The 72,089-nt window shown below is 40.3% G+C and overlaps 1 long non-coding RNA gene across 1 annotated transcript; it reads left to right on the forward strand.

Moving 5' to 3' along the window:
- Nucleotides 1–36,308: 36,308 nt before the first annotated feature.
- On the forward strand, nucleotides 36,309–37,892 carry LOC112954798. Its single transcript, XR_003250788.1, has 3 exons — nucleotides 36,309–36,361; nucleotides 36,774–36,884; nucleotides 37,838–37,892. It is a non-coding gene; the product is annotated as an uncharacterized LOC112954798 (long non-coding RNA).
- Nucleotides 37,893–72,089: the final 34,197 nt, after the last annotated feature.

Here is a 72,089-nt window from a genome sequence, read left to right on the forward strand (position 1 = left end):
TCAAATCAGGTAGTTTTCACAAAATGATGAACTGCTGCGGCTCCCATTGGAGTCCCGAGTTCCCTTTCTCTAGGGCATTAGGGATGTGATCAGACAGAAGGCTGTCACACCCAGCAAACTGACTCCTGCTTTCCTGGGAATGGATATTTCTCCTAGTACCTGCTTGTACTGATACTCCCCTTGGACCTTGTCTTGTATTTGTTGGATTGCTCCRGCATCTTACAGAGCCCAGAGAAAATCATTCCTGATGTGAGCTACAAGATAGGTACAAACAAATTGTCAAAGACTGTAACACCACATATGACAAAAGTGGCTTCTACCCTTGAGAGTACCCAATAGAGAGATTTCTATTTCAAGTCTGACCTTCCACGTGGGATTCCTGGTATCAGTGCAATATCCCTCTCCCTTTGCTACTCATAAGCTTGATATGCCTGACTCTACCATCTTACTGTCCATGGGAATTAATTATCTACACATCTCTGGGGAAGAAAGCATTAAAAAACTACAGAGCTAGTTTCTGGTTTGTGTTTTGGGGTTTTTTTGTTGTTTTTTTTTTCCCCACCTAGAGTGGGAGTGTGCAAGGCAAAACTCGCATTATCATCAACTGCAATGAGGCTTCATCCTTGTTCTTTAAAACCTCAGTCTGTTCTATATTCAATGTGCAATTTCTTTTTTTAAGGGTAAATAATTTGAGAACGTAAAATAATTTGAGAATATAAGGAAGAATGCCTGCAAAGTCAAGTTGTGCTCAGGAGCCCTTTTTCATAAGAATTAAGTACTTACCTAGTGAAAAACCAGTCCCTTCTCAAGTGGTCTAGCTGCTAAGCAGTGTTTACTGCTGCTTACTGGAGGCTACTTTCATTCCATATTATATTTGGTGGTTGATTCATTTACCAAAGTGTTACCTCTCTCTGTCAAATTATTGGGAACGAGTCTGCATGTTAAAATTGTCTTTGGGATGGTTTGTAAGTGGCAAATGCCTTTAAGACAGAAATATTTCTGTTCTCAGTGAAAGGCCAACAGTGCTTCCCAGGTTTTCACACGGGATGGGTAATGGTGCTTCAAAGYGTCAGCAGAGCATTAGTGAGGGGAAAAAAATTTCAGTAGTTCAGTAAGTTGTGTAGAGTGTCTGCCAGCCTATACAAATATCTGCCTTGGTAACAAATCTTCAGGGACTCTAGATGGGAATGGATGAGGAGACAAGGTTCAGAGGAGCCAGTGATTTATTTACATTCAGGTCTCAGCTCCACTCCGAAGACCAGACTCCATCCTGCCGCTTCAGCCAGGCTGCTCCTGTGAGCAGAAGAAGCTGGGCAYGCAAGTCTCCACAGCTTTCTCTGTGGCTGGATAATGCCACAGTATTCTGAATGGGAAGTCAATGTGGACAGCTCTGGCATATGGATTCATTCGTATCAGTGACTTCCTTCATGCTCCCTGTGCTTCTTGTGTTACCTGTAGTAACTTATTACAAAGGCAGTACTGGTGCACGGAGGGTCCCACCCCAGCCTGACACATGCCAGCGTCAGAGACTGATGTGTTCTGCACGAGACCATCTCCTCTTGCCTGCACGTGCTCACACAATGCTTGCACATGGTCTTGTTCCTATAGAACAAACGTGCTCGGGCAGCCTGTCTCCTGATGTGTCACCCCACCAGGCTGTGTGGGCGCCTCAGGTGCAGCTCCCAGAGCTCCCAGTGCTGCAGCCCGGGCTCTGCCTCTTGGTGGGACCTGCTGCTCAGCGGACCCATCCCCTGATGCGACCTGACGCAGCCGGAGGCTCAGCCCCAGCGTGTGGGCAACCGCACGTGTGCACCTCGGTCACTGACCAGCACAGCAACTGGCCACTTCTCCACCACATGGCAATGTCTGCAGCAGCTCAGGCCTGAAGATTTTGGCACAGAGACATCTCTAATTTCCCAGTAGGCTGCTCCTGAGTAACTATTAATCAATGTAATTTATTAAAGAAAAACTAAGTGCTGAACATTTTAATTTCCCGCTGAATTTAAAGGGAGCAGAAGGGTTTCAGAGTGTATCTCTATGTTTCKTGGACATGGTTCCTTCCTCTGCTAAATGGAGATCTCAAAGGACCATAGCAAGCTTAATTTCTTTATATTTCCTTTAAAATACAGTGTTCAGTGGAATGCAGGTCAGAAAATTCTGTAAAAGTTTGGAGCCTCTGTAAGTCCTGAGCCAGAGAGTCTCATCCCTTGGTGCTATACACRTGGATGCAGCAGTATGGGGACTCCTAAGGTAGGTTTCTTGAGCTGTGAGATCCCCTGTGGCCTTGCTGGACCATGTCTCTGAAAGAGGCTCCAGGTAAAACCCATAGGAGCTCGGGTTCAAACTGGGGATCCCATTATATAGTAATCCTGATTTTCACCCCAATAAATCTTAATGGTTTAGCTGAGTTTTAATTAAAATACTTCTGTCAAGAACATCTTTTTAAACAAACTAAAGGATTAACATATCCTTTTAACAAAGAAATCTTGTGTTTTTCAACAAAGACAAAAAGCAGTAATTATTTATAAACAGAAAGAGCTTTGTGAAAACTTAAAGTCATGTCAGTCTTTGACAGAGATAAATTTCCTTGAAAATTTGTTGGGGAAAAGTGATATGAATAGGGATTGAGGAAAGACTTARCATTTTTCATCTTGCTCTAATCAAGCCTCTAATTAGTTTCTCTTTTTTTTTTTTTTTTAAAGGATTCCCTTTGTCCACAGAACTTGTGGATTTTGAAGATGAAAGCAGGGCTGCAGGATGGTTTAATCTGTTCTGTGTTTTGCTGAGGAATCTCAGCAAACTTCAGGATTTACTAACATCTCTTTTAACTRTTCTTGGTGGTGCCTGCTATTTGTGCCATAGCCTTTGGTTCCCAAGCTGTATTGGGATAAATCCACTCACTTCATTCTATCCCTGCAGATTCGCAGGGGCTGGGCAGATGAACCAAAGCATCTCCCTTCTGGCACTGCACAGAGGCGGCTTGGAGGCTGCTTCCCTATCAAGGCTTTTATACAATACCTGTTTTAATTGAATTATAGATCTCTTGCTTGCACATACTCCCTACCATAAAATCCGTGGCAGTCCTAGTATTACACATAAATAGTGAAAGAGTTTGCTTCACACTGTTCTGCTCTGCAGAATTTATGGCCACATACAGGATTTTTTTTTTTAATGTATAAATGGGCTGCTTAAAAGAAGCTACTGACTTTACTGAGTTGGCATTGTCTGAGGAAGAAAGCCGAAGATGTCACTGTAGCAACTGTGTGGAGTGGAAGTGAGTTGCGGATGCATTTTCTTCTGCGCTCACATTGTGTRCACGTGAACCTGAGACCTCCCTTATACAAGGTGAGAACTTGCCTTATTTGTCACTACACAACTCAGTTCTGTCATTTTCACTACTAATGGGATTTTGTGACTGAGTGACCTTGTTAATATAGCAATATGTTTCCTGCCATATCATCAGTAGCAATGCTGCAAATAATAAAAGAAGGAGAAAATGTTAGCCTAAAAAAATACTTTAAAAAAGAAAAGCTGAAGAAAAGCTGGTTTCCTTTTATTCTTTTCCAGGAAAAGAAAACAAGCTTCCCTTATCTTAAAAATTGTATTACTTCAGGATCCTACTTAATGCGATGAAATAGTTAAAGCACTACTCATCTCTAGCACAATTTGGCAAAATAATTCTTTGAAGAACTTCTTAGGGAAAAAGGGACATAAATATGGAGTGGCTCCTTTCAACGCAGCAAAGCCCATCATTAGACTGGGAGGATATTATGACAGCAGTTATCAGGAGAAAATTTTCTGTGGGAGGTCTGCATGAGAAAACTGTGTTTCTTAAGCATTAGTTATCCCCTAATGTTGTAGTCCAGTATGTTGTATCATCTTTATGATAAATATTGTTCTCAAATAATGCTAAGTCTGACCATTTTCTGTATGTAAAGCTGGTATTCATAGTACATAGTTAAGGGCAACCTGAGTTTACAAACTGAATAAATAAGGAAAGAGAAATAGGTACAGGGAAATGAAATGACAGCCAATTCTCCAGAGTGTCTGTCCAGCGCTCTACATACCAGACCAAATTGCCTCTTGATTTATAACTAACATCTCCAAGGAAAGTTTATACCGCAGCCTGTCAGAAGGATATTAGGAATGAGGTCGGAGTCGCAGTCACTGTAGCTCCCTGCCCTGCGCGGCAGAGGAGGAACGGAGGCTCTGCAGGTCTGTGCRGGGCCTTGTATAGGCAGCATTTCCAAGAACTGCAAAATTCCTCTAGTTATCACCCTCTCTTAAGAAGCCAAGAGGAAAGCCAACAGATTAATTCCAATGTGGACTTTCAGGAAAGGAGGCAGGGTGCTTTATGGTGTTCGAGGCCTGTGTGGAAGTTGCGGTGTGGGCGCGCGGGGCTGGTGGTGGGAGCTGGCCCTGTCCTGCTGCGCGCCCAGTGCATCCCTGCGGCAACGTGGAGGTGACCACAGGGAGTYGTACAGGAACTACCAGGTGGTATCTTCCATTTCATTAGGACCCCTGTGTGTAGTGYCCAAGTGTGTTTTGCTTGTTGGCTCATTGTGTTTGACGAGAGATGAAAGGGATGCATTGAGGACTAGGTGGCATCACACATTTCTAGATATTTTTGAGAGTGTTCTAACATCTGCGTTGTAGCTAAATTCCGGTCATGCCAACATCCTGCCCATTTTGTTCACCTTGAATTTTCTACTGGATACAGTCCTTGCAGCTGTGCACACAGCATTAGCAGCAAGCAGTATGAGAAGCAGGTAAATACTTATTACTGGGCTAACTTTTAAATATGCTTTTAATTTTTACTTAAGAATTCATAACAAACTATAATTAACCATGCAACGTTCACAAAACTCTTTAGTAATCACTAAAGRTAACACTTATACAGGTAATAGTCAGTCAACTTTGAACTGTATGTCTTTGGTAGAATAATATCTCATTGTCTTCAGCTCTTGCAAGAGGAAATAGTTTGTAGAGAAGCACTGGAGATGGCAGCCCAGAGAGGTGGTGGAGTCTCCATCCTTGGGGATGTTCATGACCTTGGACAGCAGCTCTGGGGGCCCTGCACTGGGCAGGGGGTTGGAGCAGCAGCTCTCCAGAGGCCTCTCCAACCTCAACCACTCCGTGATTCCAAATATACTTCAGGAATGCCCCCTCTACTTGCATAAGGACAAAAATAATAATAATAATAATAAAATTCTATGTATAGACAGGGATATATACGATTTTGTTTTGGGGGCATTGTTATTTCCATTTTAATCAATCAACATTGTCCGTAATAAACAACTTAGCATGTCACCCTTCTCCTGGGCTGAGGCTTGGTGCTAAATGTGTAGGTTAACGCACAGGGGCTGCTGAGCGTGCATCCGTCTCGGCAGACAGCTCTAATCCTTCATGGTCCACTGGCTCCACCTTTATGAGTTCTTTTGATTGGTAATTGAGAGAATAAATCTTTGAAGAACTTACATAAATGCAAAAAAAAATACATTAAGATTCAAGCAATGAAGTGCCTACCAGCATATTTTATATGGTACTTTTTCAGTCCTCTACCATTTAAATTCATTTTGCCAGACAAAGATTCAGGATTGGCATTCAGTTATAGATTTCTTTCCTTCTTATGCACTGTCAACTGCACCCTCTATATTTTCACTTTTAGTACCAGCACAGTAAATGATCTGTTCTGAGGGCAGTTTGCTCCGAAGCACTTCACAGTATTAAAGGTGCAGAGCAGAAGAAAGAACTCTGCTGGATTGTGAGTGTTTGCCTTCCTGGCCCCTATATGTTATACACACGAGACACGCTTTTGGGTAAAATTGGGGGCTTATACTGAAAACAGGATTAGCTCGTGGTGCGTTACAGCTCTCTGGCTACTGCTGAAGCACAGGGAGTGAGCGCTCCTAGGGACAGCAGAGGCAGCTTTGGAGGAGCAAGGAAGCCAGCCCGGAGCCCCTGCCCTGCCTCCTTCTTGAGTTTACTACCTTAATAAGCGCAGGATTAATTTGTTTAGATTTGCCTGCCTTTCACTGAAACCACCTCCAGGTCCTGTGGAGGAAATAGCTCGACAAAGGGTCAACCACGGTTGAARGCCCTAACAATCATCTTCATTGTTTTCATAGAAAAATAGATTCAACTATTACTGTATTCACCGTATACTATATTATTGTGCTACATGCTATATTTACTGCTACTAAATAGATTCAGCTGCACCACAGGTATGTGGTCCACGCAGCTCAGCCCCTATAGTGCTGTTTATCTGTGGTAGGTGTGTTTTCAACACAGCTTGTTAGCTTAAACATAATCACATGCAGAGGACGATAAAGATTTTACCTCAGGAAATTAAGACCTCTTGGCTTTTTTTTTTTTTTTTTTTTTTTATGCACTAGCTATTAATGTAAAATTCTTTCTCTAACATGATATTAGATGAACACAGTCATAGGCAAAAGGGGGGGAAAATGAGAGGTTTCAGTAAAATCATTTCTCCAGGAGTGCTGGAGAACATTCGCATTGTTCGTGTTTATGCAATGGCTATAAAAGCAGTGCTGCAGCAAAGCGCTGTGAGAGCGCGCTATTCCAGGAGCTGTGTCACAGGAGTTACTATATAGGTAGACAGAAGTAATTTCCCAATAGATACACTGCTCGGCCTGTGGAGATACAGCCACAAAACTTGCAAAACCTGCATATTTGCATTGCGGAAAGAGCAGCTCTCTCTATGCAAGCCAATTTAATATACAAGATTATATAAAACTATTACAGAAATGGATGTGTCTGATGTGACTCAAAGATCCATTATACCCTCTCATTGATAGTGACTGAGTCATAGCCTATTTGTAGACTAGGTGAAATATCATGGACAGTTTTTTTTGTTTTTTTCTTGAAGAGCTGACACTAAAGGTGACCTTATGCAATGTTTAAGTGGCGTGATGTTCACATCCCAAACCTATTCACTTGGTTTTTTCAGAGCTAAAACTTGGAAACAGAAAATTTGGTTCCTGTTCCCATCCACAGGAGATATTGACCAGAGAGAAGTCAGGATTTTATCCTGTGTGTCCCCTGGAGCTATAGCCAGACAGCATCCAAACACTAYTCTGCACTTGCTAATGGTCTTGACACTGCCCCTGCGAGGCTGCCTGTAAGGGGCTGCTTCCAAAACCTGTAGCACTCCTGTCTCCAGCCAGCTACTGACGACCATCACATGAGTGGGATGGTCTTATAATGGTTTTGAAAGCCACCACCCCTTCCCTCATAACTCCCGAAGATGCCTTTCACAGTTTAACAGGGTCAGGCGCCAGGAAACGGCACAGAACAACTAAGTTAAAATAGCGTGTCTTGAGGTAAAATGTCAAGGAAATGCTTAATTACAGAAGAACCTTTTTATTGTTATAACAATGGCAAAAAAATGCAAGAAAGAAAATCAGGTTTGTAATCTCTCGTGCTTAGGGGTCCATAAATGAAAAACCAGGAGAAGAAAGTTCTGGTTTTGGAAATTCACAGAACTCAGTGAAACCAAAATAGAGGTATCTTTCCATTGACATGGACTAGGCTTGGAAGGAGTTTTATTTCTATGTTTTTCACAGATTTTAATACTGAGAAAGATGTCACGTTGGCAGTGTTGAAGACTGCAAAGTACTGTCTGACCAAATAGAGCAAAAACAGCAGTAGTGCCGATGTCTGTGTGCTGCTGTATGGATTTTGGCCGTCCTGCATGGAGAGGGAGGAGATGTGTGTAGGATGTGTCCTGCTTGTCTGGCTGACAYGGTCGCACTGACAAAAGCTGCAGCCAGAAAGGCTCTGGAAATGGAACTGACTTTAGGAGCAGCGCTGTCCCARGTCCTGCAGAAGCTGGCAAACACATGACATAAATAATTCAAAGCTTTCMTTCAGTCCTCTGTCAGACAAATGTCATACCAAATGAAAGCCACATTTAGTTTATTTAAACTTTCCTCCTCTTCTGACATTCATGTCCTCTTCTGCTACCTGTATTTTACTTCTTCCAAGCAATAACAGAGATCCAAACGCTTCTCTGTATGGAAAAGTGAGTCAAAGCCTGTGTAGACCCAACRTGCACACTGCTTTATCTACCCATGTTGGTACCGGTCTTTCTGTTTGACTCCATACATGTGATTCAGTCTGGTTTCCCTGGAAAGGCTGGCTAACCTCACCATCATTTTCTTCTCCACTAAACAGTGTATTGCTTTATTGTAGGCAGAGGTAAGTATTCCCATGTGCCCACAGCTGGAAGTGATGTGGATAATTCAGGATTTTTTCACTTAATTTGTAGCAGGATCCCTTAACAGAGACAGATACAATGGTTCTTCCATTTCATATTCAACTCATTTTAATAAGGGTAGTTATGCRAGAAAGCTTTGTTCTGCATAGACATATGTGCATAGTTAACACAATGCATCTCATATAAGTCTTCAGGTTGTCATTAGAGACGTGACAGCTGCACAGAAGCTGCTTTAACGAGGGAACAAAAACGTCCAGCAGCTAGATGAGAAATTGCTTGCTACAGTAGCACAGCATTTCCTGGACTGCCATGGATGTAAACATTCAGGATTACAAAATACATGAGCATGACATCATCAGTACTACATTTATATAATCAGTACATTTATTTGTGTATATTTAAGAAAAGCTCCATGTGCCTTTGGCATTTAAGGCGTGTGAATAATACTAGTGAATGAAGAAACTTAAACCTCAACCTTATTTCAGCCTGCCTACATTGTCCATTGCTTTCTCAGCCCTTAAACCTCCAGATGATGAGCACCTTTGCCTTGTATYGTGCTTCTTCATTTGGATTATCCTGGTAGGGAGGAAGGCCCCAAAAGGCAGTTCAGGCAGTTTATAATATTATAGTCTTATATTACTAAGAGATAGCAAGAGTATAATATTATATATTAGTATAATATTATATAATGATATTATATAGTAAGAGTATAATATTCTAATCTGTATATTACTAAGAGGTAGCAGTGGCTGGACTGCAGCTCCCATTATTCATTTGGGTTGTCCTTAAGCGCGAGGGCTGGACATTTCCATCCGATACACACTCTCCTGCACAAAGTCTGTTGCTTAAGCCCTACCTTCCCAGCAGTCTAATTAATCTTAGAATCAACACCCTATCCTGTGAGACATACCAGGCCCACTCCTGGCACTGCRGCTTCAGGAACATGCAGATTTATACGGGTGTCACTGCACTGATTATAGTGGGGCAACATGCTGAGCTTTCTTTAATTTCATTTTTAATAGAGCTTGACATATCACCAAAGTACAACCAGTGCAGTGACATCCGCCGGAGCCTGGCCTCACAAGTCTTCCCAGCTCTACAGCTGATTCTCAATCAACATTTCCCTTGCCTATATGAACATTTAAAAATGTACACCCAATTTCCTGATCCTGGAATGCAGTTATCAGTCTCACTGCAATGACTGTTYGTGTGAGTGGCCCATCTCTATCTTATGGCCCAGTGGAGCCCCTGCCCCCTGTTGCAGGTTACCTTCCACCTAGTTGCCAAGCAAAACTAGCATTAATACGTTTCTTTACAAGTATAAATGTAACATTTGTTGAAGGAAAGAAGGGAAGAAGATTAAAGCTGTTATGTTCTATAATCTTCTCTATGTCAGGTACATATTCTCCCTTTCATTTAGGAACATCATTTCTGTGGTGCAGAAGGTGAGAATGGGTTTTGTCTTGTTGTTCMTGTCATTTTTTGTCCTCGTATTAAAGCAGACATTAGACCCAACAGATCTATATTAAACGTTGTGTGGAATTTTCCAAACCGCTTTCCCCTCATCCCCAGATAATTGTTACAACACCAGCTGAGTCCATGGAAACAATTTCCCTGAAGTTCCCTCAGCGGCACCAACAGACACTACCCGCTTGGTTCCCTGACAATTTCTTTCATACTTTAACAATTATTTCTTTTCACTTAGCACCTTAATGAAAACTAATGTGCGAGATAAAACTTTAAATTAGAGTAAAAGTGCTCTTATAATTGGCACTGAACTTACCAATTAAACGTATTAAGGATTAAAATTTTATGTATTCTTAATTGTACTTTTAATAAGTGAAGAATATAGTTTGTCAGTTAAATATACACTGAATTGTTTAGTTATTGGATTAAGTCTTTAATTTTAAGGAATTCAATTACCTGCAGGGGAATAGAGACCATATTATGGCCAAAAATATACAAAGACTACTCATTATCCATTTTCATTTCTATAATGAAAATTTTAATAAAAAAATTTGTCAGATCAAGCATTTTATTCACATCTGTTATAAGCACATGAAGGAATCATCTATTTTCCAGGGAGCAAACCTAGGAAACCTATTTTAAGTCTCTCTGGCATTCAGCATATAAACCAGTTGTATACGACAAGAAATACTTCATCTTTGATAGCCCTCATATAGTTTGAACACCTAGTCTGCATAACTTCTGCTATTAGAAGTTCGATTTTTCCCTCTGTGCATTCCTGGATCTCACTCGTAATTCCTGCACTCACAGACAAGAGCGGTAACGTGTTAAAGCAGTCGCTTTCCCTGGACAAGACTCAGGCTGTACAGCTGGCCCGATGGCACCTGAATCACAGCTGCTTTCTGGTGGCAGGAGGCAGTTCTTGCACCTTGAGGGATTAAAACCCCACAGAGTTTGGTTCTGTATTTCTGTATTTCCTGCTGGTCTGCCTATAGGAAAAAACAATAGTGGCTGTGCTGTCAATTACTAATTCCCATGCATAAATAAGGTAGTATCACATGCAATCCATGTCAAGAAATATTGTTTGATATTAACAAATGGATACAAGGGTACTGGATGATTCTGGATTAGGACACTGTGGGACTATCTATCAAATGCAGTATGGCAAGTCCTGTTCCGTTACGTAGGTAATAGCTCAAAGGGCTGAGGGAATGCAATTGGCAAGTTTTGAGTACAAAACATCTGGGAAAGCGGCATATTCTTCCAGGGAGAAAACTGCACCCTGGTGACACCAGGAAGAATTTTGCCTTGGCTTCCATGGCACCAGGGTTTTGCTCTCCTTTTTACAGGGGACAGAACTATTAACAACAATTAAAGAAGCCACCCCTTGAAGGTTTAAAAAAAAAAAAAAAAAAAAGAGGAATTCTGTTCCCTGGAGCAGCAGACACTCATGCAAGCGTTTCCTCTGCCAAAACAGTCCTGTGAAAGCAAGCCAGACAGAGCTTCAGGGAGGGCAGAACAATGCAGGTTGTGCCTAATGCATTCCTCTGAATGTGGCAATTAGATATACCAGAAATGTGCTTACGAGCATCAAGCACTCGTGTGTAAATCTTCCTGTGGCACTGTGTGCTTTCCAAGGCCTCCAGGATTAGTCCCATCAGCTGTACCAGGCACTGAATGGAAAAGGCCTTGCCATGAGACTCGGTGAATCGAGCTCAAGTATGTCAGTGTGTAGAGCAAACGCTGCATTGTGCTTTCCATGGAGGTCGGAAAAGCGCCGAAGCACCAGACCAGCTATGTGCAAGGAATTCGAAGACAATTTTAGCATATCTTTAAGCTTAGACAACTGCTGGGTAATAGCTTCTTATGGAAGGCAGAGGAAAGCCCTCCAAGTTCCCTGGACTCTGTAAGGGTCTTACGCACTCTCCAGCTCTGAACCAGCCCAAGCTGGATACAGTAGTTCTGCCCTACAGCCACACCAGTAAAACCTGAAGTCAAGAGATTTTCTCTTATCCCTTTGCAGATCCATTGGACTCGTAAGAATTATTACTTGGCTGTGACTAAAAAAGAGTCATGCCTGCTCCTCGATGCAGTCCTGCTGTCCTTACTGCACAGAGTCACTTGCTAGAGCACTGTTATCTTCTCCTGCGTTTGGGGGCACCGTTTTCATCCCAGTGCATGGGAAGAATGTTTCTGGACGTTGGAAAACATCTGCAGACCTGTTCGCAGGTGCATCCCACCTCCCAATCTCTGCCCTGGTATCTCCCCATCTTGCTTTTGCACCAGGTGAACACTTAGTCTCCAAGCTGCCCCAATGCTGCCCACAGGTGCATTCACCTCCAAGAACATTTAGCGGATTTCTCTTCCAAGAACTTCAAGGATCAGCCCAAACTTGGCTCTGCTGGGGTTAAGGTGTGAGTGCTGAGCAACATTCACTCTTCTTAACATTCAAACGCTAACCACTCCAGGGGAAAAATATGGTCCCTGTCAGTACCGGCAGCCTCCAGCTACAGGTAGACAATTGTGCAGGGACACTTTGAAATCCGGTGTCAGCTGAACAGCTCCTAGAGCRCTGCAGCCACGGCCTCAAAGGGCGAAACTGCAGAAAATAACCCTCTGGARTAAGTACAGCTGCAAATCCTTAGAATATTCAGTTGAATATTCAGGACTGTTTTATTGTRGGCTTTCTGCTACATCCATCCCCTAATAATAATAGATCCTTGTCATTCTTTGCAGGATATTTTTATTATTTAGGTTGGGAGTCGTGCAGTGCCACCTGTTAGGCAGCTTATACAGYAACTTATTATTTATCTTGCAAGGTGAAGCAGGATATGCATGGGAGCTGTAAAGGAGAAAAAGGGGAGAAACTGGCAGCCACGATTTTCTCTCCAAGGACTGCTTTGCCTCTGTTAGCCATTGCTTTGGGAAGGGGGTTATATCCCATCATTTATTTTTCAGTCTCTTTGGCTAGATGGATACTAGAAAGATGGCAGATACAGCAGGAATGAGAAGAGCAGATATATTTGGCGTGTATGAGCTAAGAATTGTCTATAAAAGGTAAAGAAAAGGGCACCCAGTAGTCACCAGTGGACAAGAGCGTCCAAACATCTGCCTCAGAGGTATTGTACTGGACCATACAATGAATAATACACCCTCATCTCCCTGCGCAGGCCTTCCCTCTCCTTTTCCCGGAGGCTGAACCGCAGCCTGACCCCGCTCCCAGCCGCCCCGTCCCCGTTTCGTCCCGGCGGCTCCGCGCGCACGCGCCGCCCCCCTCAACCGCTTCCAGAAGCTTCTCGGCGCCGGCCCCCGCCTGGCGAGAACGCGCAACGGCCCCGCCCAACGCGCCTGCGCCGATGGGGCGTGGCCTCGGCCATGGCCACGCCCYCAAGGGGTATATAACGGGAGGCGCGGCAGTGGCTTGGTTTCCAGTGGATGGTGGAGGAGGCAATGGGAAATAGRTGGTGGCACTGGGGGTGTTTTGGAGACTTCCACCATGTTGGCTGATGGACATTTTGCTGCCTTCACGCTCCTGCTTGAGGCCAAGCAGGCAAGGGGCTGCCACACTGCTGGACATAACCAAAAAAATGGTCCTTTGAGGTCCTTATTTGTTTGCCTCCTGCCTTCACTTCGGATTTGTGCCTCTGCTCCAATTAACCGGTGGCACCAAATTGTCCCGTGGGCAAAATGCATTTAACCCTTGCCTTATTTCATCTAAGTAGGCGTCTGCCTATGCAGTTTTATTTATGGTGCTTATTTCCAAGATTGATGGCAGCAGCTATGGGGACTAAAGCGATTGATAAAGGCCGGTGACATTTCGTCAGCTGACTGGGTGATGGGAATGTATTGCCTGCATTTAAACTGTTTTTATGGGAATAAATCACTGTTGATGCCCAAAATCACCTTTGGCCCTTTTCAACTGCTTGCGGGAAGTGGCCAGGAAGGGTGTTTGCTTAAGCAGCCAGCAGCTTTTTCCAAGGAGCAAATGCTTAGCCTCAGTAAAATCCTTATTAGCAGTGCTATTTAACTCTATAAAGCATCACTGAAGTAGCTGAATTCTGTTTGTGATGAAGTTAAGGACAAAAGCATTTTTTCCCTGCTTTGAATGTTCTATAAAAAGTGAGTAAATGGTGAACACCTGTGGGGCAGTTACCAGTATGGATGAGGAGGAGGGCTCTGCCTTCCTGTCTTAACTATTCTTTTCCTTTTGAAAGGGAATTAACTGGAAGGACTGAAGGCTTTTCCACCGATTTTGTTTTATCAAAGGGATACATACTTCTGTCCCCCCTGGGTTAGGTAAGCAGTTGCTTTGAGGAGARGAGTTTTATGGGATCATCTGTGTTTCTTCACTGTACCTGTTTAAATGCTCTCAATGGAGGTATTCTCCACTTAAAAGTGCTTTGTAGGTGCTCTTTTTAAGGTGCCCTGCTCTATGTTGCTACTCAAAAACAGGGACTATTTGCTTTGCTCTTGAAGTCCCCTAAGAGTTTCAACAAGTGGCCTGTCTCGGCCTTAAGGTAACYAGCTCTACTTTCTGCTGTTAAAGCCTGTTATCTGTAGGGCTTCTGCTTGCCACCCTGCTTGGAGAAGGACGAGGTGGTTAAACCAAGGCTGGAGGTGATGGAGCTCCCTGTACCTGGCACGTGCAGCTYGTCGTGGCTGTGGTCCTGCAGGGAAGAGCTGCTGTGGTTTGGAAACTTGCCCCTCGTGCGGGACCCCAGCACCCGGGCAGCTTGAGAAGGAACCGGCTGTCTGGCACCTCCCTCAGTTTGTTGGTGTAGTGTGTGGGGAAATGACCTGTTCATCAGTCCATCCAAACAAGGAATGAGTGAAGCCTTTTCCAGGGCTTAGTTCTGGGTGTTGGAGGTCCACAATGAAAAGCAACACTTTTAACATGTACTCTAAATGCTTCTATGGGCAGAGATGGGACAAGGGAGCCCACAGGCTTTTCAGTTCAATATATGATTCCACAGTCTTCCTCCCTGGGATATTTTTTGCTACTTTGATTTCCATTGAGTCTGGTGATATTATGTAACAAAAAAACTGCTCTTAAATGCAGAAAGGGGCTAAATGGGTTTGATGTTGATCAGTTTCATGTTGAGCTGCTGGGTGATTTTCACTGCCATGTTTATTCCAAGTCTGTGTGGGATTGATTAAAGTTTTAGGAATAAGTTCACGAAGACAATCAAGTTTTCCTAATTTTTAGGGTCTCCTCTTCAAGCTTAATGGTGCTGGTCATGAATATTAATAGATACCTGCTTCTGCAATGTATGTTTTAAGACATTTTTTTCTTCTGTGTCAAACTGTGTCAAACCGATACACTGATATTTCTACAGAGCTGTAGGATAAAGCCACATCTGGGTCTTGCTGTGTAGCAGCATTTGGGGTGTATTTATTGAAAATGGCTTGGCATTTAGGCTTTTTACATTGCCACTAATATGCACCATGTCAGTTGCATCAGGCTGTCTAACATCACATGGCTTGATGGGACTTGACGTGCCCTGACATACCGCAATGTGTATGTCTCCTTAAATCAGGGATTCATAGAAATGCAAGTTAATAAGGGTAATAATGCACAAAGCATGAGGATTGTAGTGYTGGCTCTCATTAGAGCAGGTAATGTGTGAGGCTTCTGGCACGCATTGAACTTCCTACTTGTGGCCTTACGTAAGGATACATCTGTTGTCAGTCAAAGAACGCTTTTATAGTGCCTTCCTGCAAATGTATTGGGAATGCAATAATGTGACAGTGCAGGTATTTGCCATCCTGAGTGATTCAGTTTATCATATAATGTTCTAATTAATGTAATGTTCTAATTTTGACTTTCTCTGATTTCTTAATTTATAGCATTGGGGAATGGGGGGCAGAGGTGCATGTGGCTGACTTTGAACTTTGATTGCAAAGTTTCTCCTTATATCTCATGTTATCCGGTATCTGTTCTACCTTCTTGTAATCAGCAAATTGAATAGTTAATGAAACTATGAAACACCCAGGTGACTGGGTGACTCTGAGTTACCCTTTCTCGAGATTTCTGTGTTTCTGATGAATGCTTGCTAAAGTGATGGCTTCCTTAACAGTTTCACTTTCTACTGATGTCTCATGGGGAAAACTCTTCATTGCTTTAGAAGGAAATGCAGCCAAGATCTTGAAGGCAGTATAGGGACAAAGGACGGGAAGTCCTTCACTTTAAGGCATGAATGAAATACTTTTTTTTCAATTTTGGAGGAACAGCTACTCTCGATGCTTAAAGCCTGTCTCCCTTCTCTCCTCCACTGCTGCAGCTGGAGTTTAGTCCTCTGTGTTTCCACAACTACCAGGCACCTGTCAGACTGAGGCTTATGGAACAGGAAGAAATGGACATGAAATAGTCCTGAGGCTCTTGAGCTTGTTTGTGGGACCAGCAGGGCTTGCTAAATAATGCTCTGCTGACTTAATTCAGCCAGGTCTCCTGCAAAGAATAGATGGCTGAAGCCGAGCAGTTTGCACAGGGACTGCTCTTCACCTGTCTCTACATCTCTACCCTTTTTATGGCCTAAGAGTGTGTTGTTGATATGTTAGTTCTGTACAGATTTATTYCAGTAAACCTTGAGGATCTCTTGGAACTATGAAATATGAGGCAGGTAGCAAGTGGTGACTTATATGCCCAAGGACAGTGTTATTAGTAGCAGTCTGAGTAGCAAGGAATGTTAGCCCATGTGCTGCTCTATAACCATCTGGTTAGATCAAGAAGCTGATCCAAAGTTATCTGGGCTTTGGGTGCATTTGATTAAAATCTCTTAAGAATATTTTTGTGATAGTTGGGTTTTTTTCTCCCCCTAACTTATGTTAGCTTTAGGCTTAGTATKCCAGCTGTTGTGGCAATGAGGTTTTTGCTCCCAGTCTCTAGGCAGCTGTGCCCTATGGCTTTGCCTGTCCTGGTGTTAGGACAATTTGAATAAGGGGGTATATTAAATTCACTATCTTTCTATCCCTGAATCTGGATTTCTTGAAGAAACCCTAGCATACAGGAATGTGATATGTACCCAGGTCCTGTCCCAGCCTGTGTTCAGGGTGCAGCCAGAGTGCTCATTGGGAGACGGGCCCTGGGGGGTGCCATGGGGCTCGCTTGCCTCATGGTTCAGGATGCTGTGTGTGCCCAGCACAGTGCTGAAGATACTGCTCTCAAATTTCAAACTCCTTGGSCAAACTGAGTGGGTCATCATGCAGCCTGCCTGTCTGGCCAGCATGTGTAGCCAGCCTCAGGTGCTTCAGGAAAAGTGCAGGTTGCAGTAATCAACTGTGGGATTAAACCTGTTTATTCAAATCCTGGATTTTAGCATCAACTCGGTCATGTTAGTCATATCAATCCTAATTACTGTTCAAGTCTTGTTCTTAGCTGAAGAAAAATGAGAGCAAAGATTTTTCAAGAGATGCTGCTGTGTTCTAAGACTGTCATTACCATATAGTATTTAGGGGGAAAGGTAAGCAGCTCWTTAGAAGTGTGGCACCCAAGGAGGCAGTGTGGTGTCTGCAAGGATGGATATGTCAGTGAAAGAGTAAAAGCACTAACAATAGCTAGTGAATAGAGTATGTGACTGTCTGAACCACTCAAATATTATGAGCATACAAACTTAAAATATCACCATTTTCAAGGTTTTGAATTGTAAATGAACCCTAAAATTAAGACTTTTCTCAGGAAAAATATATTTGAAYGAATCAAAGAAAAATGTGAAGCCAGTCTTATTGAGTGCTTCATTAAAAAAAACTGAAAAACCCATTTTATATATTCTCATTTCCTGTCGTCTTTAGATTTTCATTTTGTCTTGTAAATGTTTTTTCATCCTGTGTCTTCATCTTCAAAAGTCCCTTCCAAGCTGTGAAGGTATGTGGTTCTTGAGCACCAGGGAAAATGGCTTGAAGTATTATGAGTTAAGTATATGGCATTTAGGCTTCTTCTGTTGGATCTGGCATAGGGTAGGGAGAGAGGCACTCAAAGACAACTCCAGCAAGATGATTTTCATCTGACTCAGTATGACTTTGTGAATTGTTAGAACTTTACCCATGTAATTCTTTTAGTAATCTTGGTCTAATGTATTCCTCACTTTATAAATGTGACACAGCATAAAGAGAACTCCTGAACTATTCTCCATTGAAACAAAATAAACAATTGCTCCCCACTAAGAAGTGTGAAGCTTCTGCTAGCATTTGTTCCTTCCTCCAGAGTGACAGCTAGCTGCCAAGGGGGAAGTTTTTGACTGTTGAAGACAACAATAGGTATGTGAAAGAATTTGCATTACTTAAAACACATACTGAATTTCAGATTATTTTACTTCAAGACATCTAGTGTATGAAAATACAGTGGCTTCTTCCCTCTGCTTTTCAGTCTTTCACCCAGAGAATCAGCACAAGTGGAATGGATAATTTTGATTTTGCTTTCAGAGTTAAGGTGTAACCTAATACTTTTTCCTCAGAGATCTGCAGTGGGAATTTCTGTTTCTAATTTGTTTCTTCTGGGTTGTCCTGCTGTGTGGTGATCAAAGGAACCAAAACTGCCTCTTACCTTTGCTGCAACAGGGCAAAGTGAAGTCAGGTCTGAGTTATTTATTATTGTTGGGATTTAGAGTAAAACCAGTGTCAGCCATGAGACTTTACAGTCACTGGCGTCTGTCAGGCCTGTGGATGCTCATTGTTGGAAGCCCAATTCCAAGGCAGACTGCAGCTCTGTGCTCTCTGGACTTGAGAGATTCTCCAGGCAGGCACTTTTGTCATCGAGAATCTGAACAGCTGCAATTTGGTTGTGAGAAGTGATAAGAATTTTCTATTTCAGGATATATTTGTTTACAATTAAAAATGTGTTGATCAAAAGCTCTGGGGTGAATCACAGTCCTTCAGGAAGGATTTTTATCTCTAACAGGGTATTCCTCATGCCTAGCAGTGAGTAGAGCATGCTTAGCATAATCTGCTTTAGAACTAAAGAGAATGATTTAAGTCARTTATTGATGTCTTGTTCTTCCTAGTTTGAATAATGATCGTGTTATTGTCTACAGCATATCTTTATTATAGAAAATCCCGCTCCTGTTCATCTTAATTACAATTAAGATAAAATGAGGATTCCTGCTTCCCAGGATAGTAGTTATAAAGGAGAAGGCCTGTATCTGTAAGTGCCATAAAATGCTTTTTGATTCTTTCCAATTGATCATAGTGGAAAATAATGCAGACAAGTTCATGATTTTCCTGTGCTGAGGACACCACCAGAAGAAAGGCATCAAGCTTAGTCTAGTAGAGTTGTCAGGAGTCTTTCCACGTGTTTTGTCAGTGGTCTTTGGTTAAGCCCTTAAAACTGAGTTTTCCTGGAAAAGAGCAAAGAACTCTTTGACAACACACGGTAATATGGTTTTTGATATCAATACTTCCTCTGATTTTAAAATTTAAGGCAATAAAGTAGATTGAGCAGATAATCACCAATCTGCCTCATAATGAATATTAATGTGCAGCATTATAGTGCTAAATACTCTATCCTTTCAGATATCTAATGTTGATTGGTAGAGCTTGCATTCTTTGACATCAGCCAGTTCCCTTGAGTGAATTTAAGTTGTATTGTATTCACAATGGGGCCATCTTCTGGTCAGCTGGCTGTTAAAAAATAAACACAGCTTATAATTGCATGTAATAGAAAGTGTGCATTAGGAACACTTACRGTGTCTACTAAAAGTGTTAATTAAATTATATGGTAGATGTGTGCATCATTGGCTTAAATAAGTTGAGCACTTTGCAATATTGTTATAAATAAATGAACATATGCTATCTTCTCCCTTGCTGCCACTTTGTTTCATTATTCTGTTAAGTGCCTTAATTCTCTTTGACTCCTCTACAAGGGGAAAAGCATATCAAAATTCAGAGATCCTAACAGGATCTGAGAAGTTTTGGTAACAAGTCTTCTCCCTGTCCATTAAAATAGCTTGGTGCTGTATAAAAAACAAATGGTCATAGATCCTGTGTGCAGAGTCTACAGGGAACCCTTGTAACCTGGGGTTGATTTTCATTTTCCCCTTATCTGTCTGGTCTTACCTACATACAAGTTTTTAAAGCTCTTTGAGTAGGGAGCTAATTAATAAAAATGATTAACTGTGCTATGCAGAAGAATGTCCCCTTGGTGTTAAAGCCAATTGCAAGCTTCTTGGGGGTCACAGACATGTCAGTCAATCCATTATGCTGCTTGTCAATCACTGAGAATATCCAAGTCTAAAGCTATTTTTAGCCTTCTGTATGTCCTATGCTGAATCTTATATGATTTTTACCTCTATCTATTTTGCTTTTTGTCTGTAAAAGCAGCAGTGAATGAACTTCCAAAATTTAGGATCCAGGCTGCAGGTGTAATCTGTGCAGTTTCAGTAGCCTGACCAGTTCTTCTGCACAGCAAGYGTCTATATGTTATGATATTAATAGTGTTTCCTGTCCTCTGTACTGAAGCCAAGAAACTGGATGGAGTGATTCCTGCCCATGGTGTCTTGGTCAGCTTTGCTTGTTGGAAGTGTCTAGAGGAAAATTTAAAGATTCCCTGACTTGGCGTTGATGTGAACTGTGATTGCAAGTGTTAATTTGTTAATGACATAASAGACGATGGTCTCTGCCAAGGAACTTACCAATAAGCCAGAAACAGAAAAATTTCGTGAGTTTTATTGTTTGAATACCAGCAATGAAATGGGGTTGATCCTGAACCGTCAGTGCTTCACTAGGGGTAGTGCCATTAGCTCCTGTAGGAGATCCAGGTTGTTTCCTGAMTGCAGACTACTTGGTGCAGCTGCAAGCTTGTGAGGCAGGAGGGAGAAGGTGGTACCCAACCACACAGGAACTGCCTGTGTCTGACCATTTCAGCCCTCCTTTCCCTTTCCCTATCTGTTCTCCTCTGCGRTTCCCCGGAATAMTGCTCCTCTGCTCCTCCTAGCTTTCTCCCGTTGGTATTCCATTTCCCTTGGCTCAGTCCTTTTACATCTTGTTCTGTCTCTGCCTTATGGCTAAGATGCTACAGTCCCGACTTATACCCAAACCTGTCATGTCTAGAAGAGCTGCATTTGTGTTTTGGATGTCTTGCCCTGTATGTCTGAGGTCGCCTGTCTTGGTTATTGTTTCTTTCCATCACTCACTGGGTGCTCTTGTACATCTGTGTCTCTCTACTGACAGTCACTTGCCTGGATTTATTACTCCTTTTATGATYGTATTTGTAAGTGGTATTGAAAGAAAGATCCCACAGTGGGAAGATACAAGGTGTCCTCTGTTAACTTGCATCAGACTGTGAGTGGGAGTCAGGTCAAGGAGACTGAATCCTATAGATTCCAGACTATTACTTGGTTGCTCAGGTGTCAGTGTGTCAAAGTGGTTTAAGTAGTATTAGTTTCACAGGAGAACAAACTTTATTTTTGTCTAGTGCAGCTGATACCAGCAGTCTAAGTGGTTGTTAAAGTAACAGGAGGAGCTGAGGTGGCTGTTCTGTAGATACAAGGTGAATGGAGACTAAACTGGAGTCTAAGGTATCCTGTGTAAGACATGAGAGAATATTGCCAGGGAGCAGGGTGGAAGGTGTCTCCTCATGACTAAAGATTCTTGTAATACAGATCAAAAGAGCATGATAATGTAGTTCAGACTCTAGACTTGTCTGAAGCTTTGTATTCTCTTTATCACTAGTTTCCAACTTCCCTAGAAAAAGTGACAACTGCATTTTTTCTCCTATGGAATAGTCCTACTGTAAAGGGTTAACCTCTTATTTTTGCAGCTTTTGGCAATCACTTCATTTCCTTACTGTAGCTGGAGTCTAAGAAGCAGCAATGATCATGTTGCCTGTTGATCTCAACACAACATCTGTCTTTCAAATTATCCAAGACAAACCTGTTGCTTTCTATAAAGCATTAGTGGAATAATACTCTGGAGGTACAGATTATAATCAGGATCATTGAGAAAATTGTCTCAATTGTTTTTCATCGTGTATGATATCTTTTCCAGGTAACATCATCTTTTTGCTCCATCACTACGTGACTTCCCTCAATTTTTACAAGTTCATGGAGCTCTGAACTTTTTCTCCCCTACTTTTCCATTGCTCTTGTTTCAATAGCAGCACAGTTTAGTAGTAGTTTTGACTGTTGCACAGGTATAGCTTTCCAGGAACCAGTTGCCAACAGAAGCAAAAGATGTGGGTGATTTTTCCTGTTTTTTTTGCATCTCACAAAGCAGATGAGAGGAATAAATTGCTGTGAAGGTATTCATAAAGAATTCAACTCTGAACAAAACCATATGAAGTTCTGAAAAAGATGGGATTGCAGTTCTCATGTTTAGCCTGATTTTAATAGGCCAGTGTTACTGTAGTGCTTCTTACCTACTGGAAAACAGTGCAGATGATAAACAATGCAATGAAGTTTTTTTGAAATGATTTCCACAGTTATCTCCCTCTTCCATCTGCCTTTGGATCTGTGGATGAGTGTTGCCACTGCAGCATCTGAGCCTTTCTGTAATGTGTTGAGATGTCACCATCTGCCACATGTGCTTCTCCCTCTCTTGCTCTTCTCACTTGTCTTTTTTTAATATTCTTCTCGATGGATGTACATGTGTCTAATGAAGGCAAGCAAAAGTATGTTTTTCTCTTGGAAATAKGCAGAAAGTGTTGATGCTGCAGGGTTGTTCTTCACAGCCCTATGAAGACCCTTGAGGGAGTCTCTCCAGCACAAATGAGATTTACCCCTTTTGAAGATGGCTCTTCTGCTTGAGGAGTGGCAATGCCTGTGATCCTCAGGTTTTGCATGCTGCCCCCACTCCTCCATATCTTTAGGTGAGCCTCTATGTGTATCCGTGACCCGGTGAATCCCACATCTTCACATTGCACCTTGCAGTGGACTGCAAGTGCCAAGACGATGGAAGACGATTCCTGCAGGGTGTAATTTCCTCTGCATATGTAAAGCAGGTGAGCAGCCTCCAGCCAGGCCGGAGATGTACACTGCCAGAAGTCTAGAGCAGTAAGAGCACTTGCTTGCTCTTGATGCTGGAGACACCTGRCACAGTGATCGGTTACTGCTTGTTTCTAAAATAATGTATGTTTTCAGAACTGCTATGAAAAAGGCCTTTTTAGTGTGAGTGTAGAAGCAAGAAAATGCAGAATTAAATATTCTTTCTAGTTGCAGCAATGTAATAAAGAGTTCTGAGCAGCATTTTTTCTGTTCTGCAGTCCGTATACACTCAGTATAGCCCAGGTCTCTCTAGCTTAAGATAGCCTAGACTAGAACACACGAAAAGCCCTTATTTAAATATTAAATGTGCTTTTCTGTTTCCCAAGAGAAACTCTTGTGGAGCAGGCTTCACAGATCACCTTGACTCAGCCCGAGCCGCATTCATTCATTTAAAATGTTTGTTATGCTGGGCACTCCAGCTTCTTAGTCTGGATTTGCCTGCTGTGGATATTGCTCTGGTTGCATGGATCATTGATCAGAACAAATATGTCCGTCCTTGCTCTCCTCTAATAATCAGTAGGGGAGTTACAACTTGGTTTCCCAATAATGAGGTTCTTAAGGGGAAGAAAACAAAGGACGTTCTATGAATTGTCTTGCTGACCCATTCTCTTTGTAAATGSTTATGATTTGAGCCTCATGGTGCTTCATAACTGAAGGCGCGGGCTCCGAAATTCCAAATTTGCATCTCTGCTCTTCACTTTTTCATCACTGGTTGTTTACTTTAGTCCACTTGAAACTTGCAGGAAACTGATTGCAATTTGTATGCCTAAGAAGAAAACATGATAAAGAAAAGCTAGTGTTTCTGCACCAAAAAAGTGAATATCAAAACCCTCTTTTAAATATCCTTATGCATCCGATATTGTCCCACTTAAGACCTTCCGTGTTGCTGTGGTGGCTCTAATCCTGTCTACAGCAGTGAACATTAACTCTGCAGCAGTGAACCTTGCTTAGTAACGCTGCACCTCCTCAAGCAGCTGATTCATCTGTGGTGACTATGTAAAAATAGTCACTTACCTGTTTTTAAAGTAAATCAGACTGCTGCCTAGCTATTCCTTTGGCATATTTTGCTACTGAGGAGCAAAATGCTCTCAAGAACTGATGTAAGTTTGTGTTTCTCTTTTGGAAGATAACTATATAGTTATTTCAAAGGATGAAAAGACAGTGCTTGTAAGGGTGTCTGTATGTCCAGTACTGCAGTATTTGAGCAACTTTAGGCACTGTTTCTTGTGCAGATCTGTACAAATTTCTGGCCTCTTCTGCAATGGCTGTCTCAACACTAAAGCAATGTACTCCATTTAAAAAAAAAAATAAAGGGAGGTTGTAAATTCAGTAACTTAAAGGAGATCATGAGACAAGCTGGCAGAACTATGAATAGCCCACACTTTTTAGCCTTGTGCATTGCCCGTGAGGCCTTTTATTGTGTTCAGCTTATAACCCTGGTCAGCACAGACTCCGTGTCAAATTGCAGTGAGCTGTGTCCTTAATGTCAGAGAAAGGTGTTTTCAATAGCCATAGAACCAGGAGCTCTGTAGCAGTTTGGGGAGATTCTGTACTTGTGTGAGTGTAGAATTCACCAACCTGCAGTGGAGGCAGGTGGAAGGTGACTTTCTCTTGTGAGGTCACCCTCAAAATATTATATCTTTTAGTAATATATGCCTTGGTATTGCTTTGCTTTAGCAACAGCCTGTAAAACCGTCAGAGTTGTGACCCACCTCGTACAGAACCAACTCTTCTCATTGTAAGAGGTTTTTTCTTTACAGTGGTTTCAGTGGCTGTCCCTTATGTGGGCAACAATGAACATTAAAGTAGATGAAAAACGTCATTCCAGAATCAAGTAATTCAACAAGGTAAACAGACCTGTCCTGAGTTCCCTCTAGGGACCCTCATTATCTGGGGTCATCTTGGGATACAAATGCCCTCATACCAAAGAACAGCAATATTTCTGATTCTTCCTTGATGAGGAAACTCATAAACCCTTCTGGCTGTAGGAAACTRTCGTCTTTGTACTTTAGAATCAAATAAAATACGAGAATTCTGGTACCAAGAAAAGTTTGTAGAGAGAATGATATTGATCTTCATGGCACCAGTAGTAATGAGCATGTCAGCTCTAGCACTGAAGTAAGCTTCAGTTTATAGATATGTGCCTCTGAATTTACAGTATGTTTGCTGTATGGAAGATAACTGTGACTAGACTTGTTAGATCAGGCTCTTGTTAGCCATTATGCTGGGCCTCAAAGTCTCTCTGCTGTGGAGTATTGATCTGAGTGACAGTAGCTGGGCTGTTTTAAAGAGGAGTGTAGCAGTAATGAAAATCCTTTCCTGGCCTAGGGCATATCTAGAGGGTCCCTAGCTGTGTCTGTGATCTCATATAGGAGAGGAAASTAGGACAAAGTAGAAAAAGCGAAGATGTGCACTGAGAGAACTTAGCATTCATTTCCATGATGTGATATCCAAGTTCAGTATAAAGCAAATTACAGTGCGCACAATGGGGTAGTGCTCCTGTGTCTATAGAAACAGGGTGTTAGAGATGATAGAATACGGGCTGGAAAGAAGTGCTGTACCTTATCGTGGCTGATAGCCTGTTCCTTGGGCTTGGTGCAAACTTAGTGATAACAGCAGCTTGAAGTCTCGCCTTGATGCATAGAGGGATTTGCACTGATTCTCTGCTACCAGGTCTCTGCTACTGGCACTCTGCTATTTGCAGGTGAGCTGGCTTTCTGTAGCGACTTACACTGGATCCCTGCATTTGTATGTTCTCCTAACAACATGGAATGGTCTAGAGGATGGCTGTTGCTTATGGGGTTTTAAATTAAGGATCTTGACATGTGGAGGTGGTGTCATTTTACTTGCTAGCTAGTGAAGACGGTGTACAGACATAGCTGTGCAGAGGGGCAGCACTTGTGGAGCGAGGCTGCCTTTTGTGTGATTGTGCTATAGCCCWAGGCAGGGCAGGTTCAGACAGATCTGAGGCTTTTCTGCAGCTGTGTAATCTGTCCAGCCGGGGCTACTTGGAAGATGCCCCAACCTTTTCCTAGGTGGTAGGAACCAGGACTCAGAGATCCACCTGTGAACGTATGACCTACGTCACCCTTCACAGTGTCCGAGCAGGAGCAGTAGTGGCCATCCTGGGTGTCACTGCTGTCCCCATAAGCCTTGTGGCAGCAAGTTCTTAGCGGGGATGCTCAGTTACCCGGGGAGAGGAAGCCAGCGAAAGGAGCTTTACGAGAGGTGGTGCCTGGGGAGCTGAGTGTGAATATGCCATTTTCAATGACAATCTTCTATTTTGGAAACAGAAAGAGGAAGGAAATTGGGGAAGATGGGAGGGGGGAAAAAGGCATAATGTGGAAGAAAAGCTGCAATAAGAAAGGAGCAGAAATAAGCAAACTCTGATACTGCATATTGCCTGCAGGATTTTTGTGCTGTGGTACCTTGCAGGCGGGGTTGGATTCCCCCTCTTCCTAAAACTAGTGCTGTGGTGGCAAAGTCTCCAGTGCCCAGATGTGCTGCAGTGGCCTGTGACCTTGGCAAGAGCCACTCTTAATTCCCTCTTCACATGACCTAGGGGTTTCTGTGCTTTGATCTCCTGCCTGTTCCAGACCTCTTGATATAGAAGTCCTTTTTGTCATCAACTGGGTAGCTGCAACATCTGCACAAGTGATGCAAGGACCAGTGCCCTGACAGCCTCTTATCATAAAGTGTAAAACCATATTGTTCCTATCCTGGTACTTTCCCTCTTCCTATTTCTAATGGATTCCCTAATCTTCTGATTATTCAGGGATTGCTGCATGCATTCTTTGAATAACACCAGCAGTAGGGAATCAGTGGCAGATTTTAATCATAGTGGGCTCAGTAATAAGACTCTCCTCAATTGACATCACTCTAAAATTTTAATAAGTTGCAGTGTAATTATCCAGTTGGCCTTTTTCAATATCTAATGCCTATACTCTGGCAAAGAGAGTTTACATRATGCCCCTACAGTAAGAGTCGCAGGCCCAGGGGCTTTAATCAGCTGGTGTTCCCTAGCACTAAACCTGACCTTTGATTTTTGCTTCGTGCTGAGCTCCTTCCAGCTGGGCCTGTGCAACATTGTCTGCACATGCACGCTGTGCACAACAGATTTTCGAGTTTGTTCCTGTCAGTGATTGACAATGATCCACCCGAGTCAGTATAAGACGCACAAAGAATAAGTATCAAATGATGCAGCCACCTTGCTCCTTAAGTGTTGGATCCATCATGAGTTAGCATGCAGAATGTTTCATGGGGTCAGGAGGAAAGTGTAAGAGCTGATGGTAAAATGCTTGGACCATCATAAGAAAAAGCTTTATTTTTTTTTTTTCCTGTTCCCTCTCTGGTCTATATGCTTTAACAGTAAGAAAGGATGAATGAAGAAAAATACAAAAGGATGTAGCTTTTGTGGTTATTTTCTATTATTAGAGGGTTTCATTGAGGCAGATGATGCCAACAGCTGTGGCATGCTGGCTTTTTTAAGGAATCTAAACTGGAAACCTAATTTGTGATGAGGGCAGCATTCCAGACATCATGATCTGTCCATTTTCACCRTGAGAATGGGTTGGCCAGGCAAGGCTGGTGCATGTCTGCACGGCATCTCGCTAGTTTAAGCGATCCTGATGTATGCTACTTACAGCATTCTCTGAAAAAAAATAAAGCAAGCAGGATAATAAACAGAAATGTCTCTCAGCCAAGTGTAAGCTGTTTTGGAAGGAGTTTGTTCTACCTCCAGTTTAAGCCCATTTTTCACTGTAATTCCTTTTATGTATTAAGCTTCCAGGAAAGCCAGGTTTCCCTGCTGCAGCTCTTTTGTACAAATGCTCTTCCATATACATGTGTATTTTCAATTGGAAATCTTGTCAAAAATAAAATAGCACTGAATAATACACACAAGGACGGTAGCATCCAGGTGCAAATTCCAACTGGAGCTTTTGAGGACTAACTCAGTAGATATAAATGAAAACAAGGACTGCTCTTTTTACTGTTTGTGTATCATTTTTTTCCATCAACAATTGCATTCAGAATTATAGCCCACAGGTAGGGAATTGACTCAAACATGACCTGCAATGCAAAGTAAGGGAAATTCAATTTAAATCATCATGTACCAAATATGCCTGCCAGCTCGGGGCAGAGCCTAGACAATTAGGCCCTGATTTCCACAGCTCTGACATGTGTGTCATTCCGGTTTGTAGTCTAATGCTTACAGTTGCACAAAACTGCAAAACCTAAGGTGTCTCCACACCTAAAGAGACTTTTCTCACATAAGGTTCTCCTGATAACATAGGAGCTTGGAAAAGGATGAACTACATCCTTAAGTATGAGCACCATGATTTTCAGGTTTTGTTACTACATATTTGTTAGCTGTCAAGGCTTGGCAAGAAAACTCGAGGTGAAAATAATTATTCTCCTCTTTGCTTTTTTTATAAGACTCTCAATCCTTTTCACTTGGGAACGTGACAATTTTAATTTCGTTTTTATTTCTTAGGAAACTGCCTCTGAATTTTTACTTTTATTTTTTTCTCTCATCTATAGAAATCCTTATGGTATGAACTTTGTTGGACTTATTCCTCATTTGAATTATATAAGCCATAAAACCTTTCCCATAGACAAAATGTAATGTATTAAATAAATCTACTTGTATATTCTCACCTAAGGGCTGTATTTGATGCACACTGTGGTGACGGCCGTAATATCCTTACCAGTTAAATGAATTTCTCCTTTCTAAAATGCTAAAGCCTAGTTAGTAATTTCAACATATAGCAAGTAGCAGCCATGATTATGAAAAAAATATAGTTTAAGCACAAGTTGTGCTTAAACTTATGATCATAGCCATACAAGAGGTTAGAGTAGTAACTGCAAAGAATCTCCAGCTGCGGAAAATCAGCACGAAAGGGAATGACAGCCAAGAGCATCCTTGGTTTCCACTGAGGGGCTTGTGTTGAGCATCTCCCCAAGTGCATGGGGGTCTTGGGGACACAGTGAATGGGAGTAGAAATAGGGTGGCTCTGAGAGACTTGAGTTCAGTGGACATTGGCTGCCATCCCTATTCCTGGTGCTGGCTTAGCCCAATTTGAAGACTGGACATCCCTTAGTAAGGAACTGTAGTAACTCTCCTTGCTCATTRCTGCTGCTTGGTGAGGATGGCAGGGACCTGCTCAGTCACTTAGTGAGCTGGATGTGTCCGTGAGGCCTCAAAGGCATCTGGAGACTTGATAGGACTTGATAACAGTGATACAGAGTCAGACCTTCTGGAGCAGATTGAGCTCCTTCTCCTTTGTTTCAATGAATGACTTTATTTCAGTGGTGAATTTATGGGTTTTTTTTCCCTTCCTTTAAGAAAGATGAAATTTTGCTCTCATTTGCAGTTGTGTCAGCGAGCACCCCACAGAACTGGCGCCTCTGTCGCTACACAGGTAGCTGCCTGTTCCACTTGGAGGGAAGTGCTGCGTGTGAGGCCCCTCAGAAGCTGCTGTCAGCCTCACGGTGCGGCCTCCTTGCTGGTGCTCAGCTGCTCCTCTGCCTGGGGTGCTCTGCCTCRCTGAGGATCCAACAACTCGGGGTAAGAAAAGAAGAGCACTACTTTCGAGTGTACCACTTCTTTAAAGTTTGAACCTATTTTGAGCCACTGTAACTCTACCCGCTACTGTTTTTGACATAAAATATCTTGTCTGCTCTTTCTAATCTGTTGGAAATCTTGTTTTTGAAGAGTGCCTGTCTTCAAATTCCTCTTGAAAGGTCCTGCGTGTCCTTGTTTTCTCTCTGCACTTTTAAAAACATGAATCTGTTATGGACATTAGCATAACTTTTATAAGTAGTCTATATTTTTAGTAGCTTCTTGATAAATTAAACTTGTTTTATAACCATAATGGAATAAGCRATGAATGACATGTCACCTCGTGGGAAGATTTTTAGTAATTATCTGTTCACACCTGCTTGTGAATGTAGATAGGCTTGTAGACAGCACAAGGTTTAAAAAGAGCAAGAGGGCTGGTTTTTATTCTGAGCCACTGAAAAAGAGTCTAATCTGTGCAGAAATCTCCCAAGTCAAATGACATATTAATAAGAGAGAAATGCTGCATTTCTGCAGCTTCACTTTGCACAAAGAGTGAGAAGGGTCTTAGGTTTTTTTTACTTTGTCTTGTGTTTAAAATCTCATATCTTCTTCCTTTGTAATGCATTTTATCATGTCGTCTATGTAGAGATTTCATACGAGTAAAATTCAAATAACAAATGATATCTGATTAGACCTGCTTGTTAGCTTCCACTTGACTCTGAGAAACAGTTGGAAAAATGTTAAGATCGCTGCTTCATTTAAAATTATTATCATCTGTACTGGCAATGTTCACATCCTCCCGCAATACTGGAAATGGATGTGTTAGTGTGGTGAGTGTGTCTAAAGAGCGAGGGGCTCCAGCACCTTCCTTTGTTTAGCCCTGTGCCCCTTTCCTCAAGGATGCTTTTCTGTTCTGTTCTTTTTCCACAAATCAGGTCTCTCAGTGTGCAAATCAAATGGGTTCTTCTGCATGCATGAGATTCCAGGGTATTTCCACTGCGGGTTCCACCTTACACTCGCACTRCGGGTAGAGCAGTGTTTGCTTTGCCTGTGTATATGTCACTTTGTTTGCCAGTCTGCATTCCGGTTGTGCCTGGGCCCTCCTATTTATGGATCCCTGGGTAAGTGCGTTTCAGCATCACTGAATTCCAAACACCTCACTGACTATTTAGAGCACACAGGGAGAAAAACAGTCTGTATCCTGAACTGTAGGAAAGATGCAATCTTGCTCAAAGCCAGGGCTTGAATGCTTTCTTCTTCTAATGTCCATCTTTCYAGGGTTTTTGTTAATTAAATTAATTGTTGTTGAAGGGACGCTAGTGAAAACCTCTTGTACTGACAGTGAAGAAAGCCATACTGCATATTATATTTTATTTCTGCATAGCTGGGGGGATTAATGTGTTTGCCTCAAGTTCTTGCATTAGTATTCCCAGTACTGAAAACCAGAAATCTTGTTTTGTCCCCTTACCCCTAAGCAGTAGATCTAGCTTTGGGTGATGTACTTACTAGTTAGAATTTTAAAAGCTATTAATTTTTCACCTAATTTAATTCTACCCCTGCAGGCTATTACATCCTTGTATGAAATGAGGCAAGACATTTTTGACTCCGTTTTTCCCTGAGTGTACTGAAGCTGTACCAGCAATGTRCAGATCCTGGCTCTGTACCTGGACTTGACCCATTTACTACAAACTATCCTAAGTCTCAAAAGGTGTTTTGGTGTTCTCTCGGGTGGTTTGTTTTTCCTGTCTGCTGTGTGCACCACTGATTCATSTGGTTTTGTGTTCTGTTCCTCTCACCCCTGGATAAAACCAAGCAGAGAGTTTATTGTATTCCAGCACGCTATCTGATCCAAGGAAAATGAAAATTTCATCTCTTCTGAGCACTTCTCCCATTTTTACTGCTGCAGCATTAGCTGCCTGAACTAGGTCAACTGCTATGAAGGCTTCTTATCATAAACTTGCTGTTGGTACCCAGGAGCAAAATGTGAGTAGTTCAGAAAATGCTGAAGTCAAAATATGACTACATATGGAAACCACTAGGAACTTTGGGATAGCCTCTTGCTTAGACATCCACTTGAGACCAGGTACAGAGGCTTTTATTCAGCAAAGGGGGGAAAAAAGCCTTCGTGATCATCTCTGCTCTTGCCTGCATCTGTCATACTATATGTAAATCTTGCTAGCTTTTTCCTTTTTTTTTTTTTTATTTCTTTGGCTGGGAAAATGTGGGTTTTTTGTTCTCCCTGTTAGAATTAGATATTTGTTGCAAAGGCCTGTGCAAAGATGAGAATGACAGTCTGTCTCTAACAGAGATAACAGGTTATTTTTGTGTGATCATGCTGTGCACGAGGACGGGAGTCCTTGCTGCTATCCACATACGTGTGCTTGGGGAGAGCAAGGTGAGCAAGACAGCAAGGTGAGACAGCCTTTCTCTTGGGTTCCTCGAAGCTGACTTTGTGTGTCAAGGAAATGAGCAAGAGCAGTTACAGCCCACTCTCCTGGGAAGACTATGACTAATCTGGTCACAACAGCCCAAATGAGGGGAACAGACTTGAGAGTTGCTTGAATTTTGCTGGTTCGGTGCTGCTACAAGGAGGTGTGAGAACATGGCCACTGCTCGTCCTGGTTTGAAGGGCTGGTGGAAACCTGGGCTTTGGTTAGAGACTGTGAACTGAGTTTTATTCTGGAAGTTCTTGGAATTAAGAGGGAAGCTGCCYGCTGTAATATTGAGTGACATCTAAACATGGGCGAGACAAATTCATGTTTAGATTTTCCYCTTTAATGTTGTCTTCCAAAGAAACCGATCAATATATCATTGATCGCTGGCGTTTCTAAGAGGAAGTGCAAATGCTCAAAACCCAGATCAGACCATCTTGTGCTACACAGTTGTGTCCACAGAATGCCCTGCCTAGAGGGGGCCATCCCAGCAGCCGTCCTGGGACAGCTGCAGGTAGGACACTCATGACCTGGCACAGCTGCACAGGAACAGAAGGAACTAAGGTTTAGCCAGCCTTGTTATGGCACCATTTCCATATGCAACTCAAGCTGTTTGGCGCAGTTGAGCAGTGTTATTTGTCTAGTRAGGGATGAGAAGAGGGCCAAACCAGTTAGTCTGTGTGGGTCAGCATCTCCCACCTGAGGCGGGAAAAGGAAGGGCAAAAAGCAAAAGTGATTGACTGTAATGAGCAAAACTACCCAAAATGTTTCAAAAACGTCATTTTAGTACTTGTCTGAATCACTCTTGCAAGCGGCTATAAGTGTATCATATAGGCAAATGTGGTAGGTGGTTAATTGCTGCTTGACAGGCATAGTCAGTAGAGAATCAAGATGCGAAGAACAGCCCTCAAATCTAAAATAGTACCATTAATAAAAATAAATTGCTGTCCCCAGTAGTGTCTTGTAGCTGTGACATGAAGTTCTTGACTAGGTGTTGCACTCATCTGCAATGTCTTAGACAATTACTGTACAAATGTTCCAGAAGGGTGTGAATGTSCTAAGAAAGTGTTGTTTTTAAAACACAGATTAAATGAAATCCTTGAGATTGTTATGTCATTACCAGTTCAATTATGGCAACTTCTATTATTAAGATGAAACTGGCATTCGGGTTCTTATTTCAGAATATGATGCATATTGGGGGTATTTGTGCCTTTGCTTAACTTGAATTTGCAACAATCTTATTTTTCTTCTAATCAATAACTGAAATTATAAGCATGCAAACAGATTAGATATTGAGAAATACTTATTTGTTCTACTTGGTTTGCTCAGCAGTTACAGGAATCTTCACAAGTTCCTTTAGGTGCTACTCTGAAGTTCACCTACCTCAAAAACCCTCTAGAAGAAAATTGCAGCCACTGTAATTTTGCTCTTTATGTTTTTAGTCAGCATTGAGGCGGCTTTTATTATGGAAGGGAGTAAAATGTGCCTTCAGTGGAAGTGCTTCCAATCAGGGAGTGAAGGAGCCCAGCTGGAGAGCCGAGCAGTGAATGGCACATGTCTAGTGGTCTCATGCACTCTGCTGCTTGACCAAATCAACCCACTTTACTAAATCAAAGGCAAAGAGTTAGCAATCACTTTCATACCTACYACTGCCCTGTACAAATACTGCTATAATTGAGCATGTTTCTTTAATCAAAATTCATCTGTGTTTTCTGAAAACCAAGCTTCCACTTGCATTCAGCTTGCATTCACTGAATGCTCCAACCTGCCTGTGAGGAGCTAGGACACAAGAAGGTCTCTGCTAACAAATGAAGGGTTTTGGGGGAGGTGACTACTTGTGGAGAGCTTAGGCAAAAAAAAAACCTGATGTTTGACATTCCTGTAGCATATTGTGTTATTTGTAGAATCATTTTAATCTAATAAAACCTCTTTTTGTTGTTACTGTAGCTGTTCCATTTCCCTGGTAAATGATTAAGCATATACTTGTTCTAATTTTCAAAGCCTGCAGGTGGTAGGGAACAGAGCTGTCTCTAGTGCTGCTCTGTCAACAATACAGGTATTATTCTTCATGAAAATCACAGTGTAGCTTTCTGTAGCACAGAAACTAGCTCTAGGCTCTAAGCTTTGAATTGTGAAATAACTTTATAATTTAAATGTGGGCTCACTGTTAACAAAGTGAAGTATCACAAACAGGCTGGCTACTACTGAAAGACAATTCCCTTTGGCTGAAAAGGCATGCCTGGGAGTTCTGGTATTCTCCTGGGCTGGCAAATTCAGAGAGCCAAATGTGAAAACCTGAGCCTTGCTGGGATTAGCTGCCTAGGCTCTCTTGYCTGAATGTCTCCTAGGCACATCTCATTCTAGAGCAGCTCTAAGTTATTTCATTGGTTTTAATAATCAACTTAACTTAAAACAAATAACCAAATTAAAATAAAAACTTGACTATTTATGTCGAGACCGTGTGTGCCATGACTTTGCAGCAGCCGTTTGTATATGACTGGTACTAATTCAAAGAAAAATCAAGCCAGTGATACTTAGCGAAACATTTGGTATCACTCGTTTGAGAAAATACGTATGAATTGCTTTTGACATTTGCATGAGCAAGTTGGAAATGTTTGTGTAAGCATTTTAGTAATAAAGCAGAAGCTTATCCTCTCAGTGCAGTAACTTGAGACTCTCGATCCTTGTTTCTACTAGTTTTTATTAATCCATACATGAATTACTCTAGTCTGACAGTGGAGTAACATGAATCCAAATTGTGGGCAGATAAAAGCAGAGCTGTCGGGGTTCTTTTCAGGAGAGCAGTGGTGCTGARGTAATAGGCCTCGCTTTCCCCAAGTTGCCAAGATGAGTCTAAGAATTATTTATATTTTACAACACTTTGAAAAGACAGCCTGATGGATAGTATGGATAGTAGCTTTCTACTTTCAGGAAGAATTTGCTGTGACATTAGGGAGTTTACAGATGAAATTATTGGAAACATCACCCAAGTTCTTTGGCAAACTTTCAATTTACTGCAAATTCAGCAGTAACTTTACAGCACAATTATGTCTAAACATATCTGATGCTCTTAAGGAACTTTATCTCTAATGACAAAAGTAATGGAAACATGGTTTGTAACTCAGTTTTGCCTTACAGGGTATGGTTCTGTGAGGTATTTTCATCACAGTCCTGTATTAATTACTTGTCTGTTCTGGGTTTGTATAGTGTTATGTTCTATATAAACAGCAGAGTTTTAATTGGTCAGATCAGTACATCCTGGTATGATGTAGGTGGAAGATTTGTTGTGTTTTGTTGTGATATTCCTTTGGAAAAAGGAGGAAGAGATGAAAAGGGGGCTTAGTCTTAGTACTAAACTGCCTCCCTGGTTTCACACATACTGAGCTCACAGGAGCCCAGCCTCTCTGGTCTGGGCAGTACCTGAAAAGATCTCCCACCCCCTTCATTACTACTATCAAAACCTATTTGAAAAAAATTTGAAAAACTGGCTAGACAATGTTTTTGTTGTATGCAAATTCCCAACATTTCTACACTTCTCCTGTTCTCTACAGTTTCATATTCCATACCCAGAAGCAGCAAACTTTTTTGATTAAACAAAAGGGCAAGATGTTCACTCCGGATGAGAAGGGAGCTCAACAATGAGGATGATGAAATTGTGGAATAGAGGACAGTACAGCATGGAACAGCTGAAAAGGTACGGTGTAAAAACATTTTAGTGCAGAACAGCTAGTAATCAACAAATACCTAATAGTCAATAACCTAAGACTGTGCTTAGGTGTCTCTCTTGTATTATGTACACTCTGAATTCTGTGCYGGACACAGCGCCTAACCTCTCTGGAGTAAGAGCAGTTCATTTGGATCACATAAACTGCAGCTGTATAGCAGGTGCTGGACAAACTTGGTTAGATGGTGTCACTAGTCATTTTCCTGAGAGTTATCAGATTGGGTGGAAATGCCCCACTATACTAGACTTGTGTAGGAAGTTTAAAGGAAGGGAACACTTCCCCATTCTCTGGGGCTGGAATTGAATTAACACAATATTTTCACCCTCTTCACTAATTTAATAGAATTTCTGGTCCTAAATAGGCTTCACACTGTACACTGCATCCCTATTTCAATTTCATTATTATAGAAATAAGTTTTAGAACTCTGTTTTCTGTCTAAAAGTTGTAACATTTATAGTTATTAGCATAGGTGAAGGATTCTTTGTGTGCAAGACACTGGTGACACCCCCTAATTCAAAAGCATTGGAATCCCGAAGAAGCCAAATTCTAGGGATTCCCCTGTTCACCAGACTAGTTACTGCTCACCCTGTTCACCAGACTATTTACTTTGAGTGGGTTAAGTTTCATTATGAGTATATGAGATTTCTCCATTTTAGTTAATTTCAAACTGCACCAGAAATAAGACCTTATTTAAGGGAAATAGGCTTGACACTATGAGAAAAAAGTAGTCAAAATAAGATGAAGTTGAATGGAAATTCTGAAGGCAATATAAAATTCAAGCAACTGCATAGGGATCATTTCAAGAGAATTTATACTAAAACATGTTTTCCTTTATGTTTCTCYTTACTTACAACAGAAAGACTTCAAACTTGAAACAGCTGACCAGGCAGTAGCTGAAATGCAATGTTTTCTTTTTGTTGCAGTTACCTGAGAAACTAGTGCTACTTAAGAAACTYTGAGTAACGGTAAGACCTTTCACCAGACTTTAGAAGAATTGATGTATTTGAGTAAAGAAATAAAGTCTATTTGGATTATGTTATGCTATTGGCCAACTGATCTCTAATTGCCAACAAGATTGTGTCTTGATTTGACATACATGGTACTACACAGAAAATGGGATGCAACTTTACAAGGTGCAGGAATGAGGATTACAAAAATGACAGGAGGGATTAGCCCACAAAGACAGCAGATGAAAGTCAATATTTGCATCATAGAATCAAAGTAATGAATTTTCAGAAGATAGTGCTACAAATAGTATGTTGCCATCTGGCTCCAAGAAGCACTAGTATTTTTGTGAGGGTGTTCACTGTATTCAGTTTGGGTTGCACTGAAGTCATCGTGTTCAAAAATACTTCCTTTACCCTTATTTCTTTTCAGAAAAAAAAAGCATTAGTGAGCGACACTACTGGTTTTTGAGATCTTTCTGTTCTTCAGACACTAGTCTATGAATATTGAAAGAAGAAAGAACCATTATAAGGGTTGGCGGAAGTGAGTCATCTCCAGCTGCTGTACCTTCATGGTAGTGAGTGATTGCTAATAAGTTGCTGCCCATGCATAGCTTTGGCAGACTATTATTTGCCTTCGTGCTGCTCTTTACTGCACTTGTGCACTTACTGGACTAAATCAGAATTCTGTATTTTTTTTTTTTAGGACTAAGGCAAGCCAAAATTAAATGAAGGTAGTGATAGAAAGCCTATTGTGTGTGTAGTAATAAAAATATAGTGTGCCTCATTCATTATCAACAGTAAACATAATATTTAAATACAGAACATGTCTTTGGCATGAATAGATTCCTTCCACTTTTCCTTTAAACATTTAACCTGTATGGACAGATTTCAGTTATACTGCAGCTCTGTGGATAGATACCAGCTGTGTCAAAACTGGAATTGTGGACCTTTGAAGGAATGTACTGACATGCAGCAAATGCATCAGTCACAGAAACCTGGGTGCTTGTGTCTCTAATGATGGTATGTAGGACTAAAGACCTGTGTGAAGGTTTCTCTAAGTTATGCGACTCCCTGAACTAGATAACTTGTATTCATTCTTAAGAGTATAATRCTGCTTTACTTGAGAGCCAATGGAGATGGAAGCAAGCCTTCATAGAGTTGAGCACAGCATATGCCATGTAATGAGGTATACACAGGGAAATGGCTCTCTCTGTAGAGTATGTTTGTAAACCTAGACAGCTAAGGTAGCCCTCGGTGTATATTTTTAATATTAATATATTACCTTTAAATGTCTGCTCTCTGAAGCAACTTTTCTTTGTTAGACATGCTTTTTTCTTCAGATGTCAATCTCTTATTCCCCATAGTGTAAACTTTTCAGTCCAGCAATGCACATTCTATAGTAGCTGAAATCTTCTGACCTCTGAAAGTCCATTTGTGAAATATGGTATTGTGAACTTATCATGAACTCACTGTGGTATTTTCTTTTTTTTTAAGATTAAAAATCCCACTGGCCCAGCCTTGATAAGAGCAGGAAACARGAGAAAAGTGTAAAGGGAGGAGAAAGAGATCTTGCTATAAGGTAGGTGGACAGCTTCATGCACCACATCTTTACTGCAAAATTGAATCAAGTCTGCTCTGCAGATATTGCACTTTCCTGTGCATCCTTGGGACTTATGAGGCTTGTTGCACTTCAAGAAGCAAAGATGCTTTAGCAACTTTCTGATGCTTTTTGGGAGGAGATGTTCATGGAGAGGACATGTCTGTGAGAAGGCTTTGGAGGACGGACTACCAGCACTATGAGCACAAGTGCGCTCGCTGCAAAATAATTGTTAGCATGAGGAAATTAAAAGCTGATTCTGATCCAACATAAATGTCTGTGGTAGATGCGTAGACCTACTTGTCTGAATTATTTCTATCTAAGCAGGAGGCAGATGGTGCTAGATCTGCGTAGAAACTCTTTGGGTCTCATGTCTCATGAGGACATGAGAAAGAGCAGATATGTAGACCAGTCACTGTTCCTTTCTCTACTGCACGTAACCCACCAGGGCTAACAGAATTTACTGAACCTTGAAGGCTCTAGAATCACAGAAGCTTCTCTTGTTTTATCAGAGCATCTGTGCCAAAAGAGCACACCACTGTTTTAGTAAACCACTGCTTACTGTCTTGTGCTAAAATAGCCTCTGAAGTGAATAATTCAGAAGATGGTTGCATTGCTTTATTTAAAAGGAGCAGCATAAAAGTGTCTTGAATGATGTTTTTGTATTTTTCTAGTCTTTAAAGAATCTGACCTAGGAAAGGGGAGGGGAAAGGAGGTCATGGTGCTAAGTTTATATGCAGACTTCTGAGTTTCATTAGTGGCATCAGTTTCRGACAGCACTTGTCAAATGATCATGAAAACTCACCCGCTCCTTGTGAGCAGTTTCACTGAAGCTCTAGCTGCAGAAGCAGCTCTAATTTGTGGCTTGCATTCATGCATGCTTCTGCTTAAAACTCATGCATTTCAAACAATCATGACCAGGAAATGAAAACCAAATTTTGCCTTTTTTAATCAAATCATGTTTCTTTCGGATATACTCCCAGGATCTTAATATACATCCAGAAGAGCATAACAAACTTGGCACTAGAAGGACAGATTTTAACACGCCAGATACTGTTTTCAAAAGGATCAGGTTCAAGAGACCTGACCAACAAACAAGGGAAGGGTAGGAAAGAGCCTGTCCAGTTCATGACTCTGAAGAAGGTGCGAATTGGAATGTAGGTGAGTTGAATTTGTRTCTGTGTATATTGGGATACCTGACAGATGATAACTGGTAAATGTAGCATATATTGGTGGTTCTTGATACCATATASTTGGTTATTGTTTTAACCTTCTCCTTACAGCAGAATAATACAGGGCTTTGTGAAATGACAGTCCAGTTTCTTCTTATTGCCACTGCTGTGAGGTAGATGAATGCAAGTACTTGGGCTCTGTCCTTTGCTGTAATTGCAGCAAATCAGCAGCAACTTGGAAGCTCAAAGCCATAGTCCTGAAGAAGAAGGATAGGGGTTCTCCTGGCAAGAGGGAAGGGCTTCAACCTTGCAACACTAATAAGAGGGTGTCAAAGATTTTAACCACAAATAGTAGTGATGAAATTTTAAAACTATAAAAAGCTACATTTTACTCTGAATTCAAAGACTGTAAAAGGAAACTTATAGTAATTAGTTTGACTCAACACCTGGTGATTTCGTGCAAAGGGAATATGGAATTTAGACATTAAATCACACCTTTAATTCAGTAGGAGAATGTTTTATTAAGATAGGACAACTTCATACATAAGTTGATAGGGCCCAAATTATTTCCTTGAAGAGCATGTCTTGTTCTCTTCAGTGGTACAACTGTGCACCCTTAACCAAGGGCAAAAGTTGCTTTCAGAGACGGAATATCTTCAACTGATACTTGAGCTTTTATAAAAGGCTACTAGATCTCTCCCTATAATTAACACTTCTCTGGGATATAAAAYATAGCAATGCAAACGTAGGGTCAAGTGTTCAGTTTTTTTCAGATAATCTTATTATCGCTCTTGTGGCACATCTAAGCAATGTAGAAAGCAACAAATGCAGCCTGTGGCTCAGTCCTTTACTGCAGATGGACTTCATAGCCGCTGGAATCACTCTGTCAGAAACAAAGAAACATGAGATTGCCTTAACCTTTTCACTTCTGATGCTCAGGGGATGAACAGTCTAAAACAAAGCTCCATTTATTTTGGCATGCCTAATTCCTATATAAATGGACCTCTAAGAAAAGTTTTTCACTTTCTGGRGCCTGATTTACTGAGCTTGAGACTTCATTCAAAAACTATACACATCAGAACAAGTGTCGTCATATCAGCAGACCAGGTTTACAGTTTAGATTTAAAATACATATAGTGTTCAGCTCACCTTTGATTTTTGAGATTTTTGGAATATTTCTGCTATGATGTGATCAACTACCACTTTAAATGTTATCAGCTAAGGCCTACTGTGTAAACTCTCTTACTCTTTTTTCAGTGTTGTTTTAGTTTAGCTGCAAGGACATAAAAACAGAACAAAACATGAATAGAAATTCAGTGTCCTCGATTAGGGAACACACAGTACAAAACTTAAATAGACCTAACAATAGTATAAATTTTGGAAGGCAACTTCCCTTCCATGCCTTAATAAAGGAAAAATAAATGAAATGTACAAAATACTTATGAAGAACATGCAAATTTATGTTAAGGATTGTCTACAGAAAAGCATATGTTTAAATGAAAGGTATGTTAGATTGCTTCTGTACCACTTCTACTGTAATGTGTCATCTTTTTTTCTCTTTTACTTGGTCAACTTAGAACCATCCTGACTTCAGTCGCTTTCCACAAGCTGAGGATCTAACTTGTTATTTGTAAGCCTCGAAGGAATTATGGCTTTTTTGTGTGTGTGTATGTGTGAAGTGAGGTACAAATAGGATAATGGGGGAAATCAACTAAATGTATGTAACCAAAACATTTCATCAGAGGGACACAAGCTCATATGTAACTAGAACAATGGGCAGTGTATTTTGGTGCATATTTAAGTTCAGGAAAAAAAATATAAACAAAAAGAATGGCCTATTCTGAAAATCAGTTGTCATTAGGAAAACTGCAAGTTTTGTCCTCATACCTGGGAGAGTGCTACACCTAAGGACCTGAAACACTAAACAACCTAAATGTGTATGAATTTCAGAATGTCCATTAATGAAAAGATTTTATTTTACAAATTAAAARAAAAAGATCTTGATTTTCCTCTGGATAGGCCTCAAATCTTTCATTTAAGCTTTACTGATTTGATTCCAATTCTGTAGTCCTGACTGAGCTCTGGCTGCCAGTTTTTTACAAAATACTTTGTCAATTTTGAGGTTTCAATATAAGGATCTTGTCAACTATCTAATTAGTCTTTCTTAAAGTCTAATCAAGACAAGGTAGATGCCTTTTAGTGTGTGTTTAAAATGGCTGATTTAAAGCCTTGTGAAGGAGTGTACAGTCAAATTTAATCAACTCTATTATATGACAAAATACATACAGAGGAAAGTGTGAAAGCAAAACTTGTAAGTAAACATCCAAGTAAACACCTTTCTCTTCTATCCATCTTCAATGACTACAGTGTGCAAAGAGCTGATAATATAAAGCTGTATATAATGCACTGCTCAGTGCCATTTTTACCAGGAGAGAGGTGAGTGAAGTGTATTTGACTTTGTCTTTCCATCGTCAGATAAAGGCCACAAGGTAGTCCCATTGCCATTAAGATGTCACAGAAGTAGCTTAGATGTCCTTATCTCAGGAAGGACATGCTGTTTCTTCTGCAGTGAAGGCTGAAGCATCTCTGTGCTTCTCTGCTGAGAGGATTGCATGTATCTAGCATTAACCTTCAGCTCTGGTCCCTCATATCCAAGAGGAAGCAACCATTCCCACTCTCTAATATGATGCTGCCTCTCTGAAATACTGTGATAGAGCAGGGCAAAGCTGCTACTGCAGTGCTGAGAGGAAAGAGAAGAAGCTGCACAACCTTCCTACTTCTGTAACAGATCTATTAAAGAGGGAGGCAGAATGGAAGTCATAACCTTACATCTTCCATTTCCCGTACAAGTGTGACCACCCTAGTGAACTTTGCAAGTCTTTGTGTGGAGATACCCTCATCTTGAGGCTTGCCAGACAATAAGAAAGAAGAGCTATGAGAGTCTTCATCTTCCCRTGCACACTGACTCTGGGTGGGACAGTTAACACTGTCCCAGTGTTAACTTTTCCAGTACCAGCTCTCATAAATCAGAGATGGCTCGTTTTAGGATTGTTGTCTCTTGGCTACTGATAGCAAATTGAAATTCATGCCTACAGAGATGCAAAGGAAGTATGATGCTCTGGTTGAAGCTTAATAACCTGGCACACACCTTTCCCTTCCATAGAAGAAAAGACTGAGATATTTAAATGAATGAAAATGTTTATGTGAAGATGTTATTTTGTTTGAAGAGCATTTGACTCATTCTGAGAACAGGCTGAATTTAATCTGTGATAGAGAAGAGTTGCCCACAGACACGAGTTTGTTCCATTTTATTYTTTCTGTTTCTGAGCAACTTGGCTAAATTTCCTTGCAAAGCGAGCACACTATCCATGCTTCATACACACACGGATGCCTGCGGAGAGGCTTTAGCAAGTGCTTTTCAGTGCCTTGACCCATCTTATCCTGATGTTTCCTAGCGTTTCAGAGAAGTCTTCCATTCCTGACTGTGTATTGATTGATCCAGCCACCACATCTMGTAGGTCTGGTTTCCAGGGACTCCCTGTTGCTGGATATTTCTGAAAGCSAGAGCTCTGCTGGGGAATTAGCTGTGTGGTTTTCTTGGCCAGTAATCTGTCCTCTTTTGTTGTTGAAATGCAGCAATGATGATAASTAATGGCATGATTGGTTTGAGGTCCAAATGTCATCATGTATGCTTGGGCCTTCATACACCTAGGAACCCGAGAGAATGTTTCCACCAATGTTGCTGGAATACTGCATTTCACTTTGGTAAAAGTTAGCGGTGTTGGCTTTAGATCATCTTSATGAACCCATTAGCACCCACTGCGATGCTAGCTTGTTAAAGGAGACAGTAAAAAATCCAGAGGGGCAATAACCACTGGGTTTTAGTCAGCTGATTTGTCAGCACAAGACTTTTGTGTTTTGTCACCCTGAGTGTACAGGGCCTCTTAACCTTGCAAGGAGCTACTTCAGCCCATGTCTCAGGTAAGTGAGAGGAGGGATCCTCACCGTTCAGACGGAGATGTTGCTCAGGTGGCATTCCCAAACCCTGATCTGTCCTTTTATATCCTTAGGGGAGGTGCATGTGACAATGCTATGGCTGTCCTTGTGAGGGGATCCTTCCAGAACCTTCAGGCAAGATCCACAGGGGTATCTGCTCTTTGCATTATCAGCAAGACAAGTTTGGCAAAGGTATTTGATTTTTAGCAAATTTGGGATGATTGCATTTTTTTAGCAAAGCCCTGCCTAGGCTGCCTGCTTCCCTCCCTTGCTGCTGGAGATGGTTACTGTTTCCTGCCCCATCAGCAGAGGTGGTGCAATTCAGTAGTTTCATCGCTAGCTCTTTACTTGTCCATCACTCATTGTAAATACAAAGTTGGTGCTTCAAAAGCAAAGTCCAGTAAATGATGCACCTTTCACTCTTCTTTGTGTGTCCTCCAAGTGAATTGAATTTTGCTATGCAAACATAGAGTACTCTTCAACCTGAACACCCACGTGCATCATCCTCAGCTTGTCTTACCTCATCTGAGTGCTGATTCAGACTTGCAAAAAGCTGTGCCCTGTGACCCTAACCCTTGTGATGACCTGTTATTTCTTTGATAGAGCCAGCCAAAAATTTCTGCCCAGTAATACCATACTAAGCCARTAAGTTTTAAATAGTCTTGGCTTTTCTTGCTGAGGGCCCTATCGAATGGTACTGGAAGGCTGTGTGCTGTTTTGGTTGCCAAGTAAAGCACTGAATAAGTGTCAAAATATTTGCATCCTAAATATGTTGCCCATTCTTATTTTTTCCTGTAGGGCATAATGTTCTTTATTCCTGACAGGTTCTCTCCCTCCATCAAGCTCAACCTGGCCTACTTTATATGTAAACTTTCGTTTGTCTAGCTAGATGCTAATGTATTTTTATTTAAAAACCAAATTGGGAAAACTGAACATCCAGGCAGAATAAATATGGCAGAGTTTGATTCTCTGCCTTCTCCTCCTCCTCCTCTCTTGTGCACTCGTTTGGTCCCCTGGAAAGCAGGCATGACTTCCCCTGTTCAGATCTGAGCGTTTGCAGCTTTGCATGTGAATGACCTTCCCCAAATAAAGCTCCCTTCTGCCCACCGATTGTGTTCAGTGCCTAAAATGTATCAAATCCATATCCAGTTAATCTTTAGATATAAATATGACCATTATTGTGCTCCAAATCATTTCCTTAATTTTATTATTGTTTACTACTAATGCAGATTAACTGGGTTCTGTGGAAGCACTCCTGGTTTGTATGAGCATACCTGTCATTTTTATGTCTCAATCAACCTCCCTGGAAGGAGACTTTTTCTCTGACAAGCAGATGTTGCATTTCAGCTCATGTTCTTTGGAAAAATAACTTTAAAAAATGATCAAAAAGATGGTTAAATATTAAGTAGTTACTTTCATTGCCTCAAGGACAAGCCCAGTGAAGTTTTGGAGAGTTATGCTTTGTGGTATGCAGTTTAGTGTTTACCAATTACCATTCAATCATCTTTATAAGAGGTAGCCTGCAAACCTTAAAGTGATTGCTCGGTGGCAATGAATGCYAGCATGACATCACGTGCTAGTCCTTGTTGGACTCTTTTGCAGGGAAGTGGAATGAGCAATTGATAAAATACGCTACGAGTAGGGGTTAGATTTATCATAAGGAAAATCTGGTCTAGGTGGAATGTGAGGAATTTTGCACTTCAGCACTGGGAAAAGGGATCAGAAATAGCCTCATTTGAGAGGATGTGTAGAATGTTTATTTGTGCAAAGTGACCTTGCAATCCATCAGTCATTAATTTGATAGCAAAGAACATGAACGCCACCCTGTGGTTGCTGATAGAATTAGGCTAATATCTTGTGATTTGTAATTAAAAAGCAATTAATTCCCTCTCCCCTCCCCCCCACCAAGTAACAAAGGCTTTTTTTGCGTGCACGTTTGGGAGCTTTGAGAGGATGGAACAATGTTTGCTATCCCTTAGGCATGGACCAGATAGGTTTGAGAGCTGAGACTCTAGCAGTCTCAGGGAGAAAGGATTTATTTTGTAGATGTTTAGCTTCCAGAAATGAAAGTCTTACCTGTGTGGGGGGAGCTCTTTATTTTATAGGTTTGAGTTGCCTAAATTTGACTTGATTTTTAATGAGATGACAAAAGAGACATCCCAAGTAGAAAACCTTTTTGGAACAAACATGTTTTTTTGCTATGCTAGCAACTGTCCAAATGCATTTCTTGCATTTTTTATGGGATATTTCCTGGTATAAATGCCTGGGGGGATTCTCCTATTATTACTTGTAGCTTAAGAAATATGCTTCGTTCTCAGGTTAGTGATAAAGCCCTGTCTACAGAGGGCAGTTCAGTGCAGGAAGCCATCTGTAAGCAGGCAGCCGTGGCCTCCAAGTCCTTCTCCCTTAGCAGGACAAATCCGAGCAGGTGAAGCTTCCTACCCTAAAAGCAACCTTTGTGGGCAGGCTTAGTTTTTAATGTATCAGCTCAGTTTGACAAAATTATAAGCTATGTAAAAGCTTATAGTGGAAAATATCAGATGATACTTGATTGCTTTAATACTTGTCGTGAATATCTATTGTGAATGCCTCATGTTGGTGAAATTGGTCACTATTACAAGCAAATAAAGCCAGGTACAGGATGGCCAAATGCAAAAGACCTGTCACAAAACAATATTGGTGTATCCCTCTGCACAGGTCGCTGAGCTCCATGAACAGGTATTGGGCTGCCTGGAATGAGGATAAAAATTGGGATAGTCTGTAGGTTCAGTGGTCCTAATAGGCAAGAGGGTTTTTTTTTTTTATTGTGGACTGCAGCTTCCACGAGGAAGGTTTTACAGAGCCACAARCTAAACGTGGTCCGTACTGCTTGTTCTGTGTCTGTGTTGGACAATAAATCCCTCCTTGAGGAAAAGAGCTGAAGTTTGTGTCTCTGCAGAATGCCTCTGAAGTGCCATGCCATTTCTAAGATATTCAGGGAGGAGGTCCAAGAATGACCAACTTAAACTTTATTTACTAGTGGTATGATTTAATTTAGAACTTAAATCTCCTCAGAATTTAAGTGAATGCATTTAACCTAAATTGCACCCAACCTTCAGGTCAAATTAACCAATATGGACTGCACACCTTATGGTAGAAACTTATGCTAACATTTTTTTGTTACAAATGCTCTTCCTTCACACTGAGGCTCTGTAAAGGACAGGAATAAATATAACCAGTCACCTCAAAATCAAGATTGGAGGTGAAGAAATATAACTGCAGCGCAGTGTTACCATAGTAACAAAAGCTCTAAAGTGATCTAATCTACTGTTAAATTTCAGCTCGGAGATGAACAAAATCAACATAACAGAATAAATGTTGCATTAAAAAGGGAACTAGGGTATTTTGGGAGTGTCATTATGTTTCTGTCCCAAAAAACAGTAAGAAGACCATATCTGAAAAGAGGGGGAATAACTAGGCAAGTTGCATGTTTATCGTATTTGCTTCTGATTTTTTCTCTAATTATTATCCTGTGAAGTTAGCTGCCGAATGACTTTTTAACATAAAYCTGAGTTTACTCACACAGAGGTATTTATTTTCAGAATATCTTCCAACTGCCATTCTAATTGTGCAAATGGAGAATGGTGGTCCTTATGTTATGTCCCAGATTTCTGAATGCATTAAAGCCTTGCACCATTCTCTGTTGCAGACCTAAATGATTTAAGGTGTTGAATCTCTTCTCAAAATTGTTGGGCAATGAGGGAACTTTAGAGASACTTACATTGCTAAGCAGAGTTGTTTAAAACTTTTTCATTTCATGGTAAAGTGCATGTCAATAGATATTTTCATTATCAGTTTTATTTCACTATATTATTAGTTTTAAAACAGAAGCAGTCTTTAAAACGTCCCATGATATTCCTTCCAAAAAAAAGTAGTTTTGAAGTTTCAAATGTGGAGGTTTCCTGTATTGTTTCATGGCATTACTGAATTCCGAACACAAGCGTTACCAGAGCTGGCAGAAAGCATGGATTTTCAAGATTTATTTTAATGCCATGTCATGGGATCGTCAGTGATAATTAAAGACTAGCTATGCTGCTTTTGTTATGGGATTTTGGGGCTGTGGTATTGTTTTTGTTTGCTTTGTTTTTTATTTTCCTTAAATATTCAGCATTCCTTGCCTGTGTTGTAAAAAAAGCTTGAAAATTTAAATAGCTGTTATTTAAATGTTTCTAAAGTAGCTATGATGAGGTCTTCAAATTAGTAGTTTGGTGAGTTCATTATAATTATGACACATGCCTGGTAATGTAATTTAAAAAGGGGATAGATAAATTTAAACAAATTTTAAGTAATTTGCCAATAAATTGAAGAGACATTTTAAAAAGTTCAACCAAAAAAAAAGCCACTAAATTTTAGTAACAGTTGTGGGAGGGAGCTATAATCCCTCAGTCTAATCATTGTGCATATATTTCCCAATAATTTGTTTCTTCATGATCAGGGAGAACCCMAAATTTGTGTGCCTATTCTTGAGGAATAAAATAATTTTGTGTGTTTTACAAGAGGGTACTCAGCTTTATTTCACCATTGATAAACAGGTTAAAAAAGAACTTTCAGAATATGTCTTTGGTTCACCTTAATAGTTTGTAAACCAGCATGCTTTCAAGTTAAATTTTCCTTTTCCAATGAGAAGAGATGCAGTCTTAGAAAGTGACATCACATTTGCATGCAATTTACACACTGCATTTTTGCAGGAATAGAATTGACTTTTTGTATTTTTTCTCTGGTAGTTAAATATAATTTTCTTAGTACAGAATAGAAACGTTAAGTTCATCTTCTAAGAGATACATTCTACATTCTTTGCAGATGTAGATTTAAAAGTGTTATTTGCAAGACAAAAAGGCCCTTTCTCTTACAGTTTAGGTAAGATCAAATTATTTTTTCTAGACATCAAATCACATATGGATTTCTTCCTTTTTATGCCACGCTGATCACTCTRGTATCTTACATAGAGTTCTTGCTTCATTTTTGAAAGGCAGGAGAAGCAGAGCTATTTCTGAGGCAATAATCCTTGCTTTTATGGTCTATTCTCTTTCACATTCATTGCTTGAATGTGAAACTCTCATGATATTTTGCAGGCAATAAAAGTCTCCAGAAGAATATTTTCTTTTTTGCCACTGTATTCTTATTTAGCTGGGCACAGCTGCTTACAAGCTTGGTGCAGTCTTTGTCGCCAAATCCAGGTAAATGAGGGAAAAAAAGCAATTTCCAGGAAGTATGGAGCTGGAGTTTCCCTCAGCTGTTGTACAGGTATTCTTTACTTTCTCAGCTCTATTTGTCTTCATTCCATTTGAGACTTCACTGAAATTGTGTGGATGAAGTTCTCTGGGGAGAGAGAAATACCATCATTTTCTCAAACTAAGCAATAGAAAAAAATACTATGAAGAGCAATGCACAGTTTCCCAAGAAATGGGGATAACTGAAGAGTCTTTGACCCTCTGTACTTTAGGGTGTATTTCATTGTAGTGGATACTCTTATCCTTTTGAAAATARGTTTTGCTTGGGGTTCTGTTGGACATATGTGGTTTTCTTACATTAACATACTCAGAGTGCAGAATACATAGATATTTATACTAAGGAACAGAGTCAATTTTAAGGTTCTGTTTTGGGGCACATTTCTTCCCATGATAAAACTCTTGCTGTGTATGAAGGCACCAAAGAGGATGATAATGAATATTTATTCTGTTTCTTTCTACGGTTTCCTTTGAATAGATATCTTATTGGTAGCTTCCTGTGAATAAAACAACACATAGAGATGCTTGTAGGTGAACACCACTTTGGGGCAGGTTTTTTGTTAAACCTGGATGATTATTTTGKTTATGTGTAGAGACTCCAGCCAGAGTTTCTATTCCTAAATACYTGGCACAGTACAATGTATTACAAGTAGACTACCTGTCTTATAATCTAGTCTTTAATGATTGGGAAGGGAATATATCAATGACAGCAAAATGATTTAGGCTTAATACACATGAAGCAGCTGATTTATTATGCAGTGTTAGAATGGGAATCCAAGAAATGTATCCTGACTTCTGACTAGAAAGAATAACATGGTACATCAGTAATAGTACTGATCCCAAGTATTTCATTGAGCTCCCCAGTTTTGAGCAGATCTCTGCAATTCTGAGGGGCTGTTTAAAACTTGTAGTTGGGATTCTTTTTTCCCTCAAGAAATAACATGTTTTCAGCTATCCAGAGCATATTCTGTTTGCATGAAAGATTGTAATTCTGGGAGGTTCTAGGTCTAAGTAGAAAAGGAATGCAATTAGTGTGGAGGAAGGTGGCTAAGTGTGCTATCATTTCTATAGATCCAATGTACAAATTAAACTATGAAGTGCAAATTGTACTAGGAGAGACACTAAGAGTACTACTAAGAGTAGTCAGGCCCTAATTTCTGGATCTATCTTTTCTTTTTAGTGACTTTGTTTAGTTTTGCTACCTCCTTTCCTTTTGTACTTAGTTTTGTATGCCTCCATCTTAATCTGCCTTGATCATTGTTGTCCAAGTTAAAGATGTTTTAGTCTGCATAATCTATCTTTGGATGCTATATCGTTATCTGTGATTAGTTGTTTGTCTTCATCTTTCTTTTTCCTGCTCTATCCTTTTGGAGGTGGAGAATGTAGAAATGCATTCTGTATGCAATCTGTGAGGAGAACAAGGGTTTATCCAGTGGCATAATGATCAGGTGGCTCTTGTTTTACCTCCTTTCTTAATGACTCCTAGCATTTTATTTTCCTTGTTTCCTTGTCCTTAGCCATGAGTGAACATTTCCAAAGAACTGTTCATAGTGACTCCAAAGTATCTCCTGAATGTTGAGTACATTAATGCATATCTTTTGAGTTGAGTTTTTCAGTGTTAACCCCTGAAAAAAATCTTTTTTTTTTTTTTTTTTGTTTCTGAACCTTTAATATGAGGTCTATAAGCAATTTTGATTCTATCTGAAGAATTTTAGCAGCTTTGCTGCTGCTTTAATTTTCTACTGGCAGATGTCTTCTATTCACAGGTACAGCAACACTATTTCCAACATGCAGCTTCTTGTTGTGAGAGGCAGTATTCAAAAGCAATGTGCTAGTTGAGCTATTTCATTACAGAGAACTTCAGATTTAGACATTCTTTTCCATTTAAAAACCTACATTTTAAAATTATGACTAGAATAGTTAACATATTTTACACTTGGTTAAAACTAAGTGATTGTTAAGATGATAAAGCTAAAGCGAGTTTGCAAATAGCATTTTTCTCTCAGTGCTTTCTGTCTTTCAGTTGCACCATGTTTCTGAGTTGCAGCAAGCTCTGCATAGTAGATGTGGCCCTCAGGTTACCACCTTCTGCTGCTCTTTCATTTGAGCACCAGTAATACTGATGGGGAGACTTGGAGCACCTCCAACATGACTGCGTGGCCAAGGGGACTTTCTCCTCAATTCCATTTAAGCATAAGATTTACTATGAGGGCAGGTGAATGCCGGTACAGGTTGCCCAGGGAGCTGGTATGGAGCCTGCATCCTTGTATGGAGCCTGCATCCTTGGAGAAATTTGAAGCCCAAGCGGACGGTGCCCTGAGCAACCTGCCCTGATTGTCCCTGCTCCTAGTGGGAGGTGAGGCTAGACAGTCTCCAACCTCAGCTGTCCTGTGCTTTGGTGACACAGATTTCACTGTCTCACTGGGATATTGAATGAGAGTTCATTGCAGGAAAGCACAATCTGTTCTCCTCCTTGCCTTCCTTTACAAGAAGAATGAAATGGTTAACAATATTGATGTTTAAATTACCTCTGGAAGGCACTTGGATCAATTCCATGCTGAGGTTTCACCTCCACCACTGCTCTTTGGAGAGTCACTGAAATGCAGGGATCTGCTCACTGCTGTACCTTCAATGCTGCTAGTGCCTGAGCTGGGTGGGCTAAAGCTCCATAAGGTGCCCTTTCCTGTCTCCTCTCTCTTGCAGTACAGACCTTAGTGAGCATTGCCTGCAAAGCAGAGTGGTTTTATGTTGCCTCAGGTGCCAGAGCTGTGTTGCATTCAATGGGCATGAATTTCAGATGCAAATCTAGTATTTATGGTTCACTTCATGTGTGTTCTGCTCTGTGCATGTGTTCTAGCAAATATCCAAAGTGTTCTGAAATTATGCTGTGAAATCAACTGCATGAGGGCAATTGAATATGTGCCTTGTTTTGCTGAGAGTGTCCCCAATGCTGCTAACGACACCACTGAAGCAGCTTGCAAATAAACTGTGCTTTGAGAGGAGGCTCTGCACCATAGTCTAACATCTTAGAAATAACGGAGGACAGCTGGAGGGATACGCACTGGCTGGCTGTACAGAGCTCTTGTTCTTGAATTTTGAGAAGGTGAGTCTTTACGAAAGCATTTGTCAGAGCGCAAGGTGACTGAAGGCAGAGGCAGAAGTGTTTCTATAGTAGGATGTTTTGCTGGCAGGAAGCAGACTTGAGGTTGAACCTGTGCTTAGGCAGGTTTCATCAACAAAACATTTAAGGACTGAAGAAGTTTTGAGTATCTCTAAATGGGATATTTTCAAGGCATGTATTTAATGCATTTAATTTCTTTTGCCTATCGTAAGAGCTAGAAACCGTGTGCTGGAGAATGCTGTAACATCTTTCCAGTGATATAGCCTCCTGTATGGCAAGTCAGCCCAAGCCTGGACTTATAAAAGCCATGGTCTGTCAGCCCAGCCAAGTCCCACATGTGTGACCAGAGTCGATGTGTTATCACTTACAGAGGATATGTAGTAAATCCAGGTTGTATGCTAAGGAATCTTTCAAGATATTTTTTTTCTTCCATGAAAGCATGCAGAATTTTATGAACATAGATTTGGAAATTATCAAGTTTTTTAGGGGGTCTGTCTTGCACCATCTGCCTGATACTCGTATCAGATACTTTGAAAATGATTGAACAATCTTTATTGAATATCTATAGCTTCTATGATCCTGCTTTTAACCTTGTATTAGTGTCTTTCCATTTCCTAGTAATGACATTTGTTAGGCTATATATGGATCTTCATTACTTCCTATTCATTTTGATTTTACATGTGATATACTATTAAGATAGGAAGGAATCTATTAGATTAGCCTCCTTTTTAACTGCAGTAAAATAATTTCTGTACTATAGACAAGCTATCCAGTCTAGGATATTACTGGGATAATATTAATATGTGTTACTGTACTCTTAATGCTATTGTTGTCATTAGTTCATTATATATTTTCAYGGATTTGATACAAAAAGTGAATATGAATACAGATATGTATATGCTCTTATTTTCTCCTGAAACAAGCAGGGTCAATTTTTGAACAGTATTTTCTTTTCATGTTAGCTACCTTCAGTCTAGTCATTGTACTAGGATGCTGTTCTGTGTTTGCATTTGACCTTGAAGATAACTTTTACTCTCTGTGGCATTTTTCCATCCTTACACCTTCAGAATTTGGTCCACCTGCTTGCACAATGCATTAATTTCTTATGGTTTGAGATTTGTAGGCCAAACAGTGGATATGGAATAAGGGAGTGGGSTTATTCTTGTTTTGATTGAATATTCTTTTTTAAATGTCTTCCTCTTAAACTACTTTTCATGGGTCTCTTGCATATTTATATATAATAGTCAAATATGTTTTTGAAATGTAAATGATTCTTGCAGAACTCTGAAATGATTTCCTGTTGTGTTAAGGTATCCAGAGCAGCTACCACTTGTCTTACATAGCCAGGTTCCTTCTCAGGTCTGAAGGGCAGAACTCTGTTCTTTTTTCACATATAAAATAATATTCTGTCTGTAAGTCAGTAGAGGAATACCCATGTTAAGACCTATAATATATATATATATTTTATATATATATATATATATAAAAACAGAAAAATTCAGTAAAAGCTAATACAATAGTTACTGGAGCTGTAGAAAGTATCAGTCTATTTGTATATTTTCTATTTGGGAATATTCTATTTGTATAATTTTCTATTTGTATAATTTTATTTACAAATTATACAAATTTTCTATTTGTATAATTTCTATTTGGGAAATTAAGCTGTTAACCTGTCATCTTAGTATGAACCATTTTCAGCAATTTGCATCCTGTCCCTTACCCATAAAAGACGTAATACAACTACATGATTTAAAGGCTGTCACTTGTGATACCATCAGCATGTCTCTAGCACTGTACCCTTTTTTAATAAAGGTAACAGGCACTTCGGTAAGTCTGAAGTTCTCCACAATTTATGTCAACATAACACAGACAGGTATAGGATTCACCCCCATACATGAAGAGAAAGTCAGGCTTACAATTTTACCTCTATGGAGAATACAGAGCAGATTGATTGCATTTCTTTTCCTTAAAATACACCAAGATTTGTTTGACTCTGCATTTGAGAGGTTGCATGGAGCATTCACATGCAATAGAAGCAGCACTGTATATTTCAAAATACTGTAAATCCCAGTGCCAGGCTGAGACACAGTTGGTGTGAACATACATTTTTCTGGCCATACCTCTTGGGCTGACAGCTATGTTTTTGGGAGAGAGGGAGGGAGCAACTTGGAACACGTTTGCTCTGCCCGTACAGTATAGGGTTAGTTAGTATGCTGCAGCTGTGGAGATTTTCATTTCTGATAAAACTTAGCCTGAGATTGTCAACAATCGAATGAATTATAGATGCTGTTGGTAAACAAAACGCTGCCTTGATGAATGATGAGTTGGCTATACTATGACTTGACTGCTAAGTCATTCAAAGCACTGATTAAACCCATTACAGTAAAATAATCACCATCCATTACCTTTAACGTCGTGAACTGACAACCTAGTTAAGGCAGCTGATGGTGTCAGCAAAATGATTTGTTGGTCCTCATGTCCAATGACAATAAATCACTTCAATAAATCAATGAACAGTAGCAATAAAACAATATATTTTCWTTTTTTTTGACATTCAATTACAGAGTGTGTATACGGACTTGTTCTTAAACACTTGGTGATATGGCAGAATTCAGCATCTACCAGCAACTAATATATAGCTCTTTTTTTTTTCCTAAACTTGTTTTTCACTTAGTGTTGTTTTTTTCTACTGTRTTTGTTGCTGCAAGGCACCACAGAGCAAGGTTCTTTCTCCGATCTAGAATGCAGAATTTTGATACTGTTTTTGCAACCTCTTAAGAAGTTTCTTCTTCTAAATAAGTTTCAACTGACATAGTAATTTTTTCAGAAGTTCGAGGGTAATGGTAAATTTGTAATTTTTTTTCTCCTTGCTAGAAATGTCTGCAAGCTAATGAAGCCTGTAATTAGGCTTATAGGATAGATAAAATGTAAGCTTGAAAAGCATTTGATCAGCTAGAACTGAGCTCAAGCTCAGCGCATAAGCAAAGCTTCTGCGTTGCTTATGAACAAATAGTTGATGATATTGCTCAAACTTAACTTAGTGACAGCCAAGTCTCTGCTCCACTGTCATCAGAGCAGTGCAGAATGAGGAATGGCAGCCTCGGCAGGCAAACAAAGAGTAGTGGGATTGGCATTTTATGGAATATACGTATGTTTCTCTCTTTTTACATATTTTTATATATATATGTGTATATATGTATACATTTGTGTGTGCTGTTATCACATGTAGGCAGGCGTTGGACATTGGTCCAAGTATCAACCTGGAAGTCAAGTACACATTCCTTGGAAATTATGCAAAGCCAGACAGCTCTCAGACACTTGAAAGTACTAAAATCTTATTTAGGTAAGTTGTGTACTTTTTAGCTAAGCATTGACAATATTACAGCCCTGACAGTGTGGGTTTTGTTTTTTGATAAAATAAAGGTACAAGAACCGTTTCCTCTGGATTCCTTCCTACGCCCTACCAGTGCACATACAGCAGCAGACTCCTAATGTGTTCTGAGGATTTTTCAGTATGCAGCTTTTGTACACAAATCAGAGAAATGGCAGCAATAAGCAAGACAATGTAAAATCAGGTGCTTATTATCAGTCCTCTCACCCATGGTGCGTGAGTCTTTTCTTGGTCAGACTTGACTTGCTTTTCTTATGTTCACATTCAGAGAAACTTGCTGTGAGCAGACCCCAAATGTTTTCTGTGTGCGTGTAAGGGTGGGAAGCAGGGTCGCTGGTGTCATCTTTCCTGGATAGCACCACTGGTTGAAAGGAAGGGCCTTGACCAAAGAAGTAGGTAACACAGATTAAAAGATATAGGTCAGTGTAGATTTAATCTAACCTATTTCTTTCTAACACTAATCTATATCTAAAAATATCTATTAAATCTCTACTTACATTAATAAAAATCCTAAGTTTCTTGATCATACTGAATCTTGCCATTAACAGTTAATGATATAAAGATGTACTTTTACATTGCTAATATTTGCTTTACTGATGTAAAGCTGAAAATCACGCCTGGCGTGCTTTCCTGTACTGCTAATGTCAGGAGTTCACCCAGCTGAACCTACAGGATTCCATAGGTTCACAGCATGAGTTTCTATGCAGTATATCRAACCTCTGAAAATAAGATTTGATTTCGATTTGCCTCTTGACCTGCCTCAGCCACCAGTAAGAGTATTAGCTGGGATCCATTTCTTAGGGGACTTGCCTGCTGAAGACTGAAGGATAGCCATRGAGATGAAACTTTTTCTATGTGGCTATATCACATGGCAGATGAAAGATTTTTCTCATTTATTTCTAAAAATGGATCTGTCAGAAAATGATGGGTCTCACTGGACATACGGGCAGTTAGAACAAAAAAAGCTGAATGTCACKAAAGGATGGTAAAAATGAAATGTTTGCCTGTAATTTTTTTTTTGTTGTTGTTGTATTTAGATTAGAATATAAAAAAATGCAAGTAGCTGAAATGAGTTAGGTAGCAGACACTAGCATGTGCCAAGAAATGCTCTGCTTTTTGATGCAAGTGAGCCAACGTGGAGACTTTGCACTCAGTTTGCAGGAGGAATAAGCAGGCTGTTGATATTTATTCTAGAAGTAATGTCTGCAGTGAGTACTTTTGAAACTGAGATTCGCAGACACTGTGGAATGTTTGCTGTGTAAAACTAATTAAAAGATCATTTCAGATAATCATCTTCCATTTGGTTCTGACCTCAATTGCTAAGGGAAAAAAGAAAAAAAAAAAAATGCCAGTTTAGAATATTGTTGTCCTCTGTCAAATTGGCTGTGAGATCTGTACAGATGAAAAGATGCTATAGAAGAGAAATGAAGGTAAATGTCATAGAGCTATTCTGAGAAAGCTGGATGTTTTCAGATTTTGTATTAACTTTCAGATTTTGTATCAAGTATGGTGAATTGCATGTTACCATCAAGAAGACTGGTGTCTGTACCATATGTAATAACATTTCTTTTAGCTAATTCATAACTGATCCTCTAAATTCTATGCTTCTGTCCAATCTTACAGCCTTTTCCAGGAAGTTTTGATAGAAAAAGTCTCAACTTGATGTGCAAAGTTGAGTGCCTGACTCAACTTGATGTGCAAAGTTGAGTGCCTGAGTTGTGGCTTGGTTCACCATATTGGTTTTTCTCTACTGTCTAGTGTTTGGACTAAAAATTACAGAAGAGTAGACTCAGAATGAGCTCAACTTCAGCCAAAATATAGTATGAATGACCAGTGTCAAGGCAGCTTATTTTTAACCCAAAAGTTGAAATCAATTCTGGAACAGAAATGTTGAAGTGAACACAATATTTTAGAATGCTAATCAAAGGGATTTTTGACTGCCGAATCGAAGGTGATTTCAACTTCAGGTTAAACTTGAAAGGGAATTCTAAATTAATCTAAATCAGTTGGCCAGCTCTAATTTTTACAAAGCTACGTGGCATTTCCATTGGTACAGACATTGACTGTTTCATAGAGAGTCTGCCCCCAGGGAACAAGAAGATCTATGGAACAGCTTCCAGCAAGTGCTGTTCTGTACCTTGCTGGAACTGCAAAGCACAGTAAGAAAATAGCAGTGCACAGTAGATGAGCTTTTACAATAATGCTCAGTGGATAATTCTTTGTGTCTTCCTCTTTGAAGAGTTGTGTAGCACTTCAGAAAGAAAAAGAGTGAAGCAATCACTTTTTGCACTTTCAATGACTAAACCAAGATAGTTGCACTATAATAGTACTTATAAACTGTACTTTTGGAAAGCATTTATTACTGTGAATGTGTGAAAACATCCACTTGAAAAGACTGAATGAGGCAAAGGGGCAAGTTGTAGCAATATTTGCTTTTCTGTCCTTCACTTCAAAATTTCTGGGGGTCAAAACTCCGGTTTTCTTGCTACCATCACTTCAAGGCTAACAAGAATATGACAATATCCTGATTTTAAATGGGTGTTTTTACATAGATGTTAACATTTTAAGTAGTTTTAAAACTGTTTATCAAAATGTCTTTTATTAGGTATACATGAAGAGACCCATATATATGATATTCTGCATTTCTCGGTGACTCAAGAAAGGAGGAATATATTTACTTTTTTAAAATGACATCTTTTAAATATGTGCAATGAAATAGTTAATTATGTAAGCTCCTTTCCAGCTTCTTCCCTGGTAAAACTGGTGTTGCAGTGTATCTTTGTCATCTCTATAAATATTTCTATAGCAACCTTTACAATTGCATTTGTTTCCTTTCAAAGCTGCTATAGAATTTGGGAAGGTGGCTGGATTTGCTAGTAGCATCCTACCAAAAGCTTGCCCCAGATTTGTTCCTCGTGTGTCTTAGCCAGGTTCCAACTAATCAGGGATTCTTTGGCTGCTGCCTCAAGTCCATCTGGGCTTGCTCGTGACCTCAGGCAATTAAAAATGTAAAACTGATAATTCAGGCAGTCCAAAATCAGTGTGGGGAATCGAAGTTTGGAGAGGAGGAGTAAAAGCACGTCTGGTTTTTATGAGTCTGACAAGTGCTTTTCCTTTGTCTTTGGCACCTGCCCTCGAGGACGCACAGCACACTGCTAAATAACATCCTGTCACAAAGACCAAAGCAATGATTACACTGTGACTAGGTGATTAAGGCAATTTTATTGCACACTTGTCTATTAAGGTATAGTTACTAATCATACAGCAAAGATGATCTTCTCAGAAGAGGATGAGAGGTTCTTTAGACAGCCTGGTTCTTTTGATTTTTTTTTTCTTTTTTAATATCTTGCTATTGAAACCATGGAAGTGTTGTATTGCAGTTAAAAAAAAATAAAAAAAAAAAGTCTTTGAGGAAAGGCTTTTGCTTTGTTAGGAATGCATTCTGTGTCACTGCTCACCGGCACTTTATCAAGCAGATTTTCCACATTGTCAGCTCAGCATATGGTGTTCAAAACCTAATTTTTGGAGGGGCAAAGGAGAGATGAGGGAGGTAGAGAGTACACCTCTATTAAAAAAATATTCTTCCCATGACTTGATGCAAACAAAAATTACATTTTGGCAATGAATTTAATGGTTTGATTTAAAGGTTGAAGTAATTTGCTTCTTTCCTTGTAAGGCTCCCTCCACTTGCCAATAATCACGGTTCATTACTTTATTTTTCCAAAGAGAAGAATTTATTCAGGACTATGTTTTACTATATGTTGAGAGTCCTGGCATAAAGTTTTTGAATTGATAAATTGTGAAGCTTTACCAAAAATATCTATAAGATTCATAAACGAATGTATAAGGATAATCAGAGTAAAATATGTGTGTATGTATGTGCATGTTTGCATAAAGGTATATACACACACTCACTATTTTTGCAGAATGTCCTTCAGAATAAGTGGGGWTTTTTTGCTGCTGTGTTTTTTAGTGAGTTTAGATCTGTACTAAAATTGCTCTCTTAATGCAGTCTAAGACCACGTTTACCTTTCTGGTGGGTATAGCCAACTGGTCTCACACAGTCTCAGTGAAGTATGTTACCTTCCCATTATTTGCAGTAGCCCTGACTATTAGAAATAGGTGGCTTAGATATAACACCAGCTCTTTGCTATAGTCCTAGATTCTGTTTGCCTTAAAAGAGGAGAAAGGAAGAATATAATTCTGTAGTATATGGTGAATGTCTGTTTAAGATGCTCCTGGCATCTGCTGATCATCGATAGCTGTAGTGCTGGAACAAGGTAATGCCAGGTTGGTATTTTCTGTACCACCAGACTGCCTTGCTGCTGGGAGTTTATTTTTACCACTTAAAGTAGTGACGCTGAGACATGGGCACATGTTCCACAGAGCTATCCCTGCTTCTGTTTAGTTTGTTTTAATAGGGGAGACAGTTGTGTGATGCATCTTAAGTTATTGCACTTCCTTTTTCAGAGCCTCTCAAGTTTGGCCCAGTTCTTGGAGAAGTGATTTTTGTGGTAGAACCTGATAAAACAGTTGTCACGAGGCATGGATGTGCCACAAGACTCTGCTTGGGACGTGTGATTATGGATAGCAATTCACTGATGTTCAGTATATTGACAGAAGAAACAGACAGAAAAAAAGAAAATGACTTCTTATTTTACCTGGGGGAAAAATTCATACAGCAGAACTTACAAGTGCTGGGAGAGACAGTAGTAGTTCAGTGGCTTTACGTTGCCTTGTTATGTAGCTCTGTAGGAGGTGGTGTCCCTCAGTTGAAAATATGCTACTTTCCACAGCCTAATGAACAAAGGTGTTTGTAATGTAGTCCCCCACACTTGAAAAAAGCCTCAGGTTGAAAATATTGTTAGTACTTSCTGAAAGGGAATAAAAGTTTGTGTTCTTGAGATATAAAACTTTATTTTTCTTATCTGTTTGGTTCTCCTCAGGAAGGAATCTGATATCCTTGTGTGGAAAAGGTGGTGATTGGTAGACCATTACCAGTCAATTCAGAGAAACGCMTGGGCATGTTTTATATCTTTGTATTAACCAGAACACAAAAATATTTATTTTCTTTTTTCTTGACCTCTATTTTTTTCAGTATTTTTTCTAAATCAACAGCATGAAGTTACAATACTCATGTCATTATGTCATTTTCTTCTTCATCCTTCTGTGTGCAGCCGCATTCTGTTGAAACATTTGCAAATCTTAGAAAACAAGCAGGATCTTGAGCCAAATGCTTATCTACAGCGAGACCGATGTTATCTGCCGTTCCTGCCAATTCACACAATTTAAATTTTCTTTTGGTCAGTGATCGTTCTGTCATACCACGGCAATAACAGTGAACCGCAGACTGTGAAATCAAAAGACTTGACAGGTCAAGCATAGAACCTCTTCTTACTTAATTATTGTATTTTCATCCAAGATATCCAGTAAATGCATTAAAAAAAAAAAAAAAATCAGGCTTGATCAGCAAATCAGTTGTGTCCATATTCTGATGTTTAGTGAGTGTAGGCCAGGAAAATGGAATACAAATGTAGCTCAAATTTCCAAAATTTTCAGCAGGATTCTTACATAGTAAGAAGATTGAACTTTTTTTTTTGTTTTTTTATGATAATGAAAAACACTTGTGTAGAAGATACCTGATTGTATCCTCTTTCACTGTCTACCCTATTACTATTTTTGTAGTAAAGATATTCAGTTAACCAATTAAATGAACTCATGATAGGGAGGAAACATAATGGCTAAGGAATGTCAAGGATTTTTTTTTTTTAATAGGTAGCACAGATTAAACTTTACCTGCTTTCCTTTGATGGTTAATGAGGCATGTTGAGCTTCAAGGAAAAGCACCAAGAATAAATGAATTTATCAACGACATCCTTCATATTCATGGCCCTCMTCAAGTCCTCAAGTCCCTGTACAGGCTACCTTACCAGGTAACTGAACATGGTTGTTTGATGGGTTTCTGAGTTCTATAGGGTGCTARAATTCACTTACTGGAGGAAGAATAATAATAATAGCAGTTCTTTGAAACTGAGTCTTAAAGATGTTTCTGCAATAATTTCTAGGAACAAGTAAGTGAATAGTACTGAGAACTGTATGTAATGTCTTAACGAGGTGTGTTCAAACTTGATGCAGAGCAAAGCCAACCTGTGTGAAAGTCTTGGCTCTGAGTGGTCTCCAAATCTCTGCTGTCATGCAGTGATGATGACATGACATCCAGTTCTGCTTGGTTGTGCCAATACAGGGATTATGTTATTATCAATACTGTGATTTGGTTAGTTGGTAAGACAAATCTTCAGTGTGCAAATATAAAATGTGAGGTAACACTAAGTGAATTGTAGTTCAAATACATATTCACAAAGAAGGCTCTCACATACACTGTGCRTTTGCATGACTATTCAGATTGAATGTGTTTTTTTCTGGCTTTCTTGAAAGAGGCTTGCAAGTTTATGAACTATCCCAGTAATGAGAACAAAATGGGCTAAAACCTGCTTCAGAAATTACAAAGAAGCTGTAGCAAACTGGCTACATTTATGCTTGTGCGTGCTAGCTTATGGCTATACACACCATCTTTATCATTTCAAAGTTCTGCAGTCCCTTTAACCCAAGTTAATCAGTGAGGTACTCTTATCATCTTTCTGTGGCTCCATACTGGATCTTGCATGCAATTGTAGTTTAGCCAATAGTTCCCTTAATCATTTTATGAAAGGCCTGCAGTTTATTTGTTTCTAATATATGCAATCCCTGTAGTTATTAATCAGCTAATAAATAAATCCAAAAATAATTAAAAAGGAAATGAAAAAGCAAGCATTTTTGCAGTTGATGTCGAAGTGAAAGCAATTGAAAAAACAGCAAGTGCCAGAGGAAAGTGCATTGTGAATAGTCAATAAATCTGGCAATAAAACTTCAAAGTCTCTRAAATCCTACAAAGGGTACATCTTCGTTACAAAAGGCTTTCAGTATCACTGAAATGCTATTGCAAACTGATGCTGYGTTTATGCAAGATGGATGTGCAGCATCAGCAGTGAGCACTCCCACACTATTTAGGTGTCAAATGGTCTATAGGCTTGTAAAACTCAACTGGTTGTTTATGAGGAAATCTGTTCAAAAAGGTGCCACAACTACAATAATAGCAATGTAATGTAATGCCATTCTGCTGCAGCAAGTTATTCCAACCATTCTCACACCTTTTATAGCAACCTTGGGGAGTTTGGGTAAGTTCTTTCCTCATGTCATGTGAACTGCTGAGATCAGGATGACTGGTTGGTACGTTGTGCTACAGACATAGAGTTTGTTGGCACACCTTGTGTCCTGGTGTGCTGTCAGTCTGCTATGACAGTAGGTCAGTTACTTGCTCTATACAGGAACTGAAGAAGGACACGGCATGTCCATCGTCTGGTTTGTTCATGTCCTTTTTCCTTTCTTAATTTCTATGTCCAAGCTAAGGTTCTGTGTTTGCCATAGGCCACATTTGCTTAAATATTTAACTAGAGGGGGTAGAGTCTTCAAGTCTCCACTGATAAGTCCATAACTGCCTCCCTTAGACCCAGTCCTGTTGCAGTTAGGTTTTGCTGTTGCTTTGAGCACATGTACAGCTGCCAGACCCTGACCTCTGTGCACAGCACCTACAAGCTACTGATACCTTTGTAGCAGGCTGTTTGTTTTCCTTGGCTTTTCTATTAACTAATGCAAACTCTAAACAAAGCAATCATATTTTGGACAGCTTTTAGCAGCAGCATGCACTTGCCAGCTGGTCTCAAGAGGCTTATTTTCCATCACYTACAGTTAGTCACACTTCCCCAGTCTAAGATTGCTGCTTATCACTGTGGTTTTAATGATATTGCATCTGGCTCAACTGTCCAGCTGAAATCAAAACAGTCATTCGTTTAATAGCATAGGAGCAAGTATGGAAGCTGAATGATGGGGGACTGACTTTGGTTGTGTGTACTCGTTGGAATGAGTGCTCGCCATGCTGAAATGGGATTGCAGGCAGCGTCCTCTAACCCAGTGCTCTCTGCATCCTCCATGTACCTCTCATTCCTCGCTTCCTGCCATAGCTGCAGTGCTGGGCATAGCAAATGGCTCCATTTGACATCTTCCTTGCCCCCTTCCCCTGTCAATCTTCATCATTGCCTTTAGCTTAGGCCTGTGTCTCTGTTTTAGCCCAGACCATCTGATCAGATGGATGGCAGTGCCTCCCTGGAAGGAAAGCCCTCTCTTCCAACAGACTCTTGTGACTGGGATCATATGTTCCAGAAATAATATTATGATTTTGTAGAGAGTMTTGAAGGTTTCCAAAACTGCAGGTAGACTAGAAAGTTTCCAGTTCTGAAGTTTAAGCTTTTATTCTGCTTTCTGCTGCTTAATTTTATGCAAACGCATTGTAGGTCTCTTCTGGCTCKGTTTGTCCGGGATCACAATATTCATTCAACACTTCTGTCAGATGCCTGGTGCTTCAGATATTATTCTCGGCAACCACATTTATCTCACTTTTTTTCTTCCCAATGAGATGACTCAACCTCTTTTCTGTTCTTTATCTTTTAGCAAGTATCTCATTCTGTATACGGACTTTGTTTTTCCTTTCTGTGAATTTTTTTTTGTGCCAGATTCTTTGTTAGAAATCCAGCATGGCCAATGGTCTGAGTCACTCCATGCTAATCATACTCTTTCTTGCTGTGTATCTCACTAGACTGCCTCCACAGCATTTCACATGTCGCAGGATGGCTCATAAAACAAGAGCTTTCATGCTGGTAAATCTAAGTTAAGGCTTTATTTAGAGTTTTATTTAAGAGATATTGCAAATGCTGCATAGACCTCATCTGTGATATACAAGTGAATGTCAAGGTTCTTCCTTCAAACTCTCAGAGGCARAGGTGTCATAGTTTTGTATTTACATTTCATTAGGACTCTACTTTTTTGGAAAGTATGCTAATTACTTCTGAGAAAGGCTTTTTCCTAATATGCACCTGGATATCAGACTTAAGTCAGTGCTAGAGACACATCCTGATGAAGATGAAATCAGTCCATGTGTGCTTCTAGAGTTGTATAGCCACTGCACGTCATTTTCTGTTGGACTATTTTTCTGTTCTGGAAAAAAAAATTCCCTATCTTTTCCTGTAATCTGTTTCCTTATAAGCCCTAGCAGCTGTGCCCAAGTGCTGCAGCTTGTTTTACTGAAGGAAAATACCTTCTTGCAGGAAGAAGTCTAAAGTCTTTTTGGTGAGAAAGAGTCTGAGACGCAGACCTGGGATCTAGGAAACCTGGGCTCAGTTTCCAGATTAGCTGTTGACATTAAGCGACCCAGTTGACGATGTGCGTTCTCGATGTGTCAGGTCTTCTCTGTAACATGGTTCCTCGATATTGCCATCTGTCTTATCTATTGTATGTAGCTTGAAATAGGTGTTGCTATTCTTAATATGGCACTTCAGATAATGTGGTCCCTATCTAGGTGCTCCTAAAGTTACAAAGTCTAAATATTGCACCTTTCACTGTCATGTAAAATCTACCCAGCCTGAAGAGRGAACCCATTTTTTGAAGGAGGTTGGAGGCCTGACTGAGCACATGGGGCTGAGCTAGTCTAGAGAAGGAGTTCCACARTATGCACAGAGTGTGCAAGACATTATGATTGCTTGTTGACCTTGTTTGCTTGTGTCAGCTTTGAAGGTCAATCCTTAAAGCCTAACACAGTATTTTAGCAGTGTAGTTGGGATATACTGGAGAATGTGAACAGAGTTTGAGGTCCACAATCCTAAACTTTTTTGAAGAGCTTGGATGTTGTGAACATTTAATATGCTTCAAGAAAGCAGTTAATGCCCTTAGGTATGTTGTACTATTTGTTACAGTGTTTACATTATCTATGCAATATAATTTACTGACTTCAAGTAAATTAGTAAATGAGTGCTACACAAGCAAAAAAAAAGAAATATTTTTCATGCAGATCCTGCAAATGAGAGAAGTATTTTTCCCCTTGGTATGGGAAAGAAGGTAAGATATAAAAGTCATACAGAAGGTCTGGGAGTGACTTAATATTTTTCTTCTTACCTATCAAAAACCATAGCCAACAAGAAGAGAAAGGAAGAAAAATAAATACAATATTGTGATTTGCATCCTTTTAATAGATATCAAACATTCTTGAATTTCGGATTTTTTTATAGCTAAATGGCGAATTTGGTTGTACTGCCTCTGCACTTTTTTGATTGCAGATGCCAAGTTTATGTACATCTTAAAGTGCACTATAAAGAGAGATTAACAAAATGGTAGAGTTGCTGTTGACTGTTTGACTATACTTATATATAAATCTTGATATTCACTTAAGTTAAGTTAATTAAACTTTGCAAATTTTCTTTTGTTTCCTGTGTAATTCCTAAGTCCTGTTTAGCTTTTTACTTTTTTGTTTCTCCTATGAATATTTTGATAAAACTATCATAGAAATAGGTGCAATATGGCAATTTACAAAAGGGAGGTAATGTGTCAAAACAGCACAAATTGCCAGACCTGGAAACAGGTCTGACAAAATCCAAGGGGGTGGATGTCTCCATATGTACAGAGCTGCTGGGGAGCTGCAATCTCCGGCAATTCCAATCATCATTCCTCGCTGTGGATAATCAACAAGGAAGGGGATTAAATATGCAGTTTTATTTAACAGAGATGTTTTGAAGATGTATGGAATTCTTTGTGAATAATTCATGCACTTTAAGATCAGAAGTGTTGGAACAAAAAAAAAGGTGGTGTTGGGGGTGGGGAGTTCTGCTGGGACTTGCTGGCTTAGAAACAAAGCAGCCCTTCCCCTACATGTAAATGCAGCTGAAACAGGATGCCTATAACATCAGGGGGGAAAAAAAAAATCTTTGCGGAAGAGTCAGTAGCAATATAGATGATCTCTTCTTCAGAAATTAAATTATTCATTTTGTCCTTGATAAATTCCAGTTAACGGGTATGCGTGGCTCACAACTGCTTCTCTAAAACATAAAAGAGACTTGCAGGGAAAACGAAGGCACACTTGGGGAAAAAGCAGAGCATCAAGAAAGCCCTGCCACAATACAGCCTATTCCATCTTCTGCCACCACCAGGCATCTCTGATTAAATAACCCTTTCATTGACTTTGGCACTAACAAGTTATTTAAATCTTCCTTGCCTCTCTGTGCATCGCTCTACTTATTTTTCTGCTAGATTAGACACAAAATTGAAATGAAAAAGGAGAAGAAATATTGGAAGGTGCTGTTTGATTTGGGGAAATTGAACAGTAGTGACTGTCGGGTGAAGCCTYGGAGAGATGGGTGACAGTGCTGTCACCTAACGTGAACTTTCATGCGCTCCCTTTTGTGCACYRGCATCAACACAGRTATTTATGCAGGTGTTTGCAAGTTTTTGCTCTATCTGCAGATCGAGTCCTTTTGTCATGTGATAACTGAAGACAATGCGTTTCTGCTGGTGCTTAAAAATGATTTGTCTTGTTTGAAGAACTGTGACTTTGTGGCATGTGCTGATTGCCACCCAATGTGATGTATCTCACTTCTGTGCCTTACAGTGTCCCCGGYGTGCCCTGTGAATCGGCAAAACACGGGAAGTCTTTGGTCAGCCCATGACACTTCCCTCCTTTCCCTTCCCGGCCAGCACCTCAGAGGGGCACAGGCAGAACTTCTGCCTGTGAAGAGGCACCTCCCAGCAGATGTGCCCAGTTGCACCCCAGTGCCCAAGCAGCCTTTGGGTGGGAAGGTTCCTATAAGTGATGCTCTCTGAACACTGAGTCATTTCTGGAGCTGCTGCAGCTCCTTTTCCATTTGCGTGCATGCRGAGAAGGTCAAGCAGTGAATTAGCAGATAGCTTTGATGGTGCCACAGACAGCAGCCTGTTCCAATACATTATCAAATAATAGACTATAAATTATGTAAGCCTTGAAATGCCAAGCAGGAAGCAGCATTACCACTGCTAAATAGGGGGACTGAATTTGTTAGAAACTGCTRATCTTCATGATGTACTTATTTTTAGGAGCCTGGACACTAACTCTTTATCACCGTTCTTTTTCTTTCTACTCCTTTATCAAATCYGGTCACTTTTTGATCACACTCCCTTATTTTATGACAGTCAGTTAAGCCCTGCCTCTGGCATACAGGAGGCAAATTTTTGACTCATGTTCAGACTGGCTCTATAAGCTGCTTGTAAGTCCCAGATGTCCAAGGCAGCAGCCAAGGCAGCCCTGGAGGGGCATCAGGTGCAAAAATGCGGAGTGTGCAAAACTCAGGAGTAAGATGTCCCAAACTTAGTAAATATGACAGAGAAGGCAGGGAAGGGATAAAGATTTATATTTAGTGCTCCTTCTGCATAATATGTCCTTGTAAATGGATCTACAGTTCCAAGCTTGGTTTCAGTTAYATTAGAAAAAAAAAACAAAACTCTGTCCAGTCCCCTCTGGTTTCTGGGGCATCTCTGTCCCCTCTGTCTGGAGCCAGACCAGTTGCTTCCTACTTCTTGCTGCAGGCATCCAGCCCTGTGCTGGGCATCTTTGCTGCTGCTGCTCTGCAGTGTCCACAKCCTCCTCTCTTGGAGCATACCCAGATCTTCCCCAAGGAAGATATCATCTCCTTCCCATTAAGGACATACCCTTAAATCCAGTGGCCCTCCAAGAACAAAAAGTGTACCTGGGAACAAGAACAGAGATTCTCACCATGCATTGTTATGCACCAACTGTTTGCTGATCTTGGCCACCAGCARTGATGATGTTTATGGACCTGCCTGTGCAACAGTGTAAGCAACTGAGCCAGTTGGTTGCACTAAACATTGCTAAACACAGTAATTATTATCCTATTAATTTGGGTCGGTAGCCAGCGGAGGAAGGATGCTCAGGGGTAGTGAGCTGGAACTCCCAGTTTGCCAGGGCTAGTTTTGGGCTGCTTTGTTTCAGGGAGTGCAACCACCTGATTATTAAGTCGTGCAAGTCCAGGTCTAGGGAGCCTTCGGGAAGCTGAAGCACCTTTAAAGGGATAGATTGTATATGCTAGTGGGTTTATAGAAAGGCTCCCAGAGACTATAGACAGACTTCTGCTAATACAGTTCTTTGACCCACAAAGATGAGGAATGCCTCAGATGCAAAACATCTCTGGGTTTTGACAAAATGCTTCATGGATTCAATGGATTAAGTATAAATTTAGCTAAAAAAACAGTAGGTATTACTGAACAAAATCTATAGCCTAAAACAGTGGCTGGGCCATGTTTCAGCTCAGCAAATAGTCAGAATATTAGGTACATAGCAGGATTCGGAGGCAATTTCACAGCTCTGTAGGGAAATATAATAATTCATACATTGCTGCTGTATAGGCTGTTWTCAGTACGTTAGTTTGCAGAGCCACTGAAATATAGGATAAACAGCATAATGTTAAAATATATCAGAAATACTGGATATGAGATCTGAATTTTACTCCCTAAGCCTTTTTTCCCATGATATTCTGCAGCCCCTAAAAGTGTATCCCTCCTTTTCTTGACTACATGCAGCCTTTTAGGACCAACTAGACCTTTGAAAAAGAGCATCTTGTTTGCATTCTTTCTGGATTTTTCACTGAATAGAGTAATATCATATTAAAGTCTTCAAAGCAGAGGCAGTTTACAAATTGAAAAAGAGGCCACCTAGACAGTGTGCCATGTATTATGGTAGTGTGGTTCTGTAAGAGGACTTAAGGCAGGGAATACATATAGTGATGTATTTCACAGATGAAGCTTGCTCTGATGACTTGAATACTTACAATAGTTTGCCACTAATATACACTCAAAAGCAGATTAGTTTACTTAGGGAAGAGAGAAAAGAAAATATTTTGAAGCGTTTTCTTTAAAAAGGAGAAGCCTTCCCTTGCCAGTGGAAGCCCTAAACTGAGGAATATGCACAAGCAAGTGTTTGAGTTGTCATTTYGTTAAGCATGAAACAATTTATATGCATAAATTAGACATGCACTTGGCAAGCAGTGACTTCACTCTTAGTAATRAACCACTGTCCTTATGTGAATGTGGCGGCATCTGGCTTGAGAGCTAACTACTAGAACGTTTCTCCCATTTCTAGAATTCTCAATACTGGCATATTTCGGTGTTACAGCCTCTATACAAGAGAGYGAATATGTCAGAAGGAACACCTATGAGATTCATAAAAATGAAGTATTCCAATTAACACAGTAAGAAATCTTCAGCTGATATAAAAATTCCCTTTAAATCAGGATTGGACAGTGTAGGATCCCACATGCCTAAAAATGGTGACAATATTCACACCTTCGGTGTTCTGTCTCCAGGAATTGTTATAAGTGGACATCTAAAGAAGAGCAAGGTGAGCACATATGCACCTTCTTCTAGTATTCTTTCTGCCTCCAAACTCTTACAGCTCTGGGGATTTTTGGAGTCTCTTGTCTGTACATTTATCAACCTCTGAGATTCTCTTCCATGTGGTGACTCAGTCTTTCCTAGAATGAGTGTCAAATTCTTCTACCCACAGTGTTTTACAAGGAAATCCACTGCTTCTACTGGTTGCATTAAAAAAAAAAGAGTGTACCTTTTTTGGTTTAGCTCCTTCTGGCTTCTTTGGATGCCCTTTAGTTCTTGTAATGAAAGACATGGTAAAAAAGTTTCCTTCATTTCCATGCTAACCCTCATTTTGTAGACTTGTATCAAATCCTCCTGTATCATCTTGTTTCCTGGCTCTTCAGTTCAGAACCTGTGTTTCAGCTAATTTCAATTTGTCCTCAGCAAAATATTTCCTCTTCTCCTACGGCTGTTAARAGCCTCTGATGAGGGACCTTTGCAAAAAGCTTTTGGAAGTCCAAGTAAGCTGGATGAACTAAATCACCACTGTGCACACAATTCTGGACCTTTCAAACAATTCCAGATGTTTTCTATGGCAAGATTTCCCTTTGCAGGTGGTACATGGGTTCCTTGCAAGTTTGGCATTTTTCCAGGTATTCTGTAGATACATCTTTTATTATAGTTTCTGGTAACAGKTTTTATTTTTTTAACTGTTTGTCTCTTTCTCCTTGACATGACTAACTGTATCTTTTATATGATAATGTAAATGTATGTTTTATATTTGCATATATATATCTAGAGAAATACAAAACATAACAGTAGCATATAATCTTGCAGACAGTTGATCCTCTTTTTACAGCCCTTACAGAACTACTTGCTTCCTCTAAACCATATTCTAAAAGATGATATAAATGGGCATTGTGCTTGCAGTGTGGTGGCTTTTAGTCTTCTAAGTCATCTGTAAGAATTTAATTTAAAAAACTACCTCATTCTCGTAGTTACTGTTTTTGGAAGTTAGATCAACTWTGGTGACACTGTACTCATGAGATAGCGCTCAATATGTTATTGCACTGTTAATATATTACAAATATATATTACAACATGTTAATAATTGCAAATATATAATATTTGTCTCAGAGGAGTCACAACTCTCTTAAACTAAATCCCTAATGTTATGCAATAACAAGTCAATTCAAGGGATATTTCTTTTTGCACGATTGCTAAAAAAGCTTTTCTGTGAAGTGACTTTTAAATGCCCTGATTGCTAAAACCTACATAGATGCTAGCCAGAGTTCTCCACTAGTGGCATGTAAAACTTTCATTTCTGCATCTAGAACTTTTGTGTCAAATTCTGGTATTATGTGTACCCACTGTACATAGAAGTTAGCCAGTGAAAATTTATATTTTCTGYCCTTACTGCTTCTCTAATTTCTCTCAGCACAGAGCAGTCACTGTCAGCAGCSTGCTCAGTCAGCAGCAGGTGCCCTTCCAAAGGGCTATCCTCATCCCTAGAAGGTGCATGGATGTTGCCTCATGTGATCATTTTCCCCATCTTTTCTAATGATGCTGCGGACCTTTCTGATGGAGCTAAGTGCCTTCCATGAGCTTATTCCTGTCCTCTTCCTGAGCAGCAGCTTTAAAAACAAAGGCAAATTTGAACACTGGCCCCTCCTCACAGAGGAGACCTGAGTTTGTTCCAAGCAATGCCACCGTTGCATTCCCGGTGGAGGTGGCACCCGGCTTCACAACTGGGCTGAGCTGAGAAACTGAGTCCTGCAGGATTGYGGGTTCTGTCGTTTCAAGCTTTTTGCAGAGTTGGGTGGATTCAAAGTTTTTCTGTCTAGCATAAGTTTTTAATGAATCTGCCACTCTAATCTCTTCATGGGATCTAAAGTCTAAGCAGGAACGAACAGTACTTACTCCCTGGTACCAGAAATACACCACATCACCCTGTGTTGAGTCATTTGGAGATRAGAAGAGGCATCCAGCAGGAGCTATTTCCAGATGCAAGGCTTAAGTTTGGTACCCTCACCTTCATATGTGGCAGATATGTCACCTTCTCCTACACATATTGAAGAAAGCTCCATACAAAAACTTTGGTCTGTCAATGAGGAAAGCTAGATCTTATAGTAGGATGTCAAGGTAGGAGTAATGACCATGGGAACTATTTCTCAGCTGGAGCTGGCATCCTGTCTGCCAGTAAGCTGGATGATTTTGTGGTGGTGCTCTTCCAGCTGCAACTAGCTGTAGACTTGGCCACATATGCTGAGAGGTGCGTTTGGGCTCAGTGTCTGTTTCCTCCCACACTGTAATTTTACAGATCCTTACGCTGCCTCATTTTTGGGCTAGATCCACAAAGGAGACAGTAAAATAACAACTACTGGATGCAGGGGCCCCTCAGCCTTGTAAGAAGCTACTTTATCCCCCGTCCCAGCTAAGGGTGGGACAGGATCCAGCCAGAGCAGTTGCTCAGGTGTCATTTCTGATCCCTGCTCAGCTCGCCAGCACTCGACTCTGTCCTACGTACCCTTAGGAGAGGTGTACGTGGCACTGCTACAGTCACGCGTCATCCCAGGTGAGATCCACGGGAGTATCGACTCTCTGCACTGTCAGCAAGAAGAGTTTGGCAAAGGTATTGATGTTTTTAGCATTTTTGGCATTGCTGCGATTTTTAGTGAAGCGAGACCGCCCTGCCTCCATGAGGCTTCCTGCATCCCTCCCTTACTGCTGGGCACAGTATCCAGCATTTCCCTGTCACGTTTATCTCTTTTTGTGCCTGCTGTGGTTCTTGTAAAACAGGTTAGGGAACCAGCATGCAAAGGTTAAAGATTTTAATTTCCTGATTTTGTTTTGTTTTTTTCTTCCTAGAGATTCCTTTCGGTCATTTCTTTCCCCATTTAAACACAATCCTCTCTGCACAGTTCA

Source organism: Nothoprocta perdicaria, unplaced genomic scaffold (genome assembly GCF_003342845.1).
Source record: "Nothoprocta perdicaria isolate Ctin4 unplaced genomic scaffold, notPer1 scaffold_51, whole genome shotgun sequence".
NCBI lineage: Eukaryota > Metazoa > Chordata > Aves > Tinamiformes > Tinamidae > Nothoprocta > Nothoprocta perdicaria.